Here is a 72089-nt window from a genome sequence, read left to right as displayed (position 1 = left end):
CTTCCGTAATATAATAACGGTCCGAAATTACGGGGTGTTACAGATTATTACAAATGGGGTATATATAGTAAGGATTCATTAGGTTAACTAAGGCTAAATTAGTAATTACACTTTTGAGTTTGAGCAGGGAGGAGCCGGTATATTTCGAAGGAAGGGCGTCTTTCACGGAGCTTGAAGAACACGAAAATTGCTGTAAAGGAATCCGTGCGTATTGGAGTCGGGACGGGCGGATTCTGAAGATGCAATCCGGGCGGATTTGGGAGAAGACGCACGGATTGTAGTTCACGTAGAAAGAAAAAGTTTCCTGTCCAAGAATACGCCCGTCCCGAGCGAAATATGGGCGTCCTGGGCTTCAACCCGAGCGGGTTTAATTTGACCCGAGCGGGTTGAGCTGTATCTTGAGCTCGGATTGTAAAACGGACGTCATTTCCTCATCCGGACTCCTATTGGAGTGATTCAAAAGCCTAGGTCACTTGAATTTTCGACGCCGTTCCATCTAGCATATTTTCAGAGCCAAAGGAGCAACCCTTGGTTCGGTTTTCGAGCGATTTCTTCTTGTAATGCCTTCCCTCTCGTCATTCTTACTTTTAACCCTTTAATCCTTCTATATACTCTTTATTCCTACATCATTGGTCATCATTCTTGACTCCTCTTCATACTAGTCCATCTAATATCATCAATAAGCTTCCAAATATGCACGAAAGACGGAAATTTCCGCCTTATTATCTCCTTTTCTACAAAACATATGAAATGCGATAGAAAAGCAAATAGGAAGGTTTTGACGGATAAAATGGCCAAAGAATGTTATAATAGTATGCAAAATAGGCTCAATTAGGGGAATAAATGTGCGCAAATAATGTTCACATCAAATATCCCCAAACCGAACCTTTACTCGTCCCGAGTAAAGAGGTGACAAAAACTAGACCTTTATTTAAACTATCCTAATAATATAGCCGACATGAGACAATTAGCGGGTCTCACTCCGCCCCTTCAACTCACAACAAGACAACCATGAGGTAGGATGCCTTCTTGCAAGGCAAGGTGGGGCTTGCCAAAATGACGATACATCCAAACATTAAATCACACAAAACAAGTAATGGATGCATCTACAAAAGAATAGCCACTTTCCTCATCTAAGTGGCGAAAATTATATACAAGGGAAGCAATTCAAGGGTACACACTCCTTCATAGATGAAATTTCTTCAAACTACTAAGCCTAGAAGGATACCAATAAATCACCTCCAAGTTGTGTCAAGCTAGGGTACTTTTGTCCTCAATCGTTAAATGCTTTTGTCAAGAATAGATTCCCTATGGTGTTAGAAACACTGGAGGATCACGGAATTCCCCCTCTTGCCTAGACAAGAAGAAGGGTCGTCCCCTCTCTACCATGCACAAAAATGGATACGATGGATAAAGGGATCAATAGACATTTGAGTTTCACTTTGGGAGTTTGCTTTTGTTTTTGTTTTTGCCCCCAATTTCATGTGGCATAAAACATTTGAGAACACTTTCTTGTCATTTGTTTTGATATTTGGCAATTCAATACTTGACAACTTTTCAACTTTTTGCATTTTTCTTTTGGACATTTTCAAAGTCACCCCATATGTAGTGAGTGTGCCTTATATTTGAAGCTTTAGGAGTTCTATTTTTGCTCCTCTTTTCATTTGATGCATTTTTGCAAACTTTCTTTCACTTTTCATTTCATTGAACTCAAATTGATTTCTTTTTGTGCCCATTCCCTTTGATGACAAAAATGTGGTAGAACATGGATGATGGATGTATGCATGGTTTCAAGGGTCACCTTGGAATAAACGGTAGCCAAGGAGTTATCACACCACAAGGTACTCTTGACTAGGCCTTAATCCATGGGTCAAAGGATACTAGCATGACACATCCTAGGGTGTTTTACAAGTATTCTAACAAGCAAAGTCTTAAGAAGAAAAAGCATCTACTAGGGCCTATATACACTTGTCAAGCTTCCCAAGTAGACGGTTTCGCAAAATTTTTCTAACATGCAACTACATGCCATGATGCAACTAACATATAAACATCCTAATGCATATGATTCTACCAACTAATATGCCAAAAAAAACTAAATGCAATCCCTAAATTCACATTGTTATACCGCATCAATCAAAATAAAGCCACATAGTCATTAACATAAAGAGAAAAAGGAGATTGGAAAGATCATACCATACGGTCTTCAATATCCTCATGTCTCGGATGTGGCGTAGTCAATCAATGTGAACAAGGATGAACAAACACAATATATACAATAATATATATATGACTACACTACAAAGGAAATGAACTTGTTTTTGGATTTTTAAATTTTTCAAATTTTTATGGGTTTTGTTTTTATGAAATTAAAAGACATATTTTTGGGATTTTTCAAAAATTTTCAATTTTTATCATTTTTGGAATATAAATTCCCATCCCCCACTTTATTTTGGACATTGTCCTCAATGTACATGTAGGAGTAGGAATAAAAAAAATACGTGTTTTTGAAATTTTTTTTTTATTATTTTTTGAAATGAAGTACAAATGCAATGATATGATATGAATGAATGCATGCTCTAACTAAATGCAATTCAATATGGAAAATATAACAAATGAATGCAATCTACATTAGATGATGCATGATTTTTAGTGAACTATGGTCACCTATGATCAAACCTCCCCAAACCGATTTAATCACTATTTCTAATGTAGAAATGAATAGGTTTGGCCATTAGTGACTATGCATGAATTCTAGTCTATATGCAACTATCTACATGAATCATATGAAATATATTACAATGCAAACTAATGTAAATGAACTAACTAATGCAAATGCAATATGAAATATAATACAAATGCAAGCTAAGTGTATATGTAAATAACTAAATGCAAGTGTAAATGTAATGCAAAGTTAAAGGAAAGGATATCTTACAAATGGTGGTTTGAGGGAGGACTCCACCAAACTCATTCCTTCTTGTCATGATTATTGATGTTGTCCATGTTGCTTAATGCTCTCAACAACCGGTCAAAGGCTTTTGAATGGGCTTCATATAAGCACAAATAGGAGATTGGCGATGTCAAAACGTAATTTAGCCATCTTGGCTTGGAATAGAACTTGCCGAACACTCTCCCATTTGTTTTGCCCTTGGCACTTGGCTTCTTACAATGCTTCAAACCAACAAGCACATGATTCTTGTCAATACAATGTATGAAGTATTGCCCATATTCATCCGGAGGCTTCCACTCTTTACCATCTCTTTCAAATTCTATGATGATAGAGCATTGATTCATCAATCCTTCAATAGTAGAAGGAGAGTTCTCATTTCTTTGATGCGGGGATAGTTGAAGGATAAGATGTGGAGGAGTCAACTTCTCACTATTGAGGTCATTCATGCTTTCATTTTCTTCACTTTCTTCTTGACCCTCCTTAGAACTTGAACCATTTCCAAAGAAAAGAGCTTCAATTTCTTCCAAACTATGATCAAAGATGCCAACATCATAGTTTTCCTCTTGGCCTCTCAATTCTCCAAAGATAGCAAGTTCAAATTCATCAACCTCTTATTTCCAAGTTTTACCTTCACTCCCATAAGTGCCAAGGGAGCACACTTCCTCTACATGGGTCATAGAGGGAAATTGTGGTGGGAGGTCTTCCTCATCATCATCATCATAGGTATCCCAAATTGGAGAAGCAAGGCTAGTGTGTGAGCTAGATTCATTAGACAATTTAGACAAAGTGTTTGTCTCATAATTGGCCTTCAACTCACATTCATCATTGCTCTCCACCCCAACTTCATCATGCTTCAATTCATCATCCACTCTTGGTCCATAATCAATCAAGCACTCCCCTTCCTCAAAAGTAACATCTTCATATTCACATCTATCATGAATGTTTGTAAAGTTGGGTACAAGTTGGAATATGGGGTGTTCAATACTTATGAATTTAGGAGGTGGTGGGGGATTCACAAGAGTAGCTTCATAATGCCATCCAAATTCTTCTTCACCCTCATTATCTTCCCCTTCTTCTTCATTTAGCATTTGGGTGGCTTCCATTTAGGCAATTTGATTTGCCAACTTCTCACCACTATTAACAATGTTTTTGAGAACATTGTCCCTAGCTTGGCTCTCTTCTAGCATTTGCATGAATAGATTTTGTTGGTCCCTTAGCATTTGGAGAACCACACTTTCCATGTCAAGATTATGCTCATTCTCTTGTTGTGGGTACATGGGAATTTGGTGATATGGGTGTTCATTGTAGGATGACACTTGGCATTGATTGTAAAGTGGGTTTTGGGAGGGTGGTTGTTATGGATGTAGGATGTGGGGGCTTTGGTAAGAAAAGTTGGGGTAGTGGTTAGGACTTTCATTGTATGAGTTGTAAGGTAGGTTTGTTTCAACTTGCTCCAAAAACTCTCCATACCCATGGTAGTCATACTCAAAAGATTCACCACATACTCCATGTGCCAAGCCTTCGGTCTTCATCATAACTAGGACAAAGATATAACTACAAACAAGGAAACTACAAGAAAACGGTAAAAACGATCCTTGAGGAACAAGTTCCTCAAAGTTAAAGCACAATCAAAATAGACAAACAAGCAAGAACTTAATCACATAGCACCATCCCCGGCAACGGCGCCATTTTGATCCGGGTGATGTCGTCACTCATCCAATCAAACACATTTATAATACTCAACAAACAACTAGTTAGCGGTAAGTCGAGGTCGATCCATGGGACGGTGGTTACTCAAATCGTTCAATCTAATTATGGTTGTGCTTGGGGTTGTCACAATTATAATGGGTTGATGATTCTAATCTAATAGATGCAATAAACAAGCAACAAAAGGAAAGATGTAAACAATTGATTAAAAATGCTAGGATATCATGGGGTCATAGGGGAATCATGGGAATTGATCATACAAACATGTTCTCAAATTATAAGCAAGCAATTATTGTTGTGATGGATTGAGTTAGGTTATATCTTACAATCCTAGGAAAGTTTGGGTCCCGGAGCCGAATCGATTAGATTGTACAACACCTACATGTTGGGAAATGTGTCCTCAACAATAGTGCGATCACATGATTTAAATATCATTATTAAATCTCATTTTAAGAATACATGTAGGATGTAATATTTTACAAGTCAACTGGTCCACACATATCGGTAATGATTGGCTGACTAGAGTTTGACATTACTGTCGTGCGACGGTGGTGATCAGTTGATCCCCTTAGGTCATACCTATAGGGAAATACTCTTAATTGATTATTTAATTAATCGTATACCGATACGAGTTAATTAAATTGCTTAAAATTGACGGATGATTTTGTGAGTATAATTTACGTATCAAATTGAAATGTAATTAAATGAGATACGGTCTGATTAATCGAATTGTATCATTACTCGGATGAAATTATTGTTTAAAGAAACAATTAAATTTGAATGAATTATTATAAATACGATTTATAAATTGGTGAAATATTTTGGTACAAGTAATTACGAATTACTAGTCGATTTTGTAAATGACATATTATATGAGTATGTTGATTTTTAATATGATAAAAATACATTGCATCGTAACATGTCATGTAACATGTTACATGTGACAAATTTGACAAATGACAAAATAAAATGGATTCTCCATTTTATACTTAAAACCGAAATATGGGTGTGTGTTTAGTAAATATTGTGTTATTTATTTTTAAATAAAAACACAATCATGACACTAGGTAGTAGGCTTGCATGCCTAGTCTCTTGTGAAGAGCAAAAACAAAAGGCATTGGGCATACTACCCAATGCCCCTTTTTCGGCCACCAACAAGAAAGAGAGGAAAGCTCTTCTCTTTTACATCATTCATTCCTCTCATCTTATTTTTCCTAGTGTAAGAAAATCCTTGAAAACTCTCTACAATTTATGATAATTCTAGAGAAATAAAATCTCACAAAAACACCACCTCTTGACCGAAATTTCAAGAGTGAAAATACAATTTATATTGTATCAATTTTATTGTAAAACCATTATTATTACTAGATCTAAATAGTATTGGTTTATTAAGATGTATTCCTTGGGTATATGCTTTTGGGAGGGATTCTACACTTGAATCCTTGTTCTTCCATTTGGAAAGCTCAAGAACAAAAGAAAAAGAGATTTCTTTTGTGCCCATTTGAACCGAAATTTCAATGTAAGGATATGATTTCTTCTCTTTTATTATATTGTTTGCATGCATAAAATCCACATTTAATTTTATGACAAATTAATTTTGACATATAAGAGTATGTTAGTATGTATATGAATCTACATTTCCTTCAATCGGTATCAAGAGCCACGGTTGTTTGCATGCAAATCGGTTAAAAGTTTTTCCGAGTTATAAGAATAACAAATAAAACTTATAAAATTTGTGTTATTATGATATATCACAAAATTAATCCATGCATGTTAATATTTCTGGTCCTAAAATGTTTTAGGATATTTTGGTTAATTTTACGGATTTTATTGTTCATATTTTACAATAATGGCATTTAAATATGATTTTATGAGTAAAAATGTCATTTTTGGTCTAAAATTAGCTATACTACGAATTTTAAGTTGGTTTTTGGATATGTTGTTAAATATATTATTTTGAGATAACCTGTAAATTTTCATAATTTTTGGACTTGTTATGCTCGAAAAATGAATTTTTCATTATTAAATTGGATTTAAGTGAAAAATAGGTTAATATGAGTTAAATTTCGAATCTGGTCATAGAAAATTAATATGTTGTCACATGCAATTTTACAAGATGTGTGTAAAATAATTGGCTATAAAGAAGTCTTTTTGCATGATTTATGGATTTTTGAAGAAAAATAGCATAAATAGTGACATTATTAGTGGAAAATTAATAAAACATAATCTATGACTTAGGAAAAACGTCTAATGTTGCATTTTATTATCTTTTTCATATCTAAAATTGAAAAGTTAATGAAAATAATTTTTCCATGTTTTTATGATTATTTTATTAAAAACCGATAAACCGCAACATTGTTTTTCCGGTAAATTTTCGAAATTTTTAACCTAAGGTTTTTGAACATTATGAGTGTCATGGAAATTTTCCAGAATGTTCATGAGTTTAAATTTCAAATTTTAAATTTATTTGAAATTTTGTGATTTATTTGAAGTTTAATAGCTTATTTTTGTAATTTTGGTCCATTTATGAACAATTTTATAAAATATGGGTTAATTATGGTCAAATTATTAGTGAAGACTAAATTTTGAGTCCTAAGAGGTTAGGGTAATTAACTTATGCATAAATATGAGTTTATGTATTTTTGTGATTATAAAATGTTGAAATCACGCAAATCCGTAAAAACCGAGTAATATACGATATTGGCTAATTAAAGGCGATTTAGCATAAAATTGAGCATGTTCATACATATTATAATGCTGCATTTTCTTTATGATTGTCATAATTTTAATTTATGTAATTTTGAATTATGTAATTTTACTTAGTATGGCCTTAGATTTTAATTGGTATTTCCCGAAATGTATGGGAATATCGATTCGGTTGTAATTTTATTGTGATCTCGTATCACCGTTTTGTAATTTAATAGATTTATTTTATTTTAGTTACAAATGTATAATAGGAAATTATGTAATTTATTATGTAATTTTATTCATTCCGGAGTTCCCAAAGACTGATTTCTTCAAGAATGGCGATACATAAAGACGGTGTTACCTCGAGATGCGTGCCACAACCGAAGTTCAAGGGACCAATGGAGTTGGTTTCCGAATATGTAATAGTTAAATAGTTTTTCTATTTTAGGAAAGGCCATACTAGGATTTATTTATTTTATGCTTGCATTTTATTTTATGTCACATGCATCGCTAAATCGCCATAACTTAACATGCATCCTTATTTTATCGAGTTTATCGACCGTGTCAATTCGAATTATCGTAGTTCACCGCTTTAGTTCACTTAAAACGTGATAGATAATAAATTGACATGACCTCTCGCTAAAACAAACAATTGAGACATAGCCTTACCAAATAGTAGAAACCATGAAAACCTATTTCGCGAGGGAGTGCACTCGGCTACCCCGGGTACAAACCTTGTTACGTAGGGGAAGTGGGTGATAAATGTCTAATCCACCGAATTCATGTTGATGAGGGTTTCATCGGCTACCCCGTGCCTAAGTTAATGTGAGTTTGGACAATGGACACATTTATTCGAAATTTGGATTGAACTCAAAAAAAGTAATTGATAAGGGTTTCATCGGCTACCCCGTGCCCTTGTTGATGTGTTTTGGGCTATAGATAAACATTAGAGTAATTTTATCGACCAAGAGTTCTAAAAGTAGAATCGATTAAAAGGTTAATCCACCGAGTTATATTGATGAGGGTTTCATCGGCTACCCCGTGCCTAAGTTGATATGAATTTGGGTCTTGGAATCATTTATCATAGTTGGGTAGAGGTCACTATGTAAATGCTTTACTTGTTATTTACAAGTATTAATATAACGATAAATGTTTTGTTTTCACTATTCCGTTATTATATTGTTCTATTTCTTTACCACAATTCATATACGATATCATTTCGTTTTTGATTCAAATCTCCATTAAGACATCGTAACTAAAGACAAATATGAATTTGCTTCTAAAACCTCAAGTGAACCATTGCTAAGGATCTCTTGTAAAGAGTATAGATAAAAGTTATTCATTATCAAACAGTTTTTGATTCTTGACTAACACATCTACTTACAATGGATTGTTATGTTTCATATACTTAATTGAATTAAGTACCTTGAAATGATAAATTGTTTTGGTAATTAGATTTGTTGGAATTCATAATTGACCAAAATAACGCAACCACTTCAACGAAAGTTTTAAGACTAAAACGAACAAATGAAGAGTAATCTTCATGAATTCATTTTTGCTTCTCAAAGCAAAGACTCATTGAAATAAGTGGGAGCATTCTCTTAAACTTAAACCGTTAAGATGAGGACGAGGTTCAAGAAGTAAAGATAATAATGGAATTGATACAAGGTAATGTTGAAAGTAAAGTCATTGAGGAATGACGATACTAAACCTATCAATCCCGACCAATAAAGTTTCCATTGTCTTAAATGTTGGACACAAGAAAGGAAACTACCCCAAATTATTGAAGAATCAACAAGTTAGTTGTGGGACATCTAATGGGACCTTCTTCTTTAAATGTTTATTTGATTAAACATAAATTTTGCTAGTACCACTTCGTCAATATTAGAAACCAAAGGAGGTTTTCATCATTGTACTTGATACATAGGATGATTAGAATATGACGACTAGCAACAATAATGTCGAGAGATAGAGTAATTTTGTACTCAATCTAGTTTTTGGATTTAAAGTTGTACTTAATTGTGACTATTAAGTGCATAAACTCTAAATAAGAATATAAACTTGTTAAGATACAAAAAGGGTTTTCACTTTTGTGACCCTATACACCACGATTTGATGTATGGCTAGCCCATTATCAAGGTGATTATATTCTAAAACAAACTAGAATGATATATCATGTAGATGATGTAAGATTCAAATTGGTAACCCAAGATTAAACCTTAAATTTTGGAATGATGAACGCAAAGAGTTATCAAGTACTCTTGAAACCATTAGATCGTTAATGGTATATGCGTATCTTGTATTCAAAGCAAGATGTCTCGTGCCTTTTGGTTGAAAAGGAGATCGAGGTTGTAAATCATTGATCCAAAATAGGTTGATCATTTTCTTTTACCAACGATTTAAGTTGACACTAGTGTGTTCACTTAATAAGGTAAATAGAGAAATATTTGAAGAAGTTCAAAAGTTCAAGGAATCACGATTTAGTCGTGATGGGATTATCAAAGTGAAGACTTTGATATAAGCCAAAGGAAATGTGATATAGTATCACAAGTTAATCTCTCTTAGCACGCATCATGGAATAATGTGTGATTGGATAAGAATTCAAACGCTATTCAATATGGTTTGAACTTCGATCAAGTTACTTTGAGTCACTTGAATCCTTTTGGGGATTTTATCATTTTTGTCTAAATTATTTTTCCACTAAATCAAAACATATGAGATATGAAATGGTAAGGGTACCATGCTTGTAAGTTATCACAAGAAACAAATGCTCATTTTTTTCCCTTTCAATTATCACGAGTACGTCGGGTTTGCGGCTCATGAAGCTGTCTTTCTAAAATACAAGTTTATTTCTAGAAGACAGAGTGGGAGAAATTATTCAAAGAGCCACAAAGAATGTTATGTAGCAAGAAACTGGTCTTTCTTGGCTACATGAGACGTTTTGTGTAAGACGTTGTTTCTTCAAAACCTAGGAGGTTAAAATTCGTCACTTGTTAAAAATGATGAATTCATGCTACTTTGAAGAAAGTAAAGAGCTTATAACTTACAAAAGAAATTGTGTGATTCAAGTTGATTGCTTCTAGAAAGTAATGAACATATGACTTACATAAGAATGTTTAAGTCACAACTCAATACAAGGCTTAGAGCCATGAAAATCCGAAACAAAAGGGCTTGATTAGTGACAAAGGGTTTTTGCACTAATAAAGAGAAATTTCAAGGTTTGATTGGTTGCAACGGGTTTTGCACCAGTTGAAATGCTTAAGTCTATTTGGATCTTCTTAGGGATTGTGTTTCATTATTATGAAATACGTAGCAAGTGAATCTAAAACCCGCTTCTTCAAAAGAAGGAATGTATTCAATACATGTCTTGAGTTTTGTAGATTCTTGCAATCCTAAGATTGTGTGAAACTTAAGAGAGAATCTTAAGTAGGACATCAATGAGTTGGAATCAATGATTTTATCATGTTATAAAACGTTTCTCGATAAGTCGAGAAGTTGTATTTATACATGGATTTTAGTGGGAGTTACGGAAGTTTTAATTAGTCCGATATGTGGATGACATATTGATCATTGAGAATGATTTAAGACTTTTGGAGTATTATAATACATCTTGAATATCCGGATTTATGAAGATAAATCCACATGATATTAGCGTCAAGAAGAAGTCTTATGTTGATAAGATTCATGACTAGTTCAATTAAATTGAACATATTTGATTGATTCCATTTGCTTCACGCGGATCAATTAAATAAGTAATGATGTATAACACTTCATATACTTTGAGTATGATGAACTGTTTTCAAAATCGAATTTAAGTAATCTTTACCTAGTATATAAAGATTACCCTTAAGTGTTTGGTGAAGCATTAAGGAAGTAAAGCAAAGTGTTTATGATGCAATTTTGTGTAAGGGTGTTACACAAGTGACAATTGACAATTGAGGTTGCGCATGGTTTCCGACAAAACCATAATCAAAACACATTAGGATGGTTAAGATACCATTGTGGCTATGTTAATTAAGAAGTAGATTTTCTAGAATCGTTCTAGACAATAAAGAACAATAAGAGATATTTATAACGGAAATTGAGTACACTTGCAATCATGAGATGTGCAAGAGGATGAGTCCCACACACTGTGAAAACAGTGGGAGCTATTCGTAGGCTAGAGGATCTATGTCTTGATTGGATCTTGACACGTACTCAGAAAGTTTTGTGATGCAAATGTATACATTACAAAGGAAAACGAGTATGTAGTAAGGTTGAGTAAGGTACAAGAAGTTGATAAAACCTACTAACCAAAGCCTTCTCAAAGGCTAAACATGATGAGTCATGTCATTTCAATTGAATTGAAATGAACAACTACGTACAAGATCAAATTAGATTATAGAATATGAAATAGTAATCAGGCATTGACTATTCATGTGTGATAATCGCATTTGTCATTCGAGTTTTATTTTAAAAGTCTTTTATTATACTTTGTTACATCCAAACGGGTTGTGGAGACAATTGAACCCCGTTAAAGTGAACACGGATTAACATTGTATTTGCCCATAGTTACTTGTATGAGGTGACGTCTCGAAGTAACTAGAGTGTGATGCGATTGATGGCAAGTTCAAGTGCCATAGAGTCATGTGAGATGACTAGTCGATCACATAGGCAGACTATTAGGAACATTTTGTCGGGCCTTATGACCGCTTATAGAGTTCTGGCAATTTATATAGCCTGGTCGTGGCGAGAGCTACTATAGTATTCAAATGAGTCGATTCTTTTGACTAAAGACTATTCACCTAAGATGGCACAGTTTCAGATTAACTTTGATTTGTGTTACTACGACCTTCGTAAATGGGGTCAAATGGGCATATTTTGGGTTATGATGGTCATGGCTAGTCGAAGGAATAAGTGCGATAGGAATTGTCCACCCCCTTGTCAGGGTTATAACAATATCTCAGGGCCACTCGAGGAGTAATGAACTAGAAATGCGTGGCCACGCTTGGAATGTATCTATGATAGATAAATCCGGCCAATCAGTTATTCTCCAGATCGAGGAAACCACTCTCGATATGATCACTTGCAAGTACGACCTGAAAGACACCTTGCATTGAGTGGGAGATAGTAATAGGACAAGAGAATTGGTGACGCACACTTGTCGAGGACAAGTGGGAGATTGTTGGGAAATGTGTCCTCAACAATAGTGCGATCACATGATTTAAATATCATTATTAAATCTCATTTTAAGAATACATGTAGGATGTAATATTTTACAAGTCAACTGGTCCACACATATCGGTAATGATTGGCTGACTAGAGTTTGACATTACTGTCGTGCGACGGTGGTGATCAGTTGATCCCCTTAGGTCATACCTATAGGGAAATACTCTTAATTGATTATTTAATTAATCGTATACCGATACGAGTTAATTAAATTGCTTAAAATTGACGGATGATTTTGTGAGTATAATTTACGTATCAAATTGAAATGTAATTAAATGAGATACGGTCTGAGTAATCGAATTGTATCATTACTCGGATGAAATTATTGTTTAAAGAAACAATTAAATTTGAATGAATTATTATAAATACGATTTATAAATTGGTGAAATATTTTGGTACAAGTAATTACGAATTACTAGTCGATTTTGTAAATGACATATTTTATGAGTATGTTGATTTTTAATATGATAAAAATACATTGCATCGTAACATGTCATGTAACATGTTACATGTGACAAATTTGACAAATGACAAAATAAAATGGATTCTCCATTTTATACTTAAAACCGAAATATGGGTGTGTGTTTAGTAAATATTGTGTTATTTATTTTTAAATAAAAACACAATCATGACACTAGGTAGTAGGCTTGCATGCCTAGTCTCTTGTGAAGAGCAAAAACAAAAGGCATTGGGCATACTACCCAATGCCCCTTTTTCGGCCACCAACAAGAAAGAGAGGAAAGCTCTTCTCTTTTACATCATTCATTCCTCTCATCTTATTTTTCCTAGTGTAAGAAAATCCTTGAAAACTCTCTACAATTTATGATAATTCTAGAGAAATAAAATCTCACAAAAACACCACCTCTTGACCGAAATTTCAAGAGTGAAAATACAATTTATATTGTATCAATTTTATTGTAAAACCATTATTATTACTAGATCTAAATAGTATTGGTTTATTAAGATGTATTCCTTGGGTATATGCTTTTGGGAGGGATTCTACACTTGAATCCTTGTTCTTCCATTTGGAAAGCTCAAGAACAAAAGAAAAGGAGATTTCTTTTGTGCCCATTTGAACCGAAATTTCAATGTAAGGATATGATTTCTTCTCTTTTATTATATTGTTTGCATGCATAAAATCCACATTTAATTTTATGACAAATTAATTTTGACATATAAGAGTATGTTAGTATGTATATGAATCTACATTTCCTTCACTACAAGTCGACTTAATCTTCCCTTCTCAACAACATGCATGGTCTAATGAGACTCGAGTTGGTTTATGTCTTACAAGTCTCATTGAAAAGATAAGAGATGGTAGTAAATGGATGGATTCAAAGGCTTAGCATTTCATCAAACATAACATGTGCATGAGTTGAGATCATAACAAGCAAGCAAATAAACCATGAAAGCATATTAATTTAAGCATGAATCATTCCCCATGTTTATTTCCCCTAATTACCCATTAATCCTAGCTAAGTAACTACTCACTCATCATCAAGTTTAACATGTTAATAAGGTTGTCAATCATACTAACAAAGCCAAACATGATGAACAAGTAAGAAAGATTAACAATAATTAAAACAAGGATTAAGAGAATTATACCTATGGAGATTCCAAAATAATAATGCAAAGAATAATAGAAGAACTTGATGATTGATGGAAGGTTGTCAATCTCCCAATAAACCCAATAATCTTCTAATTACCCAATAATAAACTTGAATTACTCAATAATAAACTTGAACAATGATTAAAGGAAAGGTTAATATGTGATTTGTGGGAAGATTAAAGAGTAATGTATTCTAATCTACTCCTAATCTAATCTAAAGAGGGATTGATTTAACCTAATGAAAACTTGATGGTTTGATTATTACAAATGGGGTATATATAGTAAGGATTCATTAGGTTAACTAAGGCTAAAATAGTAATTACACATTTGAGTTTGAGCAGGGAGGAGCCGGTATTTTTCGAAGGAATAGCGTCTTTCACGGAGCTTGAAGAACACGAAAATTGCTGTAAAGGAATCCGTGCGTATTGGAGTCGGGACGGGCGGATTCTGAACATGCAATCCGGGCGGATTTGGGAGAAGACGCACGGATTGTAGTTCACGTAGAAAGGAAAAGTTTCCTGTCCAAGAATACGCCCGTCCCGAGCGAAATATGGGCGTCCTGGGCTTCAAACCGAGCGGGTTGAATTTGACCCGAGCGGGTTGAGCTGTATCTTGAGCTCGGATTGTAAAACGGACGTCATTTCCTCATCCGGACTCCTATTGGAGTGATTCAAAAGCCTAGGTCATTTGATTTTTCGACGCCGTTCCATCTAGCATATTTTCAGAGCCAAAGGAGCAACCCTTGGTTCGGTTTTCGAGCGATTTCTTCTTGTAATGCCTTCCCTCTCGTCATTCTTACTTTTAACCCTTTAATCCTTCTATATACTCTTTATTCCTACATCATTGGTCATCATTCTTGCCTCCTCTTCATACTAGTCCATCTAATATCATCAATAAGCTTCCAAATATGCACGAAAGACGGGAATTTCCGCCTTATTATCTCCTTTTCTACAAAACATATGAAATGCGATAGAAAAGCAAATAGGAAGATTTTGACGGATAAAATGGCCAAAGAATGTTATAATAGTATGCAAAATAGGCTCAATTAGGGGACTAAATGTGCGCAAATAATGTTCACATCAGTGAGATGACTAGTCGATCACATAGGCAGACTATTAGGGACACTCTGTCGGGCAATGACCGCTTATAGAGTTCTGGCAAATTTATAAAGCCTGGTCGTGGCGAGAGCTACTATAGTATTCTAATGAGTCGATTCTTTCGACTAAAGACTGTTCGCCTAAGGTGGCACCCACTACAAAGAAAAGCTTCCATAGCGACGGAAAAATCCGTCGCAAATATGCCAATCCCGTCGCAAATACAGAACTTGCGACGGAATTGCGACGGATTTATTCTGTCGCTTTATTTCGTCGCAAAATTTAGTTTTGCGATGGGAATTCCGTTGCAAAGTAAAATCTGCGACGGATCAAAGCGTCGCAGTTACCCGTCGCAAAAGATGGACTTGCGACGGAATTTCCGTCGCAGTTCACTGTTCATTGGAGGCCACGTAGGCACAATGGTCAACTAGAAAGTCAAAATATGCGATGGAAAAATCCGTCGCAGTTCACTGTTCATGCAGGCCACGTAGGCACATTAGTCAACCAGAAAGTCAACATTTGCGACTGATATTCCATCGCAGAACACTGTTCATAAAGGCCACATGTCCCCTAAGTCAACCCATTAGTCAAACTTTGCGACGGAAAATCCGTCGCAAATTCCGTCGCAGGGCAGAATGAACCAAGGGGTTTACAGCGTTTTTCCAGCTCCCCAATTGCTTAGAAAGCAATTACATATACTCCCGGTTTCCTACAAACATATAGAAAATTCAGCAATTGACAAATTCACAACTCGTTCAAGACGAGGTTTCCAAACAACGTTTTCGCATTAACAAAAAATAAAAGGTTTACATAAGTTTAGTACAATAACTGTTCAACAAAGAAAGCTAAATAAGTCCATAAACCGGGAGTAGGAGTGATAACTACTAATCAACTAACAACTACTAATCAATACACGGGAGTAGGAGTAGGCCTAGCATTGTCGCCACCATCATCATCAAAGTTATTTCTAGCTTGAGATACACCTCCGGGGTTACAAGTTTGAGTAGTAAAACCTTGTTGGCTCAAGAACTCCTCTATTGCCGCAATCCTTTGAGATTGTTCGCCCTCGACTTGCCTAAGTCGGGCATTCTCTTTTGCGACTCTACCAACAAAACCCGGAGTATGACGAGTAGAAAAGACGTTACCAGTCGAGCGGCGGTGGTGCTCCCAAATTTGTGGTGCCGCATTTCCCGTGCCAAGTACTCTTCCTTTTTTATCAAATCCTCCATGTTCTTCAATATAAATCTCATTATCATCGATGTTCTCGACCCCTTGACTCTGAAGCTGAGTTTTCTTTGAGATGATCTTACCCTATATCATTAAAAAACGAAAGATTAGATACCATCTACTAAATAATCATGATTGAAAAAATGAGTTAAAAATTAAATAATTATAGTAACTTACGAGGAGTTGACTGCCTTTTTTGGATAACCATCCTTTTGTGCTATGCTTCCTTGTCTTCTCCAACAACTGCAAAGCGGACGGAATTTCTCCTTTCCCATCTTTATCAACCTACAATTTTGATACTTGTTAAATATAATTACTAACTTTAAATAAAGTTAAAGAAAAAAAAGGTAATAAATTAAAAAAGGAAGTGAAGAAATTACCATTGAGTCCATATATTGCAATGTGTTTTTTCGACCAATTAGGTGACTACCCAACGCCTTCCCCTTCTCGTCACATCTCGACTTACGGTTAGCCAAATTCTGCTCCGATCTTTCAGTGAAAGTAGGTTCTTCAAGTGGTCTATTCTTCAATCTACGGTGCAACTCAACACTAATCCAATCCGGCTTTTCATGCTCTTCCTTATGATAAGCTCGATAAATCATTTGCCGTAAACGGGTCTTCACGGCATCTTCCCAAGCCTTCTTAACCCTTGCCTTGTCGCGGGGATCGTAACTAACACGCCACTGTTCAATAAACAATAAAGTTAGAAAATAAAATTCATTGTAAATAAATATAAAATAAATGAATAAAATACCTAATATTAAATTAAATGACAATTGCTAATACCTCAAGCCAATTCCACCAATCCTTCTTTATAGTAGATGACGCCGATTTCCAATTAGGAGCATTTTCTTTGTAGTTGCATCCAATATTATTCGATATCAAGTTCACAACGGATTCATGACTGAACTTGAAAAAAAATAACAATATAATAAATAAATAAATATATATATATATATATATATATATATATAGGCGGGATCTCGTGAGTTTGGTTCTTCTGGTGAGTTGTGAGTTTGCTCTTTTAAAATCTCAGCCATTGAATAAGAAGAAATAAATGGCTCGGATTGATTTAAAAAACAATACAAGGCAACATTAAAAGCTGACTACTCCATTAAAAACAAGGAACTTTGACAAACTAATTCCTCTCTCTCCAAACACAAACATAGAAAACCCAGATTTGTAGTAAAAGACAAAATTAACCATAAAAAACCCCAAAAATTTTGCGTATAAAATTACAGTTGCATCTTGATTTCACGAATTGTGCCATTAATTCAATATAAAACGCTTTGTCTCCGTGTTATGTTTCTGATTTGTCTATTTCACAAATCGGTAATTCGGTTGTTAATCCTGATATTATTTTGTTGCATCTGTTAATTGTAATTTTGATTGGATCTAGGGTTGTAATCATCGATTGAAAAAGCACTGGAGCTAGCTTTTCTTTAATCGAGCCCTTTATTTGTTGAACGACGAGGCTGACAGAGTGACAGCCCCCCCAAAAAAAAAAAAAAAAACTAATTTGTTAGTGAAGCTAATGTCGGTTTTGAGCTATAGAGTTTGAGCGAGACAAGCTCTTTCTTAGTTAAAATTTCAGTTTGCTTTGTTTCTTTCCAGCTCTTTCTCCTTTTATAGCTATTTTCATACAAACATTTCCAGATAATAATCACCTTCACTGTTCATCTATCATACTAATTAGTAATAGTTATTTATTTTTATTTTTTACTGCTGGTATGTATGGTTGTTTCAGTTGTTGATTGGTGGTAAGAATCTGTACCTCCTTAGATCCATTTACCCACCCACCCGGTTTCTCTGATGTGTTTGCTATGATTTCAAGTAATCATTGTTAATTTATTACTTCATGTGCATTATTTTAAGTGTGTGAATTATATTGTTAAATCATTGGTTTTGTTACTGCCATGGATCTTAGGTTGCTTGTCATGTGACATTACGATATTTTTATTTGAATTGTGAAATTCAGGCAATTCAAGGCGGAATCTTGAATGAATTGTTTGGAGGATAAATGATATGGACTGCCCTTGTTCAAAACTGTGGCCACACCCTAAGATCCATGGCAGACACATTCAGTTGGCTGTGAGGAACGACGAGGAGCTAAGCAAATTGCTTGGCGATATCACAATTGCCATTAATTCAATATAAAAGATGATTTACCTCTATTAATCGATGGTGATTTTATGCCGCTTCCTCTATGGTACGGAGTTTGGTTTCACAGATCCATCTGCGAAATATTGGTTCTCGTGAAGAAATCGATACTCTATGTCTCGTTTAGGGTATGTTGGCAGAAGACGGATGGACAAGCTGGGTTTGTTCTTTAAAGATGACTTACCTCTATTTGTTTTCTAGAATAAACAACCATTCTTCTTCTGATCCGTATGTGGTTACTCCGTCCGTATTAAATGTGTAATTGTAATTGAAAATTGCAGTAATTTTGAAGTAGTTGTAAACACGATTCAGTAATTTGTCGTAGCAAACACTCTTTGAACTCCGTTAAGTAGTTCTTACTGTTGTTAATTGTAACAATAACACCAGAATAACAGCACAATAACATGTGGTAGAAAAAAGTAAAAAAAAATCAAAAGTAGTAAAAAAAATCAAAGTGACACCGGAATAACATCAAAATAACACCACAATAACAATAGAATAACAGCACAATAACATGTAGTAAAAAAAGAGTAAAAAAAATCAAAGTAGTAAAAAAATCAAAGTGACACCGGAATAACATCACAATAACACCAGAATAACAATAGAATAACAGCACAATAACATATAGTAAAAAAAAGAGTAAAAAAAATCAAAGTAGTAAAAAAATCAAAGTGACACCGGAATAGCATCACAATAACAGCAGAATAACGGTAGAATAACAACACAATAACATGTGGTAAAAAAAAAGAAAAAAAAAGCAAAGTCGTAAAAAAATCAAAATGACAATGAGAATAACATCACAATAACAATAAATAACAATAAAAGATAATAACACGTGGTAAAAAAAAGAAAAAAAATCAAAGTCGTAAAAAAATTCACGATAATAGCGAAATAACATCACAATAACAACGGAATAACAATAACAGCACAATAACATATGGTAAAAAAAAAGAAAAAAAAAAAATCAAAGTCGTAAAAATAATCAAAGTAATGAGAATAACATCACAATAACAAATGAATAACAATAAAGACACAATAACATGTGGTAAAAAAAAAAAAAAAAAAAATCAAAGTCGTAAAAAAATCCAGGTAAAAAAAAGCACAATAATAGCATAATAACACGAGGTAAAAAAATAAGAGTAAAAAAAAATTCAAGTAAAAAAATCCGGTACAAAAAGAAAAAGAAAAAAGGTAACATAATGAGTAAATTAAAGAAAAACATAAGAGAAAACAAAAATCAAAGTGGTAAAAAAGCGAGAATAACACGAGATAAAAAAAGAGAAAAAAAATTAAAGTAAAAAAAAAGTAACATTAGAAAAAAGAGAAAATAAGTAAATGACAATGGTTTTATATGACATGTAAGATTTGATCTTGGCCACTCATCTCTAATATAATCTAGTGGCTGAGATTCCCCCAACTCACAACTCACCATAAGAACCAAAATCACCAAATCCAATCTCTCTCTCTCTCTCTCTCTATATTGTGATTTTGGTTCTTATGGTGAGTTGTGAGTTGGGAGAATCTCAGCCACTAGATTATATTAGAGATGAGTGGCCATGATCAAATCTTACATGTCATATAAAACCATTGTCATTTACTTATTTTCTCTTTTTTCTAATGTTACTTTTTTTTACTTTAATTTTTTTCTCTCTTTTTTTTTACCTCTTGTTATTATGATTTTTTTTACCACTTTGATTTTTGTTTTCGCTTATGTTTTTCTTTAATTTACTCACTATGTTACCTTTTTTTCTTTTTCTTTTAGTACCGGATTTTTTTTATTTGAACTTTTTTTTACTCTTATTTTTTTACCTCGTGTTATTATGCTATTATTGTGCTTTTTTTTACCTGGATTTTTTTTACGACTTTGATTTTTCTCTCTTTTTTTTACCACATGTTATTGTGTCTTTGTATTGTTATTCCCGTTATTGTGATGTTATTCTCATTGCATTTTTGATTTTTTTACGACTTTGATTTTTTTTCTCTCTTTTTTTTACCATATGTTATTGTGCTGTTATTGTTATTCCGCTGTTATTGTGATGTTATTCTGCTATTACTGTGAATTTTTTTACGACTTTGATTTTTTTTTCTTTTTTTTTACCACGTGTTATCAGGTCATTGTTATTTTATTTCATTTATTGTGTTGTTATTCTCATTGTCATTTTGATTTTTTTTACGACTTTGATTTTTTTCTTTTTTTTACCACGTGTTATTGTGCTGTTATTCTACTGTTATTCTGCTGTTATTCCGATGTCACTTTGATTTTTTTTTACTCTTTTTTTACTACATGTTATTGTGCTGTTATTCTGGTGTTATCGTGATTCTGCTGTTATTGTAGTGTTATTGTTATTGATGGGGCATATTCTGCACCCCCTGACCGAGTCAACATATTGAGCAAGGTCAAGAATCAAGAGACAGCAAGTCAACATGTTAGACCGCCTAACCGACGCAAGCGACTGTCGGTCGGTCACTGGTCTCGGTGGGCAATCACCAAATGGACACATATCCGCGTACTCATATCCAAGACCCCTCGGCATGGAGTCAGCCGGCCTGCCATGGGCCCCTCGGCCGAGGTAGAACAGTCTTTCCACCTGCTAGCCACTTGGCCACTTGGCCACTACGTGACAAAAGGTGAAAGTCTATAAATACTCCACTTCTCTAATTGAGAAGGGGATCCACAATCTAACCTAAAACTCACTATTCATCTGGTATAAACTCCCTTATCTCTCTACAATATACTTTGTCAAGTAACATACAACTTAATCCCTTTAAGTTCACTGACTTGAGCGTCGGAGTGAGTACGCTCGGTGACCGGTGACCCCGAGCCCCCTCGCTTTGTTCATCGTTTCAAGAGAGACCGAAAGGAAGAATAAAAGCAAGGAAGGACATCCATTCACCTAGCTTACGTGGTAAACAATACTGCTCTGGAATTAGACCCGGAACAATTGGCGCCGTCTGTGGGGATAGATACTAGAAGCTAGTCAAATCCCTTACAAAAAAAAAAACACAAAACCCACCCAACAAGCTAAGAAAATGTCAAAGCAACAAGAAGTAATTGTGACTGACGAAACCGAATTCTACCAAGATGATACCGTCCACAATTCTGGGATTGGGCAGTCCCCCACCGGCCGAGTAATTCAACCGGCGTACGGGATGCCAATAATACCAGAAACACCGCCGCCCACCGACCAAGTCACCGTCATGGGACATGTGGTTGATGCAAATAAACTAAAGCTATTCCTGGACCTAATGGGTAGCACGCCGACTCACACTGTCACGACGACAAGAGCGGCGGCACCCCCACAGGAGACCAGGGCCCAAAAAGTGACTCCGAGAAACTTGAACGGAGCATTGGAGGAAGCTGACCATGTCAAGACGCCGGGGGAGCCCAGAGTGCCAGGTGGTAGACTGAGTCCTTCCCGCACTCGCGGAGGACAAAGTGTCGCCGCAAAGCACCAACGAGGCCTGCCCCAGAGGAGTGAAAGAAGTCCGACTCACCAGAGTCGGAGAAGAAGTCCGACTCACCAGAGTCGGAGAAGAAGCCCTTCCCGCCACGGGGAGAGGAGCCGGACTAGGGATGCGAGGAGCCGATCGCCGCGTGTCATTCGACACGTGGTCAGACAGCCCCTCAGCGCCTATGTCCTAGAGGTCCCGGTGCCGACTAAACTAAAGTTGCCGCCAATATCATACAAAGGAGAAAGCGACCCAACCGACCATGCCGAGGCTTTCGAGTCTTACATGTCGGTCTGGGAGCAGCCTGATGAGGTTTGGTGCCGAGTCTTCCCAACGACCCTGCATGGAATGGCACAAAGTTGGTACAAGGGGCTACCCAATGGGTCGATATACTGTTATGGCGACCTAAGGGACATATTTTTGGCCCAAAGATTTCTTGCAATAAGAGAAGGGCCGTCGAGACATCGGATCTCCCGACTATCAAACAGAGGGAGGCGAGTCTCTCCGGTTATGTGAAGAGGTTCGACGCCAAGGTTCAGCGAGATTCGTGAGCCGAACAGAACCGGCGGCCTTCGACCGATGAAAGGCCTCCCAAGAGGGGACTTAAAAAACGAGCTCATCAAGTGCGGAGGCCTGAACCTAGACTCCACCAGGAAGATGGCCGACCAAACCATAAAGGAGGAGGACTATCACAAAACCTGGGTAGGCCACAGCGAGGCCGGGCACTCAGAGAGTAAGAGCCGCCGGGAGGACAACCCGGATGAAGGACGCCGTGACAATAATAGGTCACGGTCGACAAGTCCGCCAGAAATGTAACTCGGCGGGCGCCGGGGGGAGTTCGGGACCGTACTACCAAAAGCGGTACAATGGTCACACCCCCCTGGTCGTATCTGCTGCCGAGGTCTTCTCCCTGAGCAAGAACGGGGATCAGAAGTGGGAAAGGCCTCCCAAGGCGAGGGAGGATGGTGACACGAGCCAATACTGTGAGTACCACGGCCACACCGGTCACTTAACTGACAACTGCCGGCATCTGAAGAATGCCATTGAAGAGCTGATCCGGAAGGGGAGCCTCAGCAAATATGTTGCCGGAGGCCAAAAGACTAATACCGCGCTCAAATAAAAATGCGTCTTTGAACGGATAGGAGTAATCCATGTTGTCATCGGGGCAACTGAACGGTGGTCCGCTCATGGGCACAAACGGCACCGAACGAGCTATATCGTGCCATCAACTTTGTGCCCAAAACAGCGATCCCCGCTTCCAACATCCCCGATATGACTATTGGGAAGAAGGACTACGAGGGAGTCATCGCCCCGCACAGCGACCCACTTGTAGTCCACTTGGACATAGCCAACCACCTGGTCAAGAGGTGCCTGATTGACACAGGCGCCTACACGAACATCATGTTCAGGGAGTGCTTTCTCAACCTCGGCCTGAAGGTTGAGGACTTGAGCCCCTGCACCAATCCGTTGTACAGGCTTTTTCCCGGAGCGCCTGGTACCCCTGGGGTCAATCAGACTGCCGGTGATGTTCGGCGAGGGGAATGCGGCTAAGAACGTCCTATCTGAGTTCGTGGTCATTGACGGCTCGTCCGCCTACAACGTTCTCATAGGCCGAGTCACTCTGAGCGAGGCCGATGCAGTAATGTCCATCCGGCCCGACACTGATGTATGTCTCGGACCGGGGGGAAGCGCATAAGCTCGTCTCAAAGGACGAAAAAGACGAAGTAGTCAACGTCCAGATATCTGCCAGAGGGTGCAACATGCAATCCCTCAAAGTGGCGAAGAAGTCAGAGAAGGGGAAAAGCCCATCCTTGCAACAAGAGGGCGACCTCATGGATGCCACTGTCGGCATGGTCGAAGGAGCCGAGACCGAAGAAGTGGAAATTGACCCAGGGCGCACCGTAATCGCTTCGGTGTCAACCTGGAGCCAAAGTTCGGGCCGCCCTCCTGACCTGCCGAGGAAGAACAAAGACGTCTTCGCTTACTCAACAGCCAAGATGCCAGGCGTGAGCCGGAGGTAATTGTTCACAAGTGAACGTACTCTCCACCGCCGCCCTATCAAGCAGAAGATGAGGAACTCCTCAGCCGAGAAGGATGAGGCCATCAAAGCCGAGGTAGATAAATTACTAGTGGCGGGCTTTATCATGCCTTGTACTTATCCTGAGTGGTTAGCTAATGTTGTAATGGTGAAGAAATCATCGGGGGCGTGGAGGATGTGTATAGATTTTACCAATCTTAATAAAGCGTGCCCCAAAGATTGATATCCCTTGCCTCGAATAGATAGTTTAATCGACGCCACGGCATGCTACACTATGCCGAGAGCCTGCCGGACGCCTTCTCGTGGTATCATCGTATTCATGGCCGAAGAAGACATGCCTAAATGCGCATTCATCACCGGTAACGGCACATACATGTATAAAATGATGCCGTTCGGTTTGAAGAACGCCGGCGCAACTTACACAAGACTGGTGGACAAAGTGTTCCAAAATCAAAAAGGGCGAAACATTGAGGCTTACGTCGACGATGCTATTGTAAAAAGCAAGTCCGACAAATGAGCACTTAGCCGATTTACACGAGACATTTTGTTCACTAAGGAAATACAAGATGAAACTTAACCCAATGAAATGCAACTTCGGTGTCCGGTCGGGTAAGTTCCTCGGCGTGCTTGTCGGCGCCGGGGGAATTGATGCCAATCCGAAAAAGTCCAAGCACACTGGACTGCCGGAGCCGAGGAATCGAAAAGAGGTTATGATGTTGACCGGGAGGATGGCGGCTCTCGCCCGTTTCATCTCTCGGTCAACCGACAAGAGCACCCCATTCTTCAAAGTGTTGAAGGGAAATAAAGACTTCACTGGGGAGGAACAGAGCACAGCTTTCGTGCAACCGAAAGCTCATCTTCAAACTCTCCCAACCCCGTCCCGGCCGGTCTTTGGGAAGACGCTATATCTATACATAGCAAGTCACCTCGGCCACGGTCGATCCGTGATCATCGAGAGAAGAAGACAAACAAAGAACACCCAATCTACTTTGTCACCATACATTGTTGCCCGAAAGAAATTACCCACGATTGAAAAAGCGCCTTTTTGCCGTCGTTGCCACAAGGAAACTGAAACCTTACTTCGACGCACATCCCGTGACGATCTTAACCGACCAACCATTGGAGAAAGCATTGGAAAAATTTGAGCAATCCAGCAGGCTCATCAAATGGGCAGTAGAGCTATCCGGCTTCGGCATTCAATACAAGCCGAGGCCCTCGATAAAGGGGCAGGCACTTGCAGACTTCCTGGCCGAGTGCACATATCAAGAAGAACCAAATCCCGGAGTATGGGAAGTATACACCGACGGGTCCTCCACGGCGAATCACTCAGAGCCGATACTTATCATCACCCAAACGGGGACGAGTTTGAGTACGCCTTGAAATTTACCTTCTCGGCCTCAAACAATGAATCCGAATACGAGGCGGTGATAATCGGAGTCGAGCTAGCTAGAGTCCGGGCGAACATATCATTTTGAAAACAGATTCACTTTTAGTGGCTAATCAAATCAGAGGAGAGTACGAGACTCGAGACGACGGGATGGTAAGATACCTGGAAAGGGTAAGAGCTGACACTTCAAAATTGAAATCTTTCTAGATACAATGCATTCCCAGGTCTGAGAACAACCGAGCCGACGCTCTCTCAAAGCTTGCCAGTTCAACCATCAAGAATGTCAGTCGAACCGTCTTTGGTGGACATCGAATGCTAAAAGCATTACAGAAACCGTCGGTATGGTGGGCGACATAGAGGCCGAGACGACGTGGATGACTCCGATAATGAAATATAAACTGACAAATGAATTACCGGAGGATCGCAGTCTCTCGCAGAAGATAAAGAGGATCGCAGCAAGGTACTTGGTGTTTGAAGGAGAATTATACAGGAGGTCCGTGATAAGGCCACTCTTGAAATGTGTCGGCCCAGCCGAGGCGGAGCTAATACTGACAGAAATTCACGAAGGCATCTGTGGTCATCACATGGGGGCAAGAACACTAGCCCACAAAGCTCTCCGAGCCGGATACTTCTGGCCCACCATGCTTGAAGATTCCAGAGCCAAAACCAAAAAGTGCAACAACTGTCAAATGCATGCTCCGGGGACACATGCACCTTCCAGAGACCTGCAGCCGGTACTTAGTCCCCTTCCTTTTGCACAGTGGGGGATAGATCTACTAGGGCCATTTCCAACGGCATACGGAGGAAGAAAATACTTGATTGTCGCCGTTGACTACTTCACCAAATGGGTTGAAGCTGTCGCAATACCTGCCAAGACGACGGCGGCCGTAAGAAAGGTAATCTGGGAAAATGTCATAACTCGTTTTAGGTTACCCCAAGTCATGGTATTTGACCACGGCCGAGAGTTTTGGAGTGACACAATAATGAACTGGTTGGAAGAACTTGGTATCAAATTTGCATACTCCTCCGTCTGCCACCCACAGAGCAACGGACAAAGTGAGATGACCAATAAAACAATCCTCAACGGTTTGAAGAAGAAAGTTGAAGACCTAAAGGGAAGATGGGCCGATGAACTACCCGGCGTCCCGTGGTCCCTTCGAACCACGGAGAAAGAAGCAACGGGTACATTCCATTCCACTTAGTCTACGTCCGGCGGTCCCCGCGATTGAAGCAATGCGGTCCGAGCATTCGAACGGCCACCTTTAACCCGGTTGAAAATGAGGAAGGTCTGAGAACCTCCCTAGACTTGGTCGAAGAAAGCCGAGATACAGCACGCCTCAACTTGGCAGTATACCAAAACCGAATGAGAAGAGCCTACAACCGAAGAGTCCACAAAAGGGACTTAAAAGTAGGGGATCTAGTCCTAAGAAAGTCGGCCGCCACCAACAAAAGAAACATTCATGGTAAATTGACAGCCAACTGGGAGGGTCCTTACAAAGTGGTTGAAGAAATGAGGCCGGGTACATACCGACTGACAGACATGGAGGGTGTGCCTTTGATGAGCCATTGGAACACTAACAACCTCAGGAAATACTTTGTATAGCGGCGGAGGTGTCCAAAACTGTTGTTGGCACCCCAAAGCGTGTTTATATCTAATGAAGAATCATCCAAGTTTTCCATCAAAGTGTTTATTCCCCCCCGTAGTCATATCGAGGTAGACGCCACGGTGCAAGCCGGGCAATCACCCCAAGAAGTAGACGCCACGGCGATCACTACCACCAGCATAGCTTGATACTCGCAAAAGAGACCAACATGCCTTAGGAACGTATAAGTACAGTTGAGACGCAATTCTAGCCGCCTCGGCCAACCGAAGGCCTGGCAGAGGAAGCGATCAATATGTCTACAGATACGAACGATGTCGAGCCGTAACCTCTAGCCGCCTCGGCCAACCGAAGGCCTGGCAGGGGACACAACGGTCGATACGCTAACATGTTCACATGTTTAAAAAAAAACGTTAAGCACAGTTGAGATACGCGTTCTAACTGCTCGGCCAGGCCGAAGGTAAAAACGAAAAAAGCGCTCAATTAATAACGTAAGAAGACAAGTGAAGAATTGTGATCAAAGCCCCGGCCAAGCCGAGGGCCAATAAACAAGCTTTATTGAAAATGATTACAAGTAAGGAGAATGCTGACGACGGCCGTCCCCATTGGGATAGCCTAAACACTACCTACCAAAGTTTACAAAAAAGAAGTAACAGCAAAAAGGTACAGACATAAAACTTTGAAGTGCCAAAAGATGGCAGGGAGGAAAGGCTCAATAGTTGGCCCCCGAACAGCTAAAGCTATCCGAGATGCCGGGTGAGTCTGGTAACGGCCGCCCGTCTCCCTATGCTAGTTGCTGCTCACCACTGGTAGCCGCAGCAGCATCATATTTGATAGGCGACCCAGAAGGAGATCCGGCAGCTTCACGTGCCCTTAACCTCTCGGCCTCTTCTTTGGCCTCCTTCGCCTTGGCATCCCGGGCCGCCTTCTCCGCAGCCTCCTCCTCCTCCTTCTTCACCTTTGCCTCCTCAGCGGCCTTCGCCTCCGCGGCCTTCTCCTTAGCATCAAGCTTGTCATCAAGCAGCTCGTCAAATCTCTCCCACGGGAAGGAGCCTTCAGGAAAGAGCTCCCCGATCACTTCCCTGGCGGCTTCTTCGGCCAGGTCCCGGTATTGGGCGCACATGTTAGGAAGAATCTTGCTTTGGAGCGTCTCAATGTCCAACTCCCTCTGGGCGATGATAGCCCTCGTATTCCGAACCACCTTCCCCTGGGCCTTAAACATAGACTTCCATTCGTCCCTCTTCTTAGCAGTGAAGTCGACGACGGCCTGAAGATTGTCACGCTCCTCTAGCGGCTTTAGCGGCTTGCCCCTTCGCACCTCAACCTTAGCTCTCTCAAAGAAGGACCGCCTTTTCAGCGTCCTCCATAAGTTTTCGCTCGATGGACCGCCTTTTCACCTCGGCCTTGGCCCTCTCGGCTTCCTTCTTCGCGGCAAATGAGCTCAAGCCTGAGCCGATCAAGCTGTGGGGCAACTTCAGCCATGACCTTCTCTTGCTCCATAATATGAGCACCGGCCACATCAGCCCACTTCGCCAGCATCCTGGACAAACTTAGGCCCTCCGACCTAATCTGGGCGGGGGTAGGCTTCGGGAAGGAGGAGACGACGGTGGCATCTTTACCACCCGTCTGCGCAGTCGCTTCTCGGGACGCCGTTCAACAGTGTGTCCGGTAGACGGCGGCGGTTGATCTATAAAAAATTCAATCAAAGCATCCATGTCAACATTCATGGACATACCAGAGAGCCTGTCATCAGGAACGCCTAATGAAACGGCTAAGTCTGAGCCACAGGATAGATCTATACCAGGCTTGGCCTTCTTGGCCGGAGGACCCATTTCTTTGTCGGCCTCGGCAGCAGTAGCAGCAGTAGTAGCAGCAGCAGCAGTCTCTTTTCTCTTGCGTAAGAGAGGAGATTCCTCTGCCAAGGTGACCTCCTCCTCCTCGGTAATATCAACGATCTCCACCGTTTCCTTTTGGACTGAAGGGATTGGAGGTGGAACTGATGTTGACGCCGTCGCTGCCGAAGACTTTGTTTTTCGCGTTCGGCGCGGTATGTTACCGGCAACCTTCGCCTGGGCCGTCGTCGTATCTAGGCCCTTCAACTGCTGGTCCATAAGGTCGTTTGGCGCCGGTCACGATCACGTGCATCGGCCTTCGGATGCATCTCAACAACGTTCTTGTCTTTGTCAAGTCCCATCTTCAAGAGGATTTCCTCGCATGCATCCGGGCCAAAACGGTCCGTAAAAAGAAACGAAGCAAGAGTTAAACAAAAGAAATAAATTAAAGTTCAAAAAATGTAAACATTAAAAGCGAGATGGGCCTCACACCGACCTCACTCACCCCTGCGCTAGGGCCGGTATGAGGCCGACGTGGCAGAGCGGCTCATCTTGAAGAATGATCTGCGTCGGGGGCATCCATCCCTTCGGCGTCCCATCCTTCTCCGTCTCAAACAACTTCATTGCCCGCCGTTCGTCCGCATTAAGAGGGGGACCTTCAAGGCGTCCATCTTAAGCTTGCCCCGGGAGACATATTTCTCACGCTCCCCTTTGCTCTCGCACCGCAAATTGACTTGGTGCCGGAAGGACCGAGGCAAAGGATAATCCCCGAACCTCAACATATACCCACCGTTTCTTCCAGGTCCTTGCAGAAGTGAGCTTGGGGACGGTGAGGTAACCTGCTCGGTCAGTATGCTATACCACCCCCGCCACCTTGGACATTCACCAAGGTGATGAAGCTGGCGGAATAGGTTCACCGTTGGGGCCTCCCCCTTAAACTGACATAGCCACACAAAGCCAACAAGCGTCCTGATGGCCAACGGATGCAGCTGCGCCACAACGACGTTCATTGCCTTAATTATGGCGAGAACGTATACATTGAGAGGAAACCGGAGCCCATACTCCGGATGTCTCATGTATACACCGATACAACCTGGGGAGGGCAACAGACGGCCTGACCCTCTCTAGGAATAACAATCTTATACTCCCTGCCGAAGGAGAAATGATGTTCGAAAAAGTCAGGACCAGAACAACTGGCGAACTTATGGGTCCAAGCACGATCAGGGCCGATCTTACAGGCGTCGCCGTGGTCCAGGATTTGCGGCCTCTCCTCATCAGGATGAGTCCTTTCCTCATCATCACCGTCATCATCACCATCGTCATCGTCCGAGAAACCACCCAAATACCGATCATCAACCTCAGGAGAAGGAGACATAGGCCCCCCAGACCTTATCGGGATGGCAGCCAGTGCCTCCTCCTCATCAAGGCGCGACGGGGAACCCCCCGGCGCAGGATTACTAGGTCCGGCATCAGCAGAGGACATGTTCACAACAAAAACATAAACAATTAAAAGTTGAAAAATTTGTTTGTTTACCTTGGGAAGAGTGTTACGCCGAGTAACGCTTCGAAGACTAGAGAGAAGTTTCGTCAAAGAAAACTAAGCGAGAAGAAGAAAATTTTTTGAGAGTGAATTTGGAAGGCCAAATTCAGGGGCTAACTCTCCTATTTATAGGGCAAAGCCCCACTCAATCCGACCAATCAGGGCAAAGCCCATGAAGCGTCAACGAATCAACAAAGAGACACATGTCAAGCATGCAGCCACGGAATGTCAATCGTCACAACAGTTACCAATCTTCTTTGACACGTTACTTGGCAGAATGCCAATCGACGTATCTTCTTCAACACGCTCCTTGTTATCTACTTGCCAAACGGCCAGCTGATCAACCAAGCTTGGCAGCACCGGTCGGGGGCAATCAACGCATCCGGCACTCTTAACCTTGGACCCGCCGGTCAGCGACATCTTCTTTTCCACATTTGATGTCCATTACACATCCATGTGGAGGGGGGATATGGTACGGCCCGAACAGAATCAAGCCGAGGAAGAGGAAGCCGGGGAAGAAAATTCAACTTGCGCAGAATACGCTCAACACTCATCGAAGGTCCATACCACGGCATAGACTACGCTGGGGGCAAATTGATGGGGCATATTCTGCACCCCCTGACCGAGTCAACATATTGAGCAAGGTCAAGGATCAAGAGACAGCAAGTCAACATGTTAGACCGCCTAACCGAGGCAGCCTGTCGGCCGGTCACTTGGGTCTCGGCTGGGCAATCAGCCAGCCGGGACACATATCCGCGTACTCATATCCAAGACCCCTCGGCATGGAGTCAGCCGGCCTGCCATGGGCCCCTCGGCCGAGGGTAGAACAGTCTTTCCACCTGCTAGCCACTTGGCCACTTGGCCACTACGTGACAAAAGGTGAAAGTCTATAAATACTCTACTTCTCTCATTGAGAAGGGGATCCACAATCTAACCTAAAACTCACTATTCATCTGGTATAAACTCCCTTATCTCTCTACAATATACTTTGTCAAGTAACATACAACTTAATCCCTTTAAGTTCACTGACTTGAGCGTCGGAGTGAGTAAGCTCGGTGACCAGCCGAGCCCTCAGTTTGTTCATCGTTTCAGGAGAGACCGAAAGGAAGAGTAAAAGCAAGGAAGGACATCCATTCACCAAGCTTACGTGGTAAACAATACTGCTCTGGAATTAGACCCGGAACAGTTATTTTTTTAAAAAAATTCTCATTTTGTTAACTTTTTTTTCTTTACGTGTTGTTACTCCAGTGTTATTCTGCTATTATTGTAGTATTATTGTTACTTTTTTTAAAAAATTCTCATTTTGTTACCTTTTTTTCCTTTACGTGTTGTTACTCCAGTGTTATTGTGCTGTTATTGTGCTGTTATTGTTGTGCTATTGTTATTTTTTTTAAAAAAATCTCATTTTGTTACCTTTTTTTCCCTATACGTGTTGTTACTCCATTATTATTGTGGTGTTACTCTACTATTATTCTAAATTGTTACAACATATATACTCTTTGAGTCAGCGAAACCGAAAATTTGCACCAATTTGCACCAATACTTCTTAACAATGTAAACTAATCTTTTATTATTCTAAAAGGTAAGATGACATCCAATCAACTTAAACCATGGCTCACTCACAAAGGGTACCGAATCACCATCATTATATGAATCCGGAGCAAGACTACTTTGAGTCAAACCCATATGATACGACCCGTCATCACTTTTCTTGTTCATGTTATAGATGTTATGACCAACAACATCAACTTCCACCACAAGTCCCATACCATCGTGAACGCCGTGGTGCTTTTGGATCACAAGGGTATAATTCTAAGCTTGTTAATACGCCTACTTTACGGAGTTCTTGTGAACCTAAGCCGCCTCATAAAAGATGCTCAAGTGACCCTAAATTTATAAAAACGGTGCATCAATTTCATAAACCATGCACAGAAAAGAGCTACCAGCCTATAATGAATAATGGCTGTCAACAAGGACAACTAACCTTTTAGCATAGTCTTTCTCCACAATAATAGGAGGGATAGACCCTTCAAGAGTAAAAACATCAATTTGATGGCCTTCTTGCCTCGCCAGTTCCGCTATCAATATAGCTAAGTCATTGGCACAATCCTTCTTGACTAGGGATTGTTTCTCATAAGCCTAAATAAACTGGAGGATACCAAAACAGACACTACAATAACCATCCTTCTTATCTGATTCCCCCGACAAAGAAACATCGGAACTGAGCTGATCACCAACAACTGCAGAGAACAAATTAAACTAAAGATGCTCGACGAGTTGCAATAACTTGGACATATTTCCCCAATAGTCGTAGTACACACTGAGGGCATACCTGGTATTAACACATTACATAATCTACGAGTATTAACTTCACATAATTATCTCATAATATTACATAAAAGAATAGTATTGAGCGTCTGGATGTGATCATTGCACTTCGTAATAAAGATCAAATTAGATAAAGTTGATTTTCACATAATAGAGAGACATAATGTATTCCAATGAGTGCATATTCCAAATCCGAGCTAAATCACATCACATATATTACAAAATCATCTGACACACCATAGTCCCTTAACCGTGTTCGTGACTTTCCATACAAGACCAGTAAAATACTAGAGTAAGTTCGCACCAATCCCGCTCCCGAAATAGAAAGGCGAGCATCGCCGCCAAATTCAGAACTTGAGGAATACAGGTAAATCCCCCTTGTTCAATCTTTCAATTTCAATTATCAACTCTCAAACCCTAATTCCCAATTTCAATTTTTCGAATTTTATCATCTTCATATAGTAATATGCATCTGATTACAGCAAGTTACAAACATGGAGGAAACCCAGAAACTTGTGATTCTATACGCTTCTCAAACAGGCAATGCAATGGATGCTGCTGAACGCATTGTTCAATCTTTCAATTTCAATTTTTTTTTTTTTGGGAATTTTTTTGACAGATGGTTGGGTTTGTGGAGGGAGAGAAGGTAAATACGTGATTTTGTTTTGTTTAAAGGTTCAATCTCAGCCATCTATTTCTTTTTTATCTAATGGTTGAGATTTGTGAACACACAAACTCACAACTTACCGTAAGAACCAAACTCACGAGATCCCGCCTATATATATATATATATATATATATATATATATATATATATATCTATTTATATATATATATATATATAAATCGTTATAAAAATAATTAATTACGAAAACATAACATACTTACCAAACGCCATCTTGCTCAAGAGAATCGAGATGAATTTTGTCAACTTGCACATTTTGTTGTTCTTGTTGATGACCTGCTGGTATTTCTTCATTCTCGTTTTCATGTCCTTGGTTTCCTGCATTACTATTACTACCATGTCTTTGTCTCCTCGTCGCCATAGAAACCAACTAAATTCTTCAATATTGTTAGAAATCAAATAATGGCAACAAAATAAAATATTAAATAATAGCAACAAAGTAAGAAATTGGCAAAGTAAGAAATCAAATAATCAAATAATAGCAACAAAATAAGAAATTGGCAAAGTAAGAAATCAAATAATCAAATAATAGCAACAAAATAAGAAATTGGCAAAGTAAGAAATCAAATAATCAAATAATAGCAACCAAATAAGAAATTGGCAAAGTAAGAAATCAAATAATCATATAATAGCAACAAAGTAAGAAATTAAATAGTACTCCCTCCCTCTCGGTCAAGTAATCAAATAATAGCAATAAAGTAAAAAAATAAGATTGAATGAAAAGTAAGATTGAATGAAAAAAAACTAGATTTCATTAAATTAAGCCATACGGCATCTACAACTAATAGTACCAACAAAGTAATAAGATTGAATGAAAGGGTACAAAACATCTAAAACTAATATAAATCCTAGTCATCGTCATCATCATCATCATCATCACTTAAATTAGTGTTTTCGTTGCGTTCAAAAAGCGAATCTAAAAAATCATCATCATCATCTTCTTCTAAATACTTCTTCAAAGCCTCCTCTCCTAACTCTTCCTCATCTTGCATATCATCATTCTGTACTTGCATTTCATCTCCTTGCATTTCTTCTTGTTCCTCCTCCACATTTTCAGTCTCATCTTCTATTTCAATTATTGCCAATGTTGTATCACCATTATTAACATCTTCTTAAAAGATAGATTCATCAGTAGGAGCATCAACTTGTGATCTTGCCTTTATTTTAAATACTGCTGACCACTGATCTTTATCTCTTTTGATATTTGGATAAAGAGCATAGCAAACTTGTTCCACTTGATATGCTAACACAAATGGGTCATATTTTGGAAATATTTTGCTCCGATTAACATCCACAAGTTTATATTCCTTATGTACTTGCATTCCTCTTTTTGAGTTATCTATCCAATTACATTTGAATAAAATAACGTTGTAAGGGTTTTTCTCGCCAGTATAAGACAACTCAACAACTTCATTTAGGGTTCCATAGTAGTCACTCCTTGATCGAACCCACACACACTCCATTGTTAATTGTCGACTTTTCCAAATCTTTCCCATCTATGAAAGCTCGAAATTTGTAACCATTGATGGAATAACGCTTCCATGTTCTTACTTTTCTTGAAGGTCCATTTGCTAAGGCAACTACAACTGGATCTTTTAAATTATTTACCTAGAATTAATGATAATGAACCAATTATTTACCAAATAATAATATAATTTAAATAAGCATTATAGAATATATATTATTTACTTACTTCACCTCTAAGCCAGTCAGGGAATTTTGTTTCAAATTTGTTCCAAATATCCTCGGCCATAGAAACCTCAGGATATTCTCTTTTGATGTAATCCTCAAACAACCTATTCAAAAATGCCGAATTAAGTTTTGAATTAATTTTTGCATGTTTTACTTGAAACAACGTTTAAAATTAAAATTTCTTTCACCTACCTTTACATGCGTTTCAATTCATCAGAATCACAACTAGATAAAACATACAGGTGTGCACGTTCATATTCGTTATCTTCCAAAAATCTTTCACGACATTTTCCAGAAGTAGTGCCCTCATGATCTTGAAATAGCTCGGGCAAGGTAGAATACTTCGCCTTTTTCTGACCTATGTCAAGGTCTTTTGCCTTCGTGTCTATATGTTCTTTAAAGTAAAAAGAACAAAAATTTGCTATTTCTTCAAGCAAATATGCGTTGCATAATGACCCTTGAACACGAGCTTTATTTCCAATTTTTTGTTTCAAATGATTCAAGAACCTACAAAAAAATTGGTTAAGAATGAATGACATTAAGTAATAACCTTAAAAGGCTTCGTAAAAGATATTGATATTACCTCTCAAAAGGATACATCCACCTATATTGCACAGGACCACCCACTTTCACTTCATATGGCAAATGAATTGGCAGATGTTCCATTGACTTAAAAAATGAAGGTGGAAGTATTTTTTCCAATTTGCAGATTATCTCGACAATATTTTTCTCGAGACTTGTTATTTTTTCAATTTGTACTGATGAAGTGCACAAGTCTCTAAAAAATTGACTAATCTCAGTTGTGGTATTCCACTCATTTTTAGGAAGAAGGTGCCTTAAAACAACCGGCAGTAAACGCTCCATAAACACATGACAGTCATGGCTTTTCAAGCCATGTAGCTTCAACTCATTCATATCGACACATCTTCTCAAATCTGAAGCATAGCCGTCTGGAAACTTTAAATTACATATCCAATCACACAACACTTTCTTCTGCTCTTTTTTCAAAACGACTGAATCCACCTTTCGCGACCTTGAACAAAGTTGTAACATGTCTTTTGGTGCATTTGGGTTCAAGGTTGTCTTGTCTTTTCTATCCATCACCGTGTGAATTAGTTGTTTGAAAAAAATTTTCTCAATATGCATGACATCAAGGTTATGTCGAATTAGTAGTGTGGTCCAATATGGAAGCTCCCAAAGAATACTTTGTTTCCACCACCCAATTCGTTTCGCTTTAACGGTTCTCAATTCATGGTCAGATGCATCCACGATTTTTGGTAAATCTTTCACACATTCCCACACTTGTTCGCCCGATAACCTCGTTCCAGCAACATCGTTCTCTATTCTTCCTTTTCGAAAGTGGACCTTATCCTTGGGAAAAGTATGATCAGTGTCTAAATATTGTCTATTGATACGTCTGTCGTAAAACTATCAAAAATAAACTAACTAAACTAACTATATAGCTAGGGAAGTCAGGTCGATCTCCTCCGGGAGGCAAGATATATGTAAAAGTCCGTCTATTTGGTCACAAATGGGGGGGGGTTGTTTGAATTGTTTTCTAAACTAAAGGTTTAAAGGAAGAGAAGTAAATACAAGAGCAGTAAAAGCAGGAAATAGATGATAAACTATCAGATAAAAGAGGACATGCCAGGATTTCGGTTCACTACGGTAGTCCAGTGACTCAACTGTAAACAACTCAGACAAATTAATGCAAGACGGATATGGAAAGGTCCTTTCAGTCCACTTTCTATCCTAAAATACCACTAACTTAACTTTCATTCTCGTCAGGGTAGTCTACTGTTCATAGCAGGCCTATTTAGTCCAATCTTTCGATCTAGGATTAATTTTAGCCAGATTAAAGGGATGACTCAGAAGCGTGCACTCAACTAAGTCGGTAGAATACAATTAAATTGATATGGTGACAGAGTCTCACAATTAATTCATCTGACCTATTTACTACATCGTCACATTTCTACCGTAGATCCCCTAATCCCAACATGAATTAGATTTAGCTACTCATATCGCTATTACTACTATCGGAACTAACAGCAGATAATGGATTAACAATAAACATGATGAAATAACAAATAAAATGCATAAAAGAGAATTAGAGCAGAAATTAAATAAGGCTAAACGAAGAATTAAAGCAAACAAAAGAGAGATTATTATTAGGAAAAGAGAAAGGGATTACAATCGTGCGAATCCGGCGTAAAGAACACAAAACCCGAGCAAAACAATCCCGAGAACAAGGTTACAGTGAATAAGAAAAGTAGTACGCAGTCTTGAATGATAGATAAAAGCTAAGTAGTGAATAAAATCTCCTCCTAATGACCTAGCTAATGCGTGCTTAAATAGAAAAATAATTAAGTTTATCGAAATAAAACAACTCACGGGCTAATTAAAGCCCATGACAGCAGAAACCACTCGATCGAGTGGAATAAAACCACTCGATCGAGCAAAACTCAGGACAATCTACTCGATCGAGTAGAATAGTTACTCGATCGAGTAACTCTCTTTTCAGCACCTTTGGATCGAGTAGAAAACTACTCGATCGACCAACTGGGACCATAAAAACCACTCGATCGAGTGGTAAAACTACTCGATCGAGTCTTATGTCTTCAATTCAGCTCAAGTCCATGCCCGTCTGCCTCGTAATCCGTGCCTTCACGCTTCCCAATGCAGTATCTCACTCTAGAAAATCCCGTCTCGTCTAAATGCATGCAAAAAGGACAAAAAAGGGTACGATTCCACTACTTTCGCGTTCATTTCTACAAAACGGACAAAACGAACCAAAGTAGCCAATTCGGGGCATAATGCTATATAAACAGTACAAAAATGCATAGAAATACGTGCTTAAATAGGCTAAAAAGACTATATAATATGCACGTATCAAATCTCCCCAAACCGAACCTTTACTCGTCCTCGAGTAAACTAAAATGCAACTAATGGAACGGAAATGAAAACTCAGAGCTAGCTTAACTTGTCTACTTGAACCAATTTAATGCAAAAAAAACTAACAGTTAAAGCTAAGCAGTCAATACGCAAACGAGTTATAAGTTGTTCAAAAATATAGCCGACCTATCGACCTTGCAAGACCAACAAAATCGGACTCTCTCGTGGTCACTCTTCTCTCATGAAGCAAAGGGTGAATGTTATTTGTAAAAGAGAGAAGAAAAGAAAGTCACTCACCTAACTGCGACCTACATAGCATGCATGCAATAAAAATGAAAGACAATTCAAGTACTAATGCACACACTCCAACCAATAATGTCCGTCACAGCCGAGGGCTTACAAATAATATGGGAATAGTGAGGTTCAGGTGAGAAAAGGCAAAACAAGTTATGGTGATGTGGAGGTAAAAGCGCCAAGCTAGTTCCTAACAGGACCATAATAAACCATCCGAATCTCAACTGTCTGAAAAACTAGGTGCAAGTGCCCTTCATTTGGCACACAACTCACTAAACTCATACACAATCTCCTCAAAAATATAGAATAAGAATGGAGGAGTTAGACGGTCACAAACTTTCCTTTTTTTTTTCTCACGTGAATCAGCCTTCTTTTTTTCATTTTTCAACTTTTTTTTTTCTTTCCTTCACGTTTTCTTTCTTCTTCATGTTTTCTTTTTTTTTCCAATTCTTTTTTTCTTTTCTCCTTCCTTTCCTCCTTCCTTTATTTTCACCAACTCCATACAAAAGATACGGGCCAAACTGCAGACGGAAAATCGTACCACAAAAGACATACTAAACTAGCTTGACTAGGCAGGCTCAATTTGGGATGTAGCTAATGGGTCAAAAAGGCAAGTTTTGGCTAAAGTGGAGCAAAATGGGTGAAAAATATAAGAAAAGGGAAAAATTTGCAAGCACCTCTCTGCATGTGACACCAACCACAAACCCGAATATGTGCATTTTGACAAGAAATTGAATGTCATAAAAGTGCAAAAATGATGAACATGCTATGCAAGGAGTACTAATCTCAATTCCTAATGAACCGGTCATGAATGTCACCCGTTATGGGCTCTAAAACTCAGAATTTATGGAGTAGTTTGCCAATTTATCAGGTCAAGTCTAAACAGTCAGCTATATTTGAACAGAAACTCGTAGATTATGCGTATGACAAAGCTAATAACTATCAACAGAAGTGCAAGGCTCAAGTAAAATGACAAGTTACAGTGCAGTTTCATCACGGAAATCTACCGTTCCGACTCAACCTATATGCAAAAATAAACGTGAATATTTTTGGATTTTTTTTGAAATTTTCTAATTTTTTTGTTTTTTTTGATTTTTTAATGAAATAAATAAACAATGCAAGCTGAAATAAATAAACGTGAATGCAAAACAAATGCAAATGCAGACTCAAAAGGATGCAATACTCTCCCCACACCAAAACGGACAACACCCTCGTTGTCCTCCAGCATACACCAGCAGAGATATACAGGGGAACGGGAATATACAACCAATAAAGAATAAAAACAATGAAATAAAAAGGAGACAAAAATAAAAGAGTAAGAAATAAATACAAAACACGAACTTGCCCAAACCAGCCAGAAAACTGGGGAAGTGAGTAGACCAGTAGCTACTCATCAGCCTCCTCGTCACGAATGTCCTCCACCTTGAACTCCGGATCCTCCTCCTCCTCTCTCCTCCTCCTCTACTCAGCTCGAGCTCTCTCCGCAGCCACCGCTGGGTCCTCGTCCTCCTCTTCCTCAGCAGACTCCGGGTACCAAGCAGCTGGGTACCGGTAGAAGGAAGGGTGTGGCCAGTCCTCTAGGATCGGACGGTGTCGCCTCAAGTGGTACTCGTACAGAGGGTGCAAGGTAAGAGCTAAGTCCCTCTCCATACGAGCCTTTCGCTCTACAATATCAAGCAACAAACCGTCACGGCGCCCTTGGTCCATGACCGCGGACGCCACAAAGGGTGGAGGTGGTATGAAAGTAGCCGATAGGACCGGCTGTGCCTGTGTCTGGTCGGTGGGTGGTGCAGAAGTAGGAGTGGGAGTAGGGGTCGCAATGGGAGTAGCCGTGGAAGGCTGGGCACTCCCAGAAGGTGTGGACCCCTCTCCAGTCTCAACTCTACGCCGCTTCTTGGCGGCGGGTATAGTGGGAGGTGGTCGGAGTGGAAGGTGGAAAGCAGGTGGAGGTGGCAGTCGGGCGCCCCTAGCGACAGTAGGCAAAGGGTCTAGACGGGAGAGAGTGTCACAAGGTAAGTCTACAGACAAGGAACCGTCTATCTTCCATGTCCGTAGTCCGGGTCGCCAATCTTTGAGAAAGCATGGCATCCGGACTCAGAAACCTCTCTCCCTCGAGGTACTGCAAGTCACGAGGCCAGACGGGGAAGAGGGAACGGGCAAGAATGGTGGCTATGCCACCGCAGGCAATAGATCCCGTCTCCTTCAGCCCCTGGGCTTGAAGTACTGGGCAGTCAAGTAGGCAATGTTGAGGGTAAAAGGACGCTCACAGTCAACGTTCAAGTAACCGCCCAGGATGGAGAGCTCGGTGTTTGTGATGTTGTTCGGCTCCTTTCGGCCGAAGATGGTGCTCCCAATCAACCTAAGAGAGTAACGGGCAGGGGGAAGGTGGACCTGTGCGAGCTTTCGCTCGGGAAAGGTGGTCCGGGCCAAGGTCCTCCAAAGCTGACGGATGACCCTCCTAGGGGCGGTAGCATCGCCCGTAGAGGAGAGGCCAAGTCTGCGACTAAACTCCTCCAAAGTCATCTGAAAAGTCCGGTTGAACAACCGGAAAGACAATGAAGAACTAGCGGGGTCAGCATCGTGTGCCCCGGCGGAGAAGATGAAGGAGCTGAGGAACTCAAGACTCAGCTCCAGAAAGGTACGACCGCTCATAGTGATGAGCCCGGTCATCCCCATGCCGCTTAGAAGCTCACAAACCGACTCGTAAATGGCGAGTCTATCAAGTGCCGGTTTATCTAAAAACCGGGAAGGTACAAACTCACAGCCTAGGAGGTGATAAAACCTCTTACGATGTACAGCGTTAATAAAAATTACCTGCGGATAGTCAGGGTGAGAGTCGAGGGAGGTGTCCCCTCGGACCGTAACCGTGCCAGAAGGAGAAGCAAAGTGGAGGGAGCGGCAGAAGTAGAGGTAGCAGGAGCTGGTGTAGAACGGTAACGTCCACGACCTCGGCCCCGGCCTCTAGAACCCAAAGCAGAAGCCCGTGCAGTGACGGTGTGAGGAACTAGGGCCGCTCTAAAGGCAGCTGCAACTGCAGGCGAGTCCGCCACAGGTGTGAAAACAGCGGCTGGAGTAGAGGATGTGGCTCTTGTGGCCACCACTGACGAAGAAAGGCTAGCAGCAGTGCTAGTAGTGGTGGTGGCCGTAACGGAAGTGGCAAAGCAAATGAGCTAGCAACAGAGCTAGGCGGAGTAAAACGGTACCTGGGCAAAAAAACAAAAAACACGGGTGCTGCGGTACTAACTGAAGTGGAGGCGGTGGTAACAGCAGGGACCACCGTCTCAGTCAAGGATGGACTAGAAGTCGAGCTAGTAGAGGGCAGTGAGCTAGACTCCATCCTGTATACAAAGGGCAGGGGAATTTATAAGAAAAACAGTGGCTAACAGCATGAAAACCAGCATGACAGTTCCCCTACCAGTCGAAAAAGTCGACTACAGCTCGAAAAATTCCCAATTTCCTCAAAATTTTCGAATTAAAGCATGTAAACAGCGATAGGGGTGGGATAGCAGTCAACAACAGCAGCAATTAAGCAACAAATGGAGTTAACTAAGCATGAAAGCATGAAAACCCAGTATGACAGTCGAAAATTTCGATTGTAAAGACCCCTTAACGCAAATCTCGCGCAAAATTCGAATTAAACATGCAATAAACAGTGAGGAGACGGGAATGATCATCAAGCAAGACAAAGAAGGGCAAACAATGACAGTATAAGTCGAAAAACTCGACTGAATAAGCAATTTCGAAACCCTAACCTAGGTTACCTCATAAAAATTCGAAATAAATGAAATTAAAATTCAATGAGGTGAAGGAATCACTTATTTGCTGAGAATGAACCTACAAATTACAATTAATCTTCAATTACAACCAAAAATGGCGATTTTTTTGATCGAAAACCGCAAACCCTAAACCCGCTAATAAACCGTGTAAAGGAGCACGAATGAAGGGGAAAATAAGGGGCTTTGAATGATTAATTAACAAAGAACAGGATGTAGGTGACAGATTTGGTATGAGGGCAAGAAAAATGGGGATTTGGGGGATTTTTTTTATCGCAAATAAGGGGAGATGTCGAAAAATAGGGAAGAAATGAAAATAGGACCAAAAACAAAGAAGTTAAGGAGAAACTCCCTGCGTCCCTTGCGTTTTCACTCGATCGAGTGGTTTATAACTGCTCCATCGAGGACTTCATGAATCCAGCTACTCGATCGAGAACTCCCCTTTTGTGCTTTACTCGGTCGACTAAAATAGAGTTACTCGATCGACCAGAATCCACTCGATCGAGTACAAAAAGTACTCGATCGAGCCCTTTTTTCTCGTGTAAGCTCTTTAATTCGTCATTCTTCCTTTATATTTGCGTAAAAATTCCCTAAACCTGCATAAAAACACGTGCAAAAAATATCCCAAAATACCAAATACGCAAAGTAACAATCTATAGTCTTTATCTACGCTAAAAATTGTCTAAAATTTAATTGTCCTAATTAAAAGCAATAAAAGAAGTTCAACGGAAAATTCCAAAATTGTTTATACAAGTTGGTACACGGGGCATTTCCCCGCTCACTTCCCAAAGCAGTTCAGTAGCCCCACGGAGGGCTCCTGACTGGAGGACGTCACCTCAGCAACATTGATCGTCCTCTTCTGCTTCCATGAGCTTGAACTTGAATCATTCGGAGGAGAATAGTTCACATCCACATATGCTCGAACTTTTCTCACCCTTGCACCGTTCTCACCGGCTTTAGCATCGTCACTCCCAATTTGATTGACATTAATTGCACATTGCCCTTTGACAGCTTCTTCATTGTTTTCATCTGTATCTGCAGCAAGGAAAACAGACGAACTTTCCTCCTTTTTGCTCTCAAACTGAGGCGGAAGGGTAACAATAGCAGCACAATACTCCAAATTTTAATTTGGAGTGTCAATAATAGGGTCAATAGAAGAGAGGACATTGCAAGGCCGAGCTTGCATGGGAGCCCTCCGGAACTTAGACTGATAGAATATCAGCTCCTCGTCCCCTACCTGAAAAGTCAACGTCTTACCCCCGACGTCTATTACTGCACGGGCAGTAGACAAAAATGGTCTCCCTAAAATAATAGGGATATGTACATCCTCTGTAACGCCCGTAAATTCCGGACCGTTAATATGTTTCGAAAATAATTAATTAATCAAGTAAAATTTGACATTATGTATTTAAAGTAAAAATAATTCAAAGAAATATAATTTTATTATATTTTGAAGAAAAGTATTTATTTTGATAGTTTTGAAAGGTTTAAAAATAGTTTAAACCGTGTAAAATCTTTTATTTCGAAATAAGGGTGTATCGGGGGGAGAATGACAATTCGTTTGAACGTTGGGTAAACGAAATTGGAAATGGGTCGTATGAATACTCAATTTTATTGTAATCTCGTGTTTAAAAACTTTGGACTTGACGGAATTTGCGTGTGACTTACGGATTTAATTATTATCAAGACAAATCAAACCCGACTCGTAAATCCCGACTAAAAATCCCGACTCCCTCCTTCTTTCTTCCCTTACCCGGCTGCTCCCCCTCCCCTTTCCTTTTATTTTTCTGAAATTCTTGTTGTTCATCCTCTAAAAACACCCAAACTCCATTTTCATACACATTCAAGCTCAAAATCGTCATAAATCCTTCGTTTCTTGTCCGTTTTTCGCGAAATTTACCTTTCCGGAATCCCCTCGCCACGATCTACAACTTAGTATGTTCTAATTTCAATTTTCATTAAGTTATTTTAAGACTATATTTCGGTATTTTCGGTTTTGATGTTTATTTTTGTGTTTTAATTGTTTATTTAGGTGAAGGATTGGAAGACGAGTTCGGGGACTCGTATATTGTAGAGGATAGCGGTTAGTTGTGGTTAGGGTTTCGGTTTTGAGGACTAATTGCTCATTTTCTAGCTTAAGGTAACATATTTCGAGTTACTCGACGAAAGATCGTCACATGTTTTTGATTTTTGTATGTTTGGTGAATTTTTGTTTGGGTAGTAATTTTCACATGTTAAACTTAGTTGCATGCAAGCTTAATTTGTGCCTTTTGGTAGTTTAAATTATCAAAGTTGAATTGGGGACGATTAATTAATTTTCAGACGGTCTTATAATGTATAAAAATGAAAAAAAAGAGAAGAAATGGTGCGGCAGCGGGCCCGGCAGCAGCCGGCAGGCCCACGGCAGCCCCGGCCGGTCTTGGGGTTGGCCCGGGTCGGCCCGTTGCTTGTTTCGCGGTTTTCCATGCTTTGTCCGTCATTTTAAGTTCATCATGGATATAATTAGAATGAGTATACATGGTTAAATTTGTTAAGAGAATCATAAAAGTAGCTAAAAGTTATGCTAATGGTAGAAAAATTATGTTATATTGACAATTATCACATGTTAGGATAATTTACAAAATGAAATGGTAATTAATAGGCTCAAAATGAATTTTATAGCTATAATTGAAATGTTTTGTTGATTGTGCCGAAAACTGAGCCTTAGTCCCTTTGACTGATGCGATGTCAGTTAATTGAGTGATTGGTCACCGCAATTTGACCTGCACTGCCGCAGGCTGGGGTTGCGGGTAAAAATTCGGTTGAATGAATTAGATAATCGGCCTTTTCTTGTTTTAGGCCATTTATTATATCTCTATTTCACATGTGTAATTAGTTGAATTTAAATAGTTTCTTATTTAGTTAGTTGAATTTAAATAGCTTCTTATTTTGTAGTAATGGCCCTAGTTTCCCCTAAAGCCTTTTATATTGTTATAATTGCTAGGATTGGAAATTAGTATTGAATTCTTATTGAGGAACTGTTGGGATTGTATGCTGTAAATAGACATTTATATAGCTTTCACATGATAGAATGTTAGAATTTATGTTGGTAAGTAGGACTTTTTGCCCTCTTAAGGTTAAGTGGGTGTCTTACTTGACTTATGTGGTGAGTTTTGGGTGGTGTGGGCTAAAATATTCAAGTCGGGACTAGCCGTGACTAGGTCCTAGGTGAGTATTTCGGCCTTCATCATAGATAGGTCTTTATAGTCTCTGACGAGTATATGTTCACCGCTTGATAGCCTTTGTGTTCCTGACTAGTGGATGTTTATCCAAGTTGGGGCATGACCTCGGTACTAATTTTGATAGTATGGGGTCGCCTTAAGTACTAGCCGACCCTTCGGTGGTGTCCTTAGGGTACTCACTTCACTTTGTTTTAAAAAAAGTTGTGAGTCTTGGGTGCGGTGGTGTGTATCCGCATGTCTAGGTCTCAGGTGATTTTAGGCTAGGGTTGTGTTGTCTCTTGGCCATGTTTTCTTAATAGTAACCGCCGAGCCAAGATACCGGTTCGATTACCTTCCCTACCTCGTGGTATAGACTCGAGTTACAGAGTGACTATTGACGGACTAAGAACTTATGCCTGTCTTTGATATATTGCCCTTTCTTGTTTGATGATTCTATGAATCATAGAAGGTGAGATGCAAGCCGGCTATGGTTGATAGAGTTTGGATTACAATTTGTTATATGATTCACATGATAGTTAGTTTGGTCAGTTTAGGGGTCATTTGTTAGAATACATGAAAAGTAAATGGTTTATCAAATTGTTTACATGTTACATTACATGCTACATTAATTTTGACGATTCGTGGCTGGGAGGACTCGAAGTTACTCCCCACTGAATTATGGCTTTCGTGTTTGTATAAAATGCGATTGACAGGTTGTTGATGCTTTGTTGGGGGTCACAGACGGCTAGTGAGCAAGGAACCTTGGACCTAGTTTTGGCTATTTTATTAGTAAACCTTTTACACTTTTGGTTTGTATATTATTTGAAGGGACATATGTCTCCCTTTTTCTATTTTGGGTTTGTATCATTCTACTTTCTATTTAGCTATGGCATGTAAATTAGTTTATCAGTTGTTGCAGGGTTTTTGACACTCTTCTTGAGTTGGAATTGGTTGTGAATGGTTTAGTTAGAAATTTTTTTGAAATTGCAGGTTTTTGGACTAGTTGAACCATTTACAAACATATCCTACCAGTTTTTCCGTAGAATTTACGTATATAACTAAGGCTAGATTTAAGGGTGTTAAATCCTCGGGGATGTCAAGTACAACGAAATCAACGGGAATAAAGAACCTCCCGATCTTAATAGGTACGTCTTCTATTACACCTAGTGGCCGTGATATACTACGGTCGGCCATCTGGACAGTCATGTTGGTGCAATTAAACTTTGTCAAACCAAGTCTCTTAACCAGAGACAACGGTAATACACTCACGCTAGCGCCAAGATCGCATAACGCGTTATCAATCAAATGGGTACCGATATGACATGGAATTGAGAAACTACCCGGGTCTGACTGTTTTGGAGGTAACCTATTTTGGACTAGGGCTGTCCCTATCTCAGTCAAGGCTACCGTCTCATTATCAGTAATATGCCTCTTACGTGTTAAAATTTCTTTCATAAATTTAAGGTAAGAGGGTACCTGTGGCAGCAGTTCGGCGAATGGTACAGTGACCTGCAAGCTTCTCAAGATCTCGGCAAATTTGCCGAATTATTGAGTAGTTTTAGTACTCTGCAGACGCCTCGGGAAAGGAACCGTGATGGGTATCTCGAGTCCCTTGTTTCTCTCTTCTAACGTGTCAGCCGGATCAAGCTCTGTATCCTTTGGACGCTTCTTTCCTCTCGAACGAGGTCTCTCAGGCGATTTCTCACTTAATCGAGCACTAGCAAGCTCTCGATCAAGCTGTCCGTCATCCATACTACTCGATCGACCAAAATTCCCATTCGATCGAGTAGTTTCTTCAATAGCATCACTTGATCGAGTAGAAAAATCACTCGATCGAGCAGTTGGCTTTTCCTGTTCACTCGATCGAGTAGAAATTCCACTCGATCGAGTAGAAATTCCACTCGATCGAGCACTTTCTTCAGCAAATCTACTCGATCGACCTTCAGAAACTAGTCGATCGAGCACTTTCTTAGCCGTCAGCTCATTTCCTTTGACAGAACACTGTTCATCAGCTATTATTTCCTTCCTCGGGCCTGATTTAAACACTTCTGGTCCCTCATATGAACGACCGCTTCTCAAATTAATTAAATTTACCGTCTGATGTGGATTTTTGTCAGTTTGTGACGGTAAATGACCCGGTTTCCTTGTAGATTGGTTCGCGGCCAATTGGGCAACTTGAGTTTCAAGGGCTTTGATGGATGCATCTTTCTGTTGATCACTCAATTGCCACTGCTTTGTAAAAGACTGCAGCATAGTCTTTAACTCACCAATCTCACTCACCCCTCCAGAAGACGATGCTCCGTGATTGGGAGGAGGGAAGGAAGGAGGCTTCTGAAAGCCTTGTTGATTCTTATGTGGAGGAACATACGGCTGCTGCTGGTACGGAGGAGGGGTAGGATTGAGCACATTTTTACTAGTCCACCTCAAATTGGGATGGACCGCCCCTTGGTTGTTGTAATAGGAGCCCCCTCCTTGCCTATGTTATTGAAAGGCAAGGACTTGTTCCTTCTCCATAAGACAGCCACACTACTACAGATACAGGCTATAACAACGGTTAAAAACCGTTGTTATATAAAAAAGCGGACGTTGTTAAAGCGTCCGTTGTAAAAGGTTTTAAAAACGGTTGGTTTTCTTAAGGAACCCGTTGTTAAAACTATTAACAACGGTTTTAAGTATAAAAACCCGTTGTGGAAAATGTGACTCAATTTTGGGGGGAAAGTTATAACAACGGGTTGTAATATACAAAATCGTTGTTATAACTAAAGACAACGGGTTTTTTATAAATAACCGTTGTTGTTTGTTCTTAAAAAAATAAAAAAAAAATTAAATTAAATATTACTAGATGCATGCATAATTACGGCCCGTTATAATTCCGATGCATGCATTATTACTGCCATCCCTGTGCATATGAACGGACAATATGGAATGAGAAGGGTTGGTAGTAAGATTTGAAGCAGCAGAGAGAGATATGATGATGATTATGGCACAACTTCCTAACATATATATATTAATTAAAAAACAACTCAAACCACACATTGCTTAGTATAAATACATGCATTATCTCAACTAACATTCCATTATCTCACTATACATCTCCAAACCCTAACTGCTAAAACAAACTCCAAATAAACCCTACTTAATCTTTCAAAACAAACTCCAAACTCCAACAAAATGAATGATATCATCCTTAAGACTCTTACTATGATCGAGAACAACAACAGTTTCATCCGCCGGTTGCTCCACATTGAGGAAAGTTTCAGGAGCTACCTTGCGGATGCTCGATCTATACTTTGAAGGACGCCAAAGAAGATGGCTTGACAGAAAAAGCGGCAGCGATTTGCGGCTATATGACGATATAGCAATCTGCCGAACGGACCTCCAAATAGCCAAGGAGGAGAGGATGAGATATCATAGAGGAGAATAAGACTCTCTATGAAAATATAAGAATTGCATTTTTATTAATGTAATTTTTTTTTAATTTATATATATATATATATATATATATATATATATATATATATATATATATATATATATAATTATGTTTATCATGCATTCCTCTCTATCATCTTACTTCTTCTTTGTTTTAGTTTATTTAATTTGTTTTACTAGCTAATTAAGCGAATAATACTTAAAGAAATAACATAATGGTCGATAAAAACACATACACATGCAAATGAAATAATTAGAAAAAGAAAATAATTAATGACGATGAAAGACGATGAAACCAACAGTGACGGCGAGATTTACCTGATAATTAGACGATGAAATCAACAGTGACGGCGAGAAGATAAAGCGACGATGAGAAAGAGATAAAGAGACGATGAGAAAGAGAGAAAGTGTGTGTTTTGTGTTTGTGTTTGTCTACTGTGTTTGTGTATTAAGGTTTGTGTTTTGTGGCTGTAGCAGACTTGTGTTTGTGTGGTTTATAGTATGGAAGGTATTGACAACGGTTATTAAACAACAACCGTTGTCAAATAAGTTTTAACAACGGGTTTCAAAAGTAACCGTTGTGATTACTTTTCACTAACTTTGCGTCAATTTTGCGCCAAATTATTAACAACGGTTGTGCATGTGTTACCCGTTGTTAAAACTTTTAACAACGGTTTTTATAACCATACCCGTTGTAATTCATTTTAGTAAAATTCGCGCCATACATTCTACAACGTCTATTGTGATTTTCGTGAATAATCGTTGTTAAAGGGGTGTTGTAGTTGCCTGGATTTGTAGTAGTGCCAACAGCAGTGTGGCCATCATTGCTCCCACACCTCTCACATGTGACGGTCTCCCTTCTAGTAAGTACATGGACCGTCTGAGGCTCCCCAGCAGAATGTAACTCTAACTTGTCAAACCTAGCATTCATGGCTTCCAGCTGAGCCACAACCTGCTTATCAACTGCATGAACAGTTCTAATACCATCCCTTGGGTTTCCATACTTAGCACTGTGATTCGCCATCTCTTCAATAAAGGGCCCATCCCTTATCATCATCTGTATTTTCCTGGAATCTCCCATTAGATGCCGCATCAAGTATGGCTCTGTGGTCATCATACAGCCCATTGTAGAACTGATTAGATATAAACCATGGGTCAAAACCATGGTGAAGAATAGACCTCACCAATTTCTTGAATCGGGACCATGCCTCGTATAAAGTCTCATCGGGAGCCTACCTGAAACTGGTAATCTTGGCCCTCAGCTGATTGGTGCGCTGTGGAGGGAAATATCTCTTGTAAAAGGCAAGAGCAATAGACTCCCAATCTGTAACCCCTGCAGCTGTGCGGTCCAAGTCAGTCAGCCACTCACTAGCTGAATCAGTCAAAGAAAAAGGAAACAGAACTTCCTTAATCTTGTCTTGAGTTACCCCCTTAGTGGCGGGGATAGTAGAACAGTAATCTGTAAATACCTCCATGTGCTTCCTCGGGTCTTCACCTGCCACACCTCTGTAAAGATTTCGTTCCACCAGATTGATGTAGGAAGGACGGATGTCGAATGTATTCCCATCCTCAGTCTGGAGATTGAAACCCTTTGGAATTGAGGATGCTTTAGGTACCGAATGACTGGAAAGTTTTGGCATCTTTACTTGTTGATCAGCAAAGATAGGAATGTCTTTTGCGAAAAGAGAATGGTGTAGCTCTGGTTCAAAAGTACTCAAGTCTTCCATTCGTGATTTTCTCTGCAGACGGAGTCTATACCTGAATAGTCTCTCTGGCTCTGAATCAGCTGAAACTAACTCAAACCTGTCTGACCTGGGCATAAACAACACTGCAAGAAAATGAATAAGAACTGCCTCAAGAAATGAAAATTCCCTGAGACGGATAAAATAAACGGAATAAAGACAGATAGGACAATTGCCTCCCCAGCAACGGCGCCAAAATTTGATACGTCTGTCGTAAACCTATCAAAAATAAACTAACTAAACTAACTATATAGCTAGGGAAGTCAGGTCGATCTCCTCAGGGAGGCAAGATATCTGTAAAAGTCCGTCTATTTGGTCACAAATGGGGGGGTTGTTTGAATTTTTTTCTAAACTAAAGGTATAAAGGAAGAGAAGTAAAGACAAGAGCAGTAAAAGCAGGAAATAGATGATAAACTATCAGATAAAAGGGGACATGCCAGGATTTCGGTTCACTACGGTAGTCCAGTGACTCAACTGTAAACAACTCAGATAAATTAACGCAAGACGGATATAGAAAGGTCCTTTCGGTCCACTTTCTATCCTAAAATACCACTAACTTAACTTTCATTCTCGTCAGGGTAGTCTACTGTTCATAGCAGGCCTATTTAGTCCAATCTTTCGATCCAGGATTAATTTTAGCCAGATTAAAGGGATGACTCAGAAACGTGCACTCAACTAAGTCGGTAGAATACAATTAAATTGCTATGGTGATAGAGTCTCACAATTAATTCATCTGACCTATTTACTACATCGTCACATTTCTACCGTAGATCCCCTAATCCCAACATGAATTAGATTTAGCTACTCATATCGCTATTACTACTATCAGAACTAACAGCAGATAATGGATTAACAATAAACATGATGAAATAACAAATAAAATGCATAAAAGAGAATTAGGGCAGAAATTAAATAAGGCTAAACGAAGAATTAAAGCAAACAAAAGAGAGATTATTATTAGGAAAAGATAAAGGGATTACAATCGTGCGAATCCGGCGTAAAGAACACAAAACCCGAGCAAAACAATCCCGAGAACAAGGTTACAGTGAATAAGAAAAGTAGTACGCAGTCTTGAATGATAGATAAAAGCTAAGTAGTGAATAAAATCTCCTCCTAATGACCTAGCTAATGCGTGCTTAAATAAGAAAATAATTAAGTTTATCGAAATAAAACAACTCACGGGCTAATTAAAGCCCATGACAGCAGAAACCACTCGATCGAGTGGAATAAAACCACTCGATCGAGCAAAACTCAGGACAATCTACTCGATCGAGTAGAATAGTTACTCGATCGAGTAACTCTCTTTTCAGCACCTTTGGATCGAGTAGAAAACTACTCGATCGACCAACTGGGACCATAAAAACCACTCGATCGAGTGGTAAAACTACTCGATCGAGTCTTATGTCTTCAATTCAGCTCAAGTCCATGCCCGACTGCCTCGTAATCCGTGCCTTCACGCTTCCCAATGCAGTATCTCACTCTAGAAAATCCCGTCTCCTCTAAATGCATGCAAAAAGGACAAAAAAGGGTACGATTCCACTACTTTCGCGTTCATTTCTACAAAACGAACCAAAGTAGCCAATTCGGGGCATAATGTTATATAAACAGTACAAAAATGCATAGAAATACGTGCTGAAATAGGCTAAAAAGACTATATAATATGCACGTATCATCTATGACAATCAAACCAACTCCATTTTCTGCTATGCTGAAGCCAAATCGATTTAGTCTCTTTTTTCGTACAACATGGACATGCATTCTCACCAGCAGTTGACCAACCAGATAACATTCCATAAGTAGGAAAGTCGTTGATCGTCCATAGGAGTGCGGCTCTTAAGTCGAAGTTTTGTTTCCTAGACACGTCATATGTAAATAATCCAGTGTCCCACAATTGCTTCAACTCGTGAATTAGAGGCTGTAAATAGACGTCAAGGTTTTGTTTGGGACTCTTTGGTCCAGGAATAATTAATGTTAAAAACATAAATTGTCTTTTCATGCATAACCAGGATGGTAAATTGTAAGGTGTAAGCATCACCGGCCAGCATGAATACAAGTTTCCGAATGGCCCAAAAGCCGAGAAACCATCGGTGCAAAGTCCAAGTCTAACATTCCGAGGCTCAGATGCAAAAGAAGGATGAAGATGATCAAAATGTTTCCAAGCCTCACTGTCACTTGGATGAGACATTGTCCCACTAACTCGGGGGTTTTCATAATGCCAACGCATTTGTTCCGCGAGGTTTTTTGTGGCATAAATTCAAGTGGCCCTATTGGGAAATAATTTAAGAAATTTTCGGGGACCCTTTTGCCATTTGCATTCTTTGCACTTTTGTACCTAGCTCTACCACATTTTCTACACTTGTCAAGAAGAGCGTCGTCCATCCAAAAAAGCATACATCCATTAAAACATGCATCTATCTTTTCATGAGGAAGTTGAAGAGCTTTGAGAACATTTTTGGTTTCATAGAAGTTACGCATCAAAATATGATCTTGAGGAAGAAGGTCTCCCACGAGTGACGTGAAACCATCTACACATTTATGGGCTAAGTTGAATTCACATTTCAGAGTGACAAGCCTTGCAGCCGACTGTAGCAATGAGAGTCAACATCCCTCGTAGACAAGTTGCTCGACATGTTTTAACATTTGAAAAAAGGCTAATACATTGGGATTTGGAGATTCATCAACCACCTCGGCATTAAGAGCTTCTTCCCTAATTTGATCAATTCTATCGCGCAACTCATCCTCTACCATATCCCTTTAAGGATTGTCCGAGGGCATTGCCATTTCCTCTTCCTCAACGGGGAATTTCTCTCCGTGACACACCCAATCATAATAGTTGTCACAAAAACCCTTTAGACCAAGGTGTTTTCGTACTTCTTGTTCAACTAAATACTTTTTATTTTTGCACTTACTACATGGACACCTAATTTCTTTAATTCTAATGAATTCGTCTTGTTGTTTAACATAATCAATGAATTTATTAACCCCTATTACGAATTCCTTAATTTTTTTATTGGAATCCAACCTTTGATACATCCAGTTTCGTTCTAATCTCTTCATTGCAAATCTACATATATATTAGTAAATAAAATTATTAATAAAAATGGTAAGAGCATTCATAAACCCATCTTTTAATCTTTCATACAACAACAACAACAACAACAACAACAACAGCAGCAGCAGCAGCAGCAGCAACAACAACAACAACAACAACAACAACAACAACAACAACAACAACCACAACCTGCAAAAAAATACTTTATGTATCGGGGTCCTTATCTCTCCAACCTAAACCCATCTTTGAATCTTTCATACCATTAGTAAATACCCAATTTTTTTTCTTGATTGTAATAAGACAAAAATTCGGCAGCACTTCCTTACAGTTCTCCAAATACATTATTTAGAATGAGTTCTCACTCTACATATGTATTCGGAGAACATTAAAGGAAATGTCAAAAAAAATTTGTCTCATAACAATCAAGAAAAAAATTGAGTATTTACCACCTAAATGACATAAAAGATTCAAAGACAGTCCCAAAACGGGGACTATTCAAGAATTACACCTAATGTGTAATCCCTGAACGGGTACTAGGTCAAAAATATATTAACAATCACAACACAAGCATAAGATGAATTAATATTTGTAAAAAAAATACACATGACACAAATGTACACAACTTATCAAAACAAACTTAATAATTACTGATAAACCTTATAAAACTAAGTAAAAGTAGAGTAAGCAACCTAAAATTGGTTTAAACATCATAAATTGGCTTAACTAAACTAAATTAACTATCCTAATAATCCTAAATATCCTAATTGTCTTTTAATTAAACTAAATAATTTTAATAATCCTAAACTTAATTAAACTAAGCATTATAAAATTGATTTAAACATCCTAAATTGGCTTTTAACTAAATTAAACTACCCTAATAATCCTAAACATTCTAAATTGGATATTAATTAAACTAATTTATTTTAACAATCCTAAACTTAATTAAACTAAGTATTATAAAATTGATTTAAACATCCTAAATTGGCTTTTAACTAAATTTCACTATCTTAATAATACTAAACATCCTAAATTGGCTTTCAACTGAACTAAACAATCCTAATAATACTAAACATCCTAAACTGGCTTTCAACTAAACTAAACTATCCTAATAATACTAAGCATCCTAAACTAATTATAATTAATCAAAACAATAACCATAAACCCTAATTAATCAAAATAGTAAAATAAATTAAACAAACCTTATATTAATTAAGAGAAGGAGACAAGGGGAGGGAGCGGCGGCGGCAGTCCGTTGCAGGCGGCAGAAAAAAAGGGGAAAGGGGAAAGGAGAAGAAAGGGGAAAAGGGAAAGGAGAAAGGAGAAATACGAGGAGTGATTTGGAGAGTATGGTGGTGGTAGGAGTGGTGGTGGTGGGAGTGGTGGTGGTGGGATTGAGGGAGACGGGTTTTAGGGAATTTTTGGGTAAATAATTGAAGAGTGATAATGAGGGAGACGGGATCCGCTGCTGCCCGTATAAAGAAAGCCTGCGACGGACTTTTCGTCGCAAGAATAAAATAATAATAAATCCTGCGACGGAATTTCCGTCGCAGGAATAAAATAATAATATTAATCCAGCGTGTTAAGAGATGTACAGGTGGACATTAAAAAGAGCCTGTGACGGAAATTCCGTCGCAGGAAAAATATTATTTTAATGCAGCGACGGAATTTCCGTCGCAGAATTTATTATTATTTTAATATAGCGACGAAAATTCCGTCGCAGACCTTCCCGCCATGTCAGAAAATTTGGCGGTCTGGGAAAATATGCTGCAACGGAAAGTCCGTCGCAAGTCCGTCGCACATTCTGAGGTCCGTCGCAGGTTTAAATTTGCTACGGGTTAATCTTCCGTCGCATCGAAATGTTTTTTTTTTGTAGTGACGGTTTCAGATTAACTTTGATTTATGTTACTACGACCTTCGTAAATGGGATCAAATGGGCATATTTTGGGTTATGATGGTTGTGGCTAGTCGAAGGGAATAGTGCGATAGGAATTGTCCACCCCCTTGTTAGGGTTAAAACAATATCTTAGGGTCACTCGAGGAGTAATGAACTGGAAATGCGTGGCCACGCTCGGAAGGTATCTATGGTAGATAATTCCGGTCAAATCAGTTATTCTCCAGATCGAGGAAACCACTCTCGATATGATCACTTGCAAGTACGACCCGAAAGACACCTTGCATTGAGTGTGAGATAGTAATAGGAGAAGAGAATTGGTGGCGCACACTTGTCGAGGACAAGTGGGAGATTGTTGGAGTGTCCCCGACAATAATGCGATCACAATTATCGATCATGATGATCACATGTTTAAATCTCATTTATAAGAATACGTAAGGGATGATTCATTTTATAGTCAACTGATCAACATTAATCGGTAAGGATTGGCTTGCTAGAGTTTGACGTTACTGTCGTGGGACGGTGGTGGTCAGTTGATCCTTAAGGTCACACCTAAAGGATGATGCCTTATCTGTAAAGTTGATTAATTGTATGACGATACAAGTTAATCAATTCCTTAAAATTGAACAATTCAATTTGCGAGAGAGAATATTGATATCTTATTGTAATGGGATTAAATAAGATTTATTTTGGTAATTGAAATACATTATTACTAAAATTGTTTATTGTTTGTCAAACAATAAAGATGAGAATAAATGGTTAATTATAATTTTAAGATGTTGTGAATTATAATTATATGACCCATTTTATTTATGTGATCAAGTATCACTAGTCAATTTGTTGTATGTAATTTAATTAATTTATAAAATGATATTTATGTGATAAATATGCATTACATTAATTAATAACATGTATCATACTACATGTGACATATTGTGTGACAATTGACAAAATAAAATGGTAGTCCATTTTATGGTACATGGACCGAAATAATGAGAGTAATGGGTGTTAGTGGGTGAATTATTTTATGAGATAAAATAAGCTAATGATGCCTAGTCTACACCTAGCCTTACATGCCTAAAGTTTTGATAAGAACAAAAGAAAAAGTGAAGGATAATATATTGGTCCTCATCCCTCCTTGAACCGTGACACACCCCTTCATTTGGAGGTTTTCGCTCTTTAATTATTCCTCTCATATTCATTCTTACACATCTTATGCAAAAGTTTATGCATTATTCTTTCTACTCTTTAATCTTCATCTAAAATATGAGAAGATTCAATCAAAAATTGTTCAATCAAATTACTAATTTTATTTGTGTAATATATGAGTATTAGTAAACAATTTTAAGGTAAACTACTAAACAAATATCTAGCACATATTATTTAGTAGAGATAAGGGATAATCTTGGGTGCAATCAAGAGGAGTGGCTTCTACACTTTAAGTCTTTAGAGGATCATACTATTACTCATCATAGCTCAAGAACAAGTGAAGGTAGGAGACCTTACTTGTGCCCATAAACCGAAATATTCAATGTAAGGAACTGGTTTTCCTTTACACTTATTTATATGTTTTGCATGCATAAGATCCTTAAGTTTTTATGACTAAAACTTTAAACTAAAATATGTGATATGTAAAATATGATTTCCAACACATATGAGTGGTTGTATAGATGTCGTTTGTAAAGTTGCCTCCCAATCGTTAGGTAAAGCGTCCTTGGTATACATCGTGATCTTGTTGAAGTATTCCGTTGAGTTGAGATGTTATTGTCGTAAGTGATATTAGTACCATGTCCATGAGATTGTATAGATGTGATGACTGGTAATGTGATTATGGTGTTTCACACTATAATGCGTTCGCTGGTGACGGTAGCGTGATACCGTTTACCGGGTATAGGGGCAATGCAATGCTTATGAAGCGGATTTTTAAATATCATGTTGTATCACGTTTATTTTTAGTTGGATTATAAAAATAGCCATAAGGCCGTGAGTTTGTTTTAAATTGGTTATTTGATGGTGCATTAGTCACCATCGAAGTCTATTAGCATTTGTGTGGTGAAATAGGAATGTTGGAACCCAGTTGAGAACGAAAACCTTCTGCCCAGGTGACACTCGACCGAGTTCATGATGCACTCGACTGAGTGGTCGCCTACTCGGCTGAGTGGCTTCCTACACTCAACCGAGTGGCCCGCTTTGACCTTTGTTTTGTTGATATTTGACCAAATATTGAGCGTGTACTCTTATTTCGCGGTTTATATTAGTTGGCTTGTGTTTGGATGAGCATGTTGGCCCTACATAGGTGATATTTTGTGAATTGTTTACGTTGATCATGCTATGTGACATGTTGCAATTAAATGAAAATCGTTGATTCGACATGAGTGGACTAGTGGTAGAAATGATGTGATAACCTTACTAGATGTATGTTAATCGACGTGATTTTATTTTGTTGCGTAAAAGTAAGATGAATAATGTAAATTAAGTGTTGCATAGTGGTCATTTGCATGATTGTGTATTATGGTCTTCCGTATGAGCGGAAGTGTTGATGATGGATGGGAACGGATATAGAAATTAAAAACACATGTGTGATCATGTGGTGAATTTGACACGGTACATGCGTGGCAAAGCGTGCGGAAATGGGAATGTTGAACATGGTTGAGTTACATTACGAGTAAGTTTGCGTTTATTGATTATTCCTTGGAGTCCGAATATTCGTGATTAATGTGCATACATGTGAAAGTGTGAAATTTGATTTGATATAGGTACGTAATAATAATCGAGTTATACCCCGTGATAGATACGCATACATATAACCAACATGAGTTGAGAGTTATTTATGGGATTATAGTTTCGAACCGTGGGTTGGACCTTGTGATTTGACGTTTGAGAGGATTCTAGAGTAGGATTATAGCAATGGCATAAGACGATATGAGATTTGATAATGGATTTGCAATGAGTAAGAGAGAGTGTTGAACCTAGAACATAGTTATTTTTGGAATTTAGTAATGAACGTATGAGAGCACATTATGAGGTTTCATAGTTGAACTTTGGGACTAAGTTCTCTTTTAGGGGTGAGTGAATGTAACAATTCGGAAATTAAGGAAAGAGAAAGTACGGAATGTGAAGAAGTAATGAGAGTTGAACAAAAACCTTGGGATGAGTGTGATGTTTATAAAGGAACGTATACAGTAGACAAACATGTGAGGCAAGAGAGAGTGCATGAGAATCGGTGATGAGACTTGAGGAAAGGAGAGAGTGGGGCGAACTTCGGGGACGAAGTTCATTTTAAGGGGAGAAGACTGTAAGAGCAAATCCAATGGTAAGCTAGTTGCAACTAGCTTACCTTTGCCATATCATATTTTAGGCTACAATTACTTTGAGCTACCAACCTACTACAATGGTTTAGCTTAACATTTATACTAGCTTAAATAATTAAAAATGCCAAAACTAAATTGCTATTGGTTGATTTTTTGTTGTGGGCCCAATTAAGCTACTAGCTTAATGAAGTTAGTAGCTTAAACTAAGCAAGTTTACATGGCCAACTCCAATGGTGTAGCCACTAGCTTGCAATTTCTAAAAATTGCAAGCAAGTCCCTAAATTACACCATTGGACTTGCTCTTAATACCATGTATTTTATTACCAAGGTCAAAGGCTAGTTAACAGTAAATGGGTAAATATATATTTTATAAATTATATTATATTTCTACAAGTTATGTTATAATAGACGGTAATTATAATAATGATAATAATAATAATAAGTTGTAATGATGATGATGATAATAATAATAATAATAATAATAATAATAATAATAATAATAATAATAATAATAATAATAATAATAATAATAATAATAATAACACATGTGCTTTTATTTTAATGAAAGCTGCGCGCATCTTATAATAATAATAAAAAAATAATAATAATAATAATACGTAATACGATACATGTACATATATACGTATACTACCTTATATAATCTACCCTCACCTTATCCTAACCTCACCTTTTCGAAACACAATCCTCACCCACGCCTCGAGATCATAAGGAAATATCGTCTTAAACTAGTTTATATATTATTTAATTTATACCATCGACCCGCCTTGAAGCCGAATCACCTATGGTCGTGGTTGACCACCCATTTGACCGTTGTTGACCGTGTATTTTGGTTGACCGTGTATTTGGGGGTTTGACCAAAAGGTTTAAGGGTATTGTTGTTGTATTGTTGTGAACCGGTTTTAGGGCAAGGTTTTTCCCCTCATTTATGACCGACCTAGGGTGGCTTTGGGGGTGGCTTAAGTCGTGGGTTGCTGGTGGTCCTAGTGGTAGTCTGGGGTGGTGGTTAGGGTGGTCGTAGGTGGCGCAAATCAAGGGTAAAAGGAGGGTGTCGGGTTGTATTGTGTTTGTTGTTGTTATTGTTGGTTAGTGTTGTAGTTGCCGGCTGCTACTATTGTTGTTGTCGTGGTGGTGGGCTGACGGCTGGACCACCGTGGTCAGGGGAAGCCACGATGGTGGTTGGTGTCGGCCGTGGTGGTCGGTGGTGGCGGTCTTTGGTGTGTTAGTGTCGTGTGTGTTTGTGTCGGTTTTGTGTTCTCAGACCTTGTGGTTGTTGCTGCGGTGGTAAGGCTGGCCGTTGACCACCATGGCCGGTGGTGGTGGTCCACGATGGTAGTGGGGCGTGGTGGTTGTCGGAGCTAAGGAGGTAGTTCAGGTGTGAGTATGAGTCGGGATTTAAATAGTTTAAGACGGGTTTTTATTTAAATAATTGAATTCGTATTAATTTAATTAGATTAGTTAATAATTAAATATATTTAATTATTATATTTAGGTGACGGTTTTTGTGCAAGATTATTATTAGCCGGATTGCTTACGGAGTATGCTAAAAGGTAGGTTAATCCTACACAGTTTTAATATATATTTTAATGGTCATGTGAGTCGTATTTTAGTGGTCATTGCATTATAACATGATATTGGTTAAGATGACTTGATGAGTCGGTAATTGGCATACTATGTGGTATCTTGCATTTATTGTGTTTGTCATGTATATTGGAGGACATGACGGTTTGTGTTGGTTACTTGTTGTTGAGGACACGTAAGCCGGTTGGGAGACCGTCTCACGCTCGGGTCACCTCTTGGAGCTTCCCACTCTAAGAGCATTGTGCACATTAATGACTTGAGTTTGGAGGGACTCGTGTAGTTGAGACACGATGTTTGGCAGGGGACCCTGTTGGCTTTCGGGCCCGGTACCTGTTTGTGAGTTGTGGTGTCGTGGGCGTGTCCCTGGAACTGGTGGTTGTGGGTACGTTTGGGTGTGTCCCGGTACCCGCTTGGTGGTTGTTTGATAGCGTTTTATTCATCTTTTGCATACTCACACATTTTGAGTTCTGTCTCACTGTAATTATTGAAACTGACGTGTTGTGTGTCTGTGTAATTGTCACCTATTTTCGGGGTGGCCTGTATCGATCCATATGATATTTCCGATCATACGGGAAGCAGGTTAAGTATAGGTTTTGCTTGTTGACGTGATCAGAATTTGGGTCGCGCCTTAGACTCGGAGTCTAGTAGCATAGCATAGATGACATAGATGGTAGTCGACTTGTAATTTGTATAGTTCACATTTATTGTAATCACAAAAATTATTATTTATTTAAAGAGTTTCTTAATTGTAATTCCGATTTCACTGCCTCGGGAAACCGAGACGGTAACATTTCCTAATGACCTTGGCCGGGTAAGAAGGGGGTATTACAAATGTTCTGAGGCAAATTCGTCTCCTATATGGCCACGGGTTAACATGAGCTAAAAGATGGGCTACACTATTTGACTCTCTTCTAACAATGGAAAACTCGGCGGAATTAAAAGCAGTTACATGACGAGAGGATATCATCATAAACAAGATAAAATTCGGCGACGACTCTTACAAAATCTCTTTCGACAACAATCTTGAGATGATTGTCCCGCGCTCTTAGCTTCTTTCATGCCCGAAAGAATTGCCTCCGCCTCTGCCATCATAGGATCTCTCATCTCCTTTGACTAAACCACCACCTCCCACTCTACTCCTCATTCTCACTACCTACATTTTGCCCACAAATATGTACCCTGCATAATACCAGCGTTTAGTTTATATGTCCCATCCGCTGGTCTTTCTTATTCCCCATGTTCTGTCTCGCTCCTCGCTATGCTTCCTTCCTTCATGCTCTCTCTTCCCCCCGAATGGTGCAACTTTCGACCCACATCAACGCTCTCTCCCTTCGCCCTCCTCTGCCCCTACATTAGCTCTCACATCAGTCCAGCCATTTCTGAATCCCCCATCTAGCAACACAACATTGGTCCTCTTCTCCCAAATAGGCCAACAAGTCAGCATGAACACCATTCTCCCCTTATCCCTCAATTACCTCGTCATTCCTTTCACCCCTATCTCACGTGCACAAGCTCAACGTCCACATCCTGCCTCATTGTTATAGCTAAAAGGACATTTTGCCTCATTGTTTCATTAGAACCTCTTCTCAATGTTGCTTTTCATCGTGAGAGCGTCATGGCAGAGTTGCCACTTAAAGATTTTGATCCTAGGGAGAACGAGCGTTTTCCAATTGATGTTCTATATTCATTTATCAAGGGCAAAAACTCTGGCTGCTCCTCATGTTCTCCCTATCCCAGTCCCTGAGCAGATGATAAGCCGATTTTACCGAATAATGGTCGTCTATGGTTGGATCCCTACACCATTCATCAAATATCATCCTCCACCCCAACTCTCTTCCTCCTCCATTAAACCCAGTTATGATTTACCTTCAAACTCAACCCATTTAGCCAAATTTGGCACAAAAATTGGCCAAAATGCACAAAAATATTACTCGTATGCTCTATAGCATGGTTGGTGGCTAACACTTGTAAAATTTTGCATAGATCAACCACTGACTACATATATTGTTATAAATTTGAAGATGATATTTAAAAAGTTGACGAAATATACACAATCAAAGTCCTTAATCTTACATGCATCATCTTTGTGGTTCACAAACGCATAAATCATCGACAAACGCAATTTATTCTCAACAAAAGAGTCCAATATATAGAAGGATATTTTGAGAAAATTCAATAGCTAGTAAAAATTTGTGCTAAGTGAATTATGATTAGGGCTTGAATGTAAGATGAAAGTTGGGGTGGAGGATGTTGTTTGATAGTGGTAGAACATGTGGTAGACTATAGTAGATGTAAATCTAGAAATTTAAAAAGTGGGTCAAGTTGCACATAGACTCAAATGTTTGGGGATAATTTGCACATATAAAAATAATTAGGGGTACATTGCACCTAGCCCCAAACTTTTAGGGGCTATTTGCTACTTTCCGCTTTAAAATGTATAAAACAATAATTCACTCAATATACTCTAGTTATGGGTTATCTAAAAGAGACACAAAATATAATCACGTAATTTTGAGCCATTAAGGTATGTCAAAGATTGTAATTAATACTCCGTATAAGAGGTTTCATAGTCTGAATCTAGCATAATTTAGTTGCTCTTCATATTGATACACCAATTCTTATTTAAAACCGTTTTTACTTAAGATAAAGTCTTGACCGTTTTAAGCAATACCATGTGATATTGGTGACCTTGAAGACAGGGGCGTCTAAGGCCATGGATAACCATCAACGGTGGAACCTAGCATACGATTTTGGTCACCAAATTTATAAGTTTTATGGATGAAATTCAATACAACTTTAAGGTATAGTAAACTTGTATATTTATATTTAGAATCTCATTTTCTTTTGTGATGCACCTAGCCTCTATGAAGCCAAAGGAAAGATTATCCCGTGCAAAACAAAATCAAGTATAGCTGTCAGGCATGTAGTTATGTAATCCAAAAGGGGAGGAAATAGTGTAGATGAGCAATGAACACAACTGTATTGGTCAGGATGGTGCCCGACCGGTTCATGCAAGCCGGGTCAGCATCATATTGAACACTCTTCTCTTCAATCACAATATCCATTCTCTCACCTTTGTGTAAATGCTATTGAAGTGTCTACTACAATCATCTAATTTAATTAATGCATTACCAACAACATCCAAATCTGTGTGACATATACGGATATACTCAATAGTTTCAAATTATTTTAGTTGGCCGGTCCAACGCTTTTGCTTCTCAAACGATATTTTATGAGCTTCTACGTAAGGCGAGTCTAAATCCTCACGTATTTTTCATTCGATTATTAATAGGAATAAATGTAATAAGTTGAACCTCAACCATCACCTTAAGGTTTTGATTGAGATGGTTCATCTATTATAGTATTAGAGCCAGCGTAATCAAATATTACGGGTTTAATTCTTGGCAACCCCAATAACTCACGAAGTGGAATTTGGGAGAGCCTGTGCACTAACCACTCTTCAAGCCCAATGTGCATAAGCCCAATGTGTATTCGAGTGAAGGGACGTAATAGGAATAAATATAATAGTTGGACCACAAGCATCACCTTAAAATTTTGATTCAGATGGTTCATCTATCAATTATAAAGTAAAATCTCATTTGTAAAAGAATTTTGTAAAAGTCGTGTGTTTTTTCAAAGAAAAACTACTACGACTTGAATAAAAGACAGTGTATTGTATAGTGCTGGTGGTGGTATCCATAGAAGCACAAATTCTTACTTTTTTTTTTTGGCAGTCGTAAAAAAGATTCTTATACAAATGGCATTTGACTCATATGGTCAAATGCACTTATGATGGGGCATATTCTGCACCCCCTGACCGAGTCAACATATTGAGCAAGGTGAAGGATCAAGAGACAACAAGTCAACATGTTAGACCGCCTAACCGACGCAGCCTGTCGGCCGGTCACTTGGGTCTCGGCTGGGCAATCAGCCAGCCGGGACACATATCCGCGTACTCATATCCAAGACCCCTCGACATGGAGTCAGCCAGCCTGCCATGGGCCCCTCGGCCGAGGGTAGAACAGTCTTTTCACCTGCTAGCCACTTGGCCACTACGTGACAAAAGGTGAAAGTCTATAAATACTCCACTTCTCTCATTGAGAAGGGGATCCACAATCTAACCTAAAACTCACTATTCATCTGGTATAAACTCCCTTATCTCTCTACAATATACTTTGTCAAGTAACATACAACTTAATCCCTTTAATTTCACTGACTTGAGCGTCGGAGTGAGTACGCTCGGTGACCAGCCGAGCCCTCAGTTTGTTCATCGTTTCAGGAGAGACCGAAAGGAAGAGTAAAAGCAAGGAAGGACATCCATTCACCAAGCTTACGTGGTAAACAATACTGCTCTGGAATTAGACCCGGAACAATTGGCGCCGTCTGTGGGGATAGATACTAGAAGCTAGTCAAATCCCTTACAAAAAAAAAAACACAAAACCCACTCAACAAGCTAAGAAAATGTCAAAGCAGCAAGAAGTAATTGTGACTGACGAAACCGAATTCTACCAAGATGATACCGTCCACAATTCTGGGATTGGGCAGTCCCCCACCGGCCGAGTAATTCAACCGGCGTACGGGATGCCAATAATACCAGAAACACCGCTGCCCACCGACCAAGTCACTGTCATGGGACATGTGGTTGATGCAGCTAAACTAAAGCTATTCCTGGACCTAATGGGTAGCACGCCGACTCACACTGTCACGACGACAAGAGCGGCGGCACCCCCACAGGAGACCAGGGCCCAAAAAGTGACTCCGAGAAACTTGAACGGAGCATTGGAGGAAGCTGACCATGTCAAGACGCCGGGGGAGCCCAGAGTGCCAGTGGTAGACCTGAGTCCTTCCCGCACTCGCGGGAGGACAGTGTCGCCGCAGCCCCAACGAGGCCTGCCCCAGAGGAGTGAAAGAAGTCCGACTCACCAGAGTCGGAGAAGAAGTCCGACTCACCAGAGTCGGAGAAGAAGCCCTTCCCGCCACGGGGAGAGGAGCCGGACTAGGGATGCGAGGAGCCGATCGCCGCGTGTCATTCGACACGTGGTCAGACAGCCCCTCAGCGCCTATGTCCTAGAGGTCCCGGTGCCGACTAAACTAAAGTTGCCGCCCATATCATACAAAGGAGAAAGCGACCCAACCGACCATGCCGAGGCTTTCGAGTCTTACATGTCGGTCCTGGGAGCGACTGATGAGGTTTGGTGCCGAGTCTTCCCAACGACCCTGCATGGAATGGCACAAAGTTGGTACAAGGGGCTACCCAATGGGTCGATATACTGTTATGGCGACCTAAGGGACATATTTTTGGCCCAGTATTCTTGCAATAAGAGAAGGGCCGTCGAGACATCGGATCTCCTGACTATCAAACAGAAGGGAGGCGAGTCTCTCCGAAGTTATGTGAAGAGGTTCGACGCCAAGGTTCAGCAGATTCGTGAGCTGAACAACCGAACTGGCGGCCTTCGCACTGATGAAAGGCCTCCCAAGAGGGGACTTAAAAAACGAGCTCATCAAGTGCGGAGGCCTGAACCTAGACTCCGCCAGGAAGATGGCCGACCAAGCCATAAAGGTGGAGGACTATCACAAAACCTGGGTAGGCCACAGCGAGGCCGGGCACTCAGAGAATAAGAGCCGCCGGGAGGACAACCCGGATGAAGGACGCCGTGACAATAATAGGTCACGGTCTGACAAGTCCGCCAGGAAACAAAACTCGGCGGGCGCGGGGGGAGTTCGGGACCGTACTACCAAAAGCGGTACAATGGTCACACCCCCATGGTCGTATCTGCTGCCGAGGTCTTCTACCTGAGCAAGAACGAGGATCAGAAGTGGGAAAGGCCTCCCAAGGCGAGGGGGGACGGTGACACGAGCCAGTACTGTGAGTACCACGGCCACACCGGTCCACTTAATCGACAACCGCCGCATCGAAGAATGCCATTGAAGAGCTGATCCGGAAGGGGAGCCTCAACAAATATGTTGCCGGAGGCCAAAAGACTAATACCGGCGGCTCAAATAAAAAATCCGTCTTTGAACGGATAGGAGTAATCCATGTTGTCATCGGGGGCAACGAGAACGGTGGGTCCGCTCATGGGCACAAACGGCACCTGAACGAGCTATATCAGGCCATCAACTTTGTGCCCAAAACAGCGATCCCCGCTTCCAACATCCCCGATATGACTATTGGGAAGAAGGACTACGAGGGAGTCATCGCCCCGCACAGTGACCCACTTGTAGTCCACTTGGACATAGCCAACCACCTGGTCAAGAGGTGCCTGATTGACACAGGCGCCTACACGAACATCATGTTCAGGGAGTGCTTTCTCAACCTCGGCCTGAAGGTTGAGGACTTGAGCCCCCGCACCAACCGTTGTACGGTTTTTCCCGGCCTACTGGTACCCCTGGGTCAATCGACCGCCGGTGATGTTCGGCGAGAGGAATGCGGCTAAGAACGTCCTATCTCGAGTTCGTGGTCATTGACGGCTCGTCCGCCTACAACGTTCTCATAGGCCGAGTCACTCGAGCGAGGCCGATGCGAAATGTCCTTCCGGGCCCGACACCGATGTATGTCTCGGACCGAGGGGAAGCGCATAAGCTCGTCTCAAAGGACGAAAAAGACGAAGTAGTCAACGTCCGGATATCTCGCCGGAGGGTGCAACATGCAATCCTCAAAGTGGCGAAGAAGTCGAGAGGGGAAAAGCCCATCCTTACAACAGGAGGGCGACCTCATGGATGCCACCGTCGGCATGGTCGAAGGAGCCGAGACCGAAGAAGTGGAAATTGACCCGGGCGCACCGAATCGCTTCGGTGTCAACCGGAGCCAAAGTTCGGGCCGCCCTCCTGACCTGGGCCGAGGAAGAACAAAGACGTCTTCGCTTACTCGGCGGCCGAGATGCCGGGCGTGAGCCGGGAGGTAATTGTTCACAAGCCGAACGTACTCTCCACCGCTCGCCCGTCAGCGTAAGATGAGGAACTCCTCAACCGAGAAGGATGAGGCCATCAAAGCCGAGGTAGATAAATTACTAGCGGCGGGCTTTATCATGCCTTGTACTTATCCTGAGTGGTTAGCTAATGTTGTAATGGTGAAGAAATCATCGGGGGCGTGGAGGATGTGTGTAGATTTTACCAATCTTAATAAAGCGTGCCCCAAAGATTGCTATCCCTTGCCTCGAATAGATAGTTTAATCGACGCCACGGCAGGCTACACTATCTTGAGCTGCTGGACGCCTTCTCGGGGGTATCATCGGTATTCATGGCCGAAGAAGACATGCCTAAATGCGCATTCATCACCGGTAATGGCACATACATGTATAAAATGATGCCGTTCGGTTTGAAGAACGCCGGCGCAACTAACACAAGACTGGTGGACAAAGTGTTCCAAAATCAAAAAGGGCGAAACATTGAGGCTTACGTCGACGATGCTATTGTAAAAAGCAAGTCTGACAGCGAGCACTTAGTCGATTTACACGAGACATTTTGTTCACTAAGGAAATACAAGATGAAACTTAACCCGATGAAATGCAACTTCGGTGTCCTGGTCGGGTAAGTTCCTCGGCGTGCTTGTCGGCGCCGGGAATTGATGCCAATCCGAAAAAGTCCAAGCAATCTGGACTGCGGAGCCGAGGAATCGAAAAGAGGTTATGATGTTGACCGGGAGGATGACGGCTCTCGCCGTTTCATCTCTCTCGGTACCGACAAGAGCACCCCATTCTTCAAAGTGTTGAAGGGAAATATAGACTTCAGCTGGGGGGAGGATTAGAGCACAGCTTTCAGGCAACTGAAAGCTCATCTTCAAACTCTCCCAACCCTGTCCAGGCCGGTGCGGGGGGAGACGCTATATCGATACATAGCAGTCACCTCGGCCACGGTCAGTGCCGTGATCATCAGAGAAGAAGACAAACAGCAACACCCAATCTACTTTGTCAGCCATACATTGTTGCCCGCCGAAAGAAATTACCCACTGATTGAAAAAGCAGCCTTTGCTGTCGTCGTTGCCGCAAGGAAACTGAAACCTTACTTCGACGCACATCCCGTGACGGTCTTAACCGACCAACCATTGGAGAAAGCATTGGAAAAATTTGAGCAATCCGGCAGGCTCATCAAATGGGCGAGAGAGCTATCCTGGCCGGATTCAATACAATCCGATGCCCTCGATAAAGGGGCGAGCACTTGCGCACTTCCTGGCCGAGTGCACATATCAAGAAGAACCAAATCCCGGAGTGTGGGAAGTATACACCGACGGGTCCTCCACGGCGAATGAATTTCAGAGCCGGCATACTTATCATCACCAAACGGGACGAGTTTGAGTACGCCTTGAAATTTACCTTCTCGGCCTCAAACAACGAATCCGAATACGAGGCGGTGATAATCAAGTCGAGCTAGCTAGAGTGCCGGGCGGAACATATCATTTTGAAAACAGATTCACTCTTAGTGGCTAATCAAATCAGAGGAGAGTACGAGACTCGAGACGACGGGATGGTAAGATACCTGGAAAGGGTAAGAGCTGACACTTCAAAATTGAAATCTTTCTAGATACAATGCATTCCCAGGTCTGAGAACAACCGAGCCGACGCTCTCTCAAAGCTTGCCAGTTCAACCATCAAGAATGTCAGTCGAACCGTGCTGGTGGACATCAGGAATGCTAAAAGCATTACTGAAACCGTCGGCATGGTGGGCGACATAGAGGCCGAGACGACGTGGATGACTCCGATAATGAAATATAAACTGACAAATGAATTACCGGAGGATCGCAGTCTCTCGCAGAAGATAAAGAGGATCGCAGCAAGGTACTTGGTCTTTGAAGGAGAATTATACAGGAGGTCCGTGATAAGGCCACTCTTGAAATGTGTCGGCCCGGTAGACGCGAGCTAATACGACGAAATTCACGAAGGCATCTGTGGTCATCACATGGGGGCAAGAACACTAGCCCACAAAGCTCTCCGAGCCGGCTACTTCTGGCCCACCATGCTTGAAGATTCCAGAGCCAAAACCAAAAAGTGCAACAACTGTCAAATGCATGCTCCGGTGACACATGCACCTTCCAGACCTGCACTGCAAGGTACTTAGTCCCCTTCCTTTTGCACAGTGGGGGATGGATCTACTAGGGCCATTTCCAACGGCATCTGGAGGAAGAAAGTACTTGATTGTCGCCGTTGACTACTTCACCAAATGGGTTGAAGGCGCCGCAAGATCGCCAAGACGACGGCGGCGTAAGAAAGGTAATCGGGGAAAATGTCATAACTCGTTTTGGGTTACCCCAAGTCATGGTATTTGACCACGGCCGAGAGTTTTGGAGTGACACAATAATGAACTGGTTGGAAGAACTTGGTATCAAATTTGCATACTCCTCCGTCCACCCACGAGCAACGGACAAAGGAGGCGACCAATAAAACAATCCTCAACAGTTTGAAGAAGAAAGTTGAAGACCTAAAGGGAAAATGGGCTGATGAACTACCGGCGTCTGTGGTCCCTTCGAACCACGGAGAAAGAAGCAACGGGTACAGTCCATTCCACTTAGTCTACGGTCCGAAGCGCCCCGCCAATTGAAGCGGCGGTGCGACATTCGAACGGCCACCTTTAACCCTATTGAAAATGAGGAAGGTCCGAGAACCTCCCTAGACTTGGTCGAAAAGGCCGAGATACAAAGACGCCTCAACTTGGCAAAAAGATACCAAAACCGAATGAGAAGAGCCTACAACCAAAGAGTCCACAAAAGGGACTTAAAAGTAGGGGATCTAGTCCTAAGAAAGTCGGCCGCCACCAACAAAGGAAACATTCATGGTAAATTGACGACCAACTGGGAGGGTCCTTACAAAGTGGTTGAAGAAATGAGGCCGGGTACATACCGGGCGACGGACATGGAGGGTGTGCCTTTGATGATCCATTGGAACACCGACAACCTCGGGAAATACTTTGTATAGCGGCGGAGGTGTCCAAAATCGTTGTTGGCACCCCAAAGCGTGTTTATATCTAATGAAGAATCATCCAAGTTTTCCATCAAAGTGTTTATTCCCCCCCCCCCGTAGTCATATCGAGGTAGACGCCACGGTGCAAGCCGGCGATCACCCCAAGAAGTAGACGCCACTAGCGATCACTACCAAATAGCTTGATACTCGCGAAAACGACCAACATGCCTTAGGAACGTATAAGTACAGTTGAGACGCAATTCTAGCCGCCTCGGCCAACCGAAGGCCCGGCAGAGGAAGCGATCAATATGTCTCAGATCGAACGCTGTCGAGCCGTAACCTCTAGCCGCCTCGGCCAACCGAAGACCTGGCAGGGGACATAACGGTCGATACGCTAACATGTTCACATGTTTAAAAAAAAAAAACGTTAAGCACGGTTGAGATACGCGTTCTAACCGCCTCGGCCAGGCCGAAGGTAAAAACGAAAAAGCGCTCAATTAATAACGTAAGAAGACAAGTGAAGAATTGTGATCAAAGCCCGGCCAAGCCGAGGCCAATAAACAAGCTTTATTGAAAATGATTACAAGTAAGGAGAATGCGGACGACGTAGTCCCCATTGGGATAGCCTAAACACTACCTACCAAAGTTTACAAAAAAGAAGTAACAAAGAAAAAGGTACGACATAAAACTTTGAAGTGCCAAAAGATGGCGGGGAGGAAAGGCTCAATAGTTGGCCCCGAACAAATAAAGCTATCCGAGATGCTTTGGGTGAGTCCGTAACGCCTTTGTCTCCCTATGCCCAGTCTTTGCTCACCACCGGTAGCCGCAAAGAAGATCATCTTTGATAGGCGACCCGAAGGAGATCCGCAGACTTCACGTGCCCTTAACCTCTCGGCCTCTTCTTTGGCCTCCTTCGCCTTGGCATCCCCGGCCGCCTTCTCCGCAGCCTCCTCCTCCTCCTTCTTCACCTTTGCCTCCTCAGCGGCCTTCGCCTCCGCGGCCTTCTCCTTAGCATCAAGCTTGTCATCAAGCGGCTCGTCAAATCTCTCCCACGGGAAGGAGCCTTCAGAGAAAGAGCTCCCCGATCACTTCCCGGCGGCTTCTTTGGCCGAGTCCCTAGATTGGGCGCACATGTTAGGAAGAATCTTGCTTTGGAGCGTCTCAATGTCCAACTCCCTCTGGGCGATGATAGCCCTCGTATTCCAAACCACCTTCCCCTAGGCCTTAAACATAGACTTCCATTCGTCCCTCTTCTTAGCAGTGAAGTCGACGACGGCCTGAAGATTGTGACGCTCCTCCAACAGCTTAGCGGCTTGACCCCCGCAGGCCTCAACCTTAGCTCTCTCGGCCAGGACCGCCTTTCGAGCGTCCTCCCTAAGTTTTCGCTCGGCATGGATCGCCTTTTCGGCCTCGGCCTTGGCCCTCTCGGCTTCCTTCTTCGCAAAGAAATGAGCTCAAGCCCGAGCCGATCAAGGCGTAGGGCAACCAGCCATGACCTTCTCTTGCTCCATAATATGAGCACCGCCACATCGCCCACTTCGCCAAAGATCCTGGACAAACTTAGGCCCTCCGACCTAATCAAGCGGGCGGGGGTAGGCTTCGGGAAGGAGGAGACGACGGTGGCATCTTTACCACCCGTCCTGCGCGGTCGCTTCTCGGACGCCGTTCAACAGGTGTGTCCGAGAGACGGCGGCGGTTGATCTACAAAAAATTCAATCAAAGCATCCATGTCAACATTCATGGACATACCAGAGAGCCTGTCATCAGGAATGCCTAATGAACCGGCTAAGTCTGAGCCACAGGATAGATCTATACCAGGC

The 72089-nt window shown here is 40.5% G+C and overlaps 1 long non-coding RNA gene across 1 annotated transcript; it reads left to right on the top strand.

Moving 5' to 3' along the window:
• Window positions 1-43921: 43921 nt before the first annotated feature.
• On the top strand, window positions 43922-46400 carry LOC141594419 (uncharacterized). Its single transcript, XR_012522186.1, has 3 exons — window positions 43922-44087; window positions 44185-44292; window positions 46066-46400. It is a non-coding gene; the product is annotated as an uncharacterized LOC141594419 (long non-coding RNA).
• Window positions 46401-72089: the final 25689 nt, after the last annotated feature.

This window comes from Silene latifolia, chromosome 8, assembly GCF_048544455.1.
Source record: "Silene latifolia isolate original U9 population chromosome 8, ASM4854445v1, whole genome shotgun sequence".
Classification (NCBI taxonomy): domain Eukaryota; kingdom Viridiplantae; phylum Streptophyta; class Magnoliopsida; order Caryophyllales; family Caryophyllaceae; genus Silene; species Silene latifolia.
Note: the sequence above shows the minus strand (reverse complement) of the source record. Positions and strands in the feature narration are given on the sequence as shown.